This window comes from Myxine glutinosa, chromosome 8 (assembly GCF_964187855.1).
Source record: "Myxine glutinosa chromosome 8, kmMyxGlut1.1, whole genome shotgun sequence".
Lineage (NCBI taxonomy): Eukaryota > Metazoa > Chordata > Myxini > Myxiniformes > Myxinidae > Myxine > Myxine glutinosa.
The window spans coordinates 32,912,745-32,984,833 of record NC_136268.1 but is presented as its reverse complement, the minus strand read 5'-3'; the positions used below and the strand labels follow the sequence as shown (position 1 = coordinate 32,984,833).

General features: G+C 44.8%; 2 protein-coding genes across 2 annotated transcripts in view; both read right to left on the bottom strand.

Moving 5' to 3' along the window:
- NF1 (neurofibromin 1) overlaps nucleotides 1-18,503 on the bottom strand; it is a 157,358-nt gene extending 138,855 nt beyond the window's left edge. The window contains exons 1-7 of the mRNA XM_068124291.2: nucleotides 18,168-18,503; nucleotides 14,594-14,737; nucleotides 11,756-11,851; nucleotides 11,006-11,259; nucleotides 9,705-9,811; nucleotides 357-424; nucleotides 175-250 (exon numbers count right to left, since the gene is read on the bottom strand). Of these exons, the coding sequence (XP_067980392.2) occupies nucleotides 175-250; nucleotides 357-424; nucleotides 9,705-9,811; nucleotides 11,006-11,259; nucleotides 11,756-11,851; nucleotides 14,594-14,737; nucleotides 18,168-18,227 (805 nt within the window). The 5' untranslated portion in view covers nucleotides 18,228-18,503. The remainder of the gene's footprint in view (nucleotides 1-174; nucleotides 251-356; nucleotides 425-9,704; nucleotides 9,812-11,005; nucleotides 11,260-11,755; nucleotides 11,852-14,593; nucleotides 14,738-18,167) is intronic.
- A 15,026-nt stretch (nucleotides 18,504-33,529) lies between these two features.
- On the bottom strand, nucleotides 33,530-71,174 carry LOC137432393 (splicing regulator ARVCF). The gene is made up of 19 exons (XM_078783158.1): nucleotides 71,124-71,174; nucleotides 61,598-61,813; nucleotides 61,392-61,448; nucleotides 59,803-59,877; nucleotides 52,563-52,785; nucleotides 51,973-52,111; nucleotides 47,990-48,308; nucleotides 47,738-47,888; nucleotides 45,465-45,651; nucleotides 45,207-45,324; nucleotides 44,903-45,038; nucleotides 44,701-44,763; nucleotides 44,468-44,595; nucleotides 43,976-44,171; nucleotides 37,419-37,614; nucleotides 34,546-34,660; nucleotides 34,420-34,456; nucleotides 34,255-34,308; nucleotides 33,530-34,062 (listed from the first exon to the last, which is right to left on the bottom strand). Exons 2-19 carry the CDS (start codon nucleotides 61,769-61,771, stop codon nucleotides 34,052-34,054), a joined length of 2,379 nt encoding a protein of 792 aa, XP_078639284.1. The 5' UTR covers nucleotides 61,772-61,813; nucleotides 71,124-71,174; the 3' UTR covers nucleotides 33,530-34,051.
- Nucleotides 71,175-72,089: the final 915 nt, after the last annotated feature.

Here is a 72,089-nt window from a genome sequence, read left to right as displayed (position 1 = left end):
CATTTCAGACAACCTGAGCTACAATAAAACGATGATATCAAACTTAATATTTACCAAGTGGCAGAGCGACATCAAGAGGTCTAAAGACACAGAAATTCTGCACAAGTGTTAATAAAATGAATGGAATATGACACAAGGAAAGGGTTGGGGTAAGAAGGGTTATAAAAGACATACCAGCAAGTTCAGGCTGAGGGCGCTGGTAAAGTTCTGAAAACTCTTCGGGATTGTTTTCCACCCAATTCCAAAAGGCCTGTAGATATTTAATAACAAGAAGGCGTTCTTTCAGTAACAATAACACATTCCAATTATTTCCCAATCAAGAATAATTTTTCACTTGGAACTCCAAGCTATGTTACCTTTTCTAAGCTGTTTATTATTGTCAGCTGGGCAATTTTCTTCAGAGATTTAATCTTGAGAACAATATCTGCAATGAACAAGCATTTACAACAAATAATGTGAAAAATCACAAAATACAGCATGAGGGCATCATTTCATAAACATGCCATTTATACTGTTGGCCATAAAGATGGAATAAAATATTTTTGACATTATTCCACAGTTTCTTTGGTATTTGACAGTCTACGTGTAAACAAAAGGGTAATTGAGTGATTACATAACGTTTCCCCATTACACAGGTGATATGATAACATTGAAAAAATGTGTATTACGTAATAATTTTTTTTGTTAGGGACTATAAAAGCCCATGCATGTGATATTCTGTCCCTTTCCCTGATTCAACACTGTGTTAAACGAGGCTGGTTTTTTTTCGAGTTCCTTGTACCGTTTGCAAGAAAAATTGGTATAGACGTTCCCTGGGCTATGCCTGGTCCAACGGAACCAGCAATACGCGAGAGAGTGGTAGCACTGCGGCAGGAGGGCTACAAACAGAGTGATATTGCAGATGTCGTCGGGATATCACAGAGTACAGTCTGTAAGATCCTGAAACGTCAACGTGAGGCGGGGAATGTGCGGCCGCGGAAACCTCCAGGACGTCCAAGATTAACCACGAGACGAGATGATCGCCAACTGTTGAATCTCTGCCGCAGAAACCGGAAAATGCCGACGAGTCGTCTTCGTCGCTTGTGGAGGAGACATCATGGGATCCACGTTTCCCGGTCAACCGTTAATCAGAGATTGCTCCAACATGGTTACCGAGCACGACGGTTGACTAAATGTCCACGCCTGGCTGTTCACCACAGAGTTGCTCGTCTTCGCTGGGCTAGGGAGCACAGAAGGCTTCATCCTGGACACTGGCGACATGTTGTCTTCACGGACGAGAGCCGCTACATCCTTGACCGTACAGATGGGAGACAACGAGTTCGTCGATTACCCGGGGAGAACTTTCATGATGACTGCATCCACGAGACGACTCAAGGTGGTGGCGGCTCAGTGATGATATGGGCCGGCATCCATTATGGAGGGAAAACGCCACTGGTGGTTCCGGACGGAAACGTCAACGCCGTCGTGTACCGGGATATCTTGGAGTACCACTGCCTTCCACATGCAAGACGAGTGTATGGACACAATTTCCGACTGCAGGACGACAATGCTAGACTGCACAGGGCCGCTGCAGTAAGGGAATTCCTTGAGGCAGAGGGCGTGGAGCAGTTGCCATGGCCAGCTTGCTCGCCGGATATGAACCCCATAGAGCATGCATGGGATGCCCTAGGCCGAGCCATCAACGACAGAGATGTTATTCTTCAAACTTTGCAGGAGTTGGCCGACGCTCTGAGGGAAGAATGGGATGCTATGCCTGTTGACGTCGTCAACAAGCTAGTGGACAGCATGCCACGACGTCTGCACGCCCTGATTCGTGCCAGGGGTGGACATACCCGCTATTAGAGACTGAGTAACAACAAGGACTCTACTGTGATGCAAATTGATCCATGAAATCACCCCAAAAATGTTATCTGGAAAACTGACAGAGATGAAAAAGAAGTGTCATGATCCTTAATTTACTGTCTATTGTCGTCATTGTCGTTTTACGCTCAAGACACCAACCGATTAGGACTGATAATTCATAAAAATCACTGTCAACTGTGCGTAAGAGACAGAATAATAAAGAAAAGTGGTTATATGCACCATAAATGCCAATGGTAATTTAGATTGAAATAATGATGCTATGAAAATTTGTTGAAAAAAAAATATTCCATCTTTATGGCCAACAGTGTATAATGCCATCCTTGTTAGAGCATTGTGTAGTACAATGTAATGGCACATCCCATATCTATGCCCCTGGCATTTTTCATGAGATACATTTTAAATATGAACAAAATGCATTTGTTCATCGTACAAGACTTTATTGAAGACGATATAAAAGACTTGAAAAAGTAAGGGAAAAAATATTCAACCCAAATGGGATTCAAACTCGCAATCCCCAGCTTGGGAGTCTGATGCTTTATCCATTAGGCCATTGAGCCAGCACGTTAGAATTGTTGTTGTTCGTTTGTTTTTTTGTATACAGAATCAAGGCTCGTGTAAAAGCTAACACATTACACACGAGAACAGGCACAGACCCATTAAACATACAAAAAATAAAGGAAGCGGAAGACCAGAGGGGGACAGAGACGAAAACAGACAAGCACAACAGTAGAGAACAGCGACGTCGGTAGATCTGTGGGAGAGGGCTGGTGGGGGAGGGGGGGGTTGGGGAAGGTATAAAACAAATTGACACAACTAGGAATTTCAGGAAAGAAGTTGGAGATTGAATGAGGTGGATTTGGGGCGTTTTAACGGGGGTAGAAAAGATCAAGGTTTTGGGTGGGGGAATATAAGAGATGGTGGTGAACAGCTGTTCTGAAGACCTGGAGGGGAGGAGTGGGATTTCAGAGAGTGTGGGAGTTTGTTCCAGAGGCGGGAGAAAAGAGGAATAAAGGAGTGAAGGTGAGCAGAGAGTGTTAATTTAGGCGGTTTCACCAGAAGAGGGTTGCTGACAGATCTTGTGTCCTGCAGGAATATTTGGGGGACAGAGCACAGACAGAGCAGGGGGAGCAAGGCCGGAGAGGAGTCGGTAGAAGACAAAGACCACCTACCTGCCTGCGGTGAGAGAGAAAAAGGCCCTCAGAATCGGCTTCATCGCTTCATGTTATATATTAAGTTCTCCTAAAATGTCATTAATTTATACTAAAAAAAAAAAGCCATGCGTTCATGCATTAGTCCAGGTTCCACCCATTGGCTGGACAGTTCCCCCAACTCCACCGAAAATTTACATACTCGGGCCGCCATTTTGGTGCTTCTTGCAATGTGAAGTCAAGGACATCTTACAAGCTGTGAAATTCACAATTGCCATGCCCCTCTCTACATCTTTTCCCTTTGGTGTAAAACTGCATTTTGAGCAACTGTTAAACTGATTTTGAGCTGGTAGGCCTTGGCGATCGAGACAGCAACTAATCTTTGAAGCTGTCGACAGCATCACCTACTCTGGCTGGACCATACACATCAAGTTCTCCTACAATGTCATGAATGTGTCTCTAAAATCTGACGTTGTATGAAATGACATTGTTGTTAACCAATTTCTCATTTAAATTAATGCAAATAACATTTAACGTGTCACATTACTTTGCACGAAAAACACTTAATGAGTCCATAAAGCATATTTTTGTACATTTACATTCAAAAACATCCCAATCATGAAAGAAAATACCTAACAAACAAAATAAATAAATAAAAGCATTATATAAATAAAAACCTAACTTGTAAAGTCAAGTACAGTACGCCTCGATAATGTTCGTGGATGTTGATTGTGGAGGCGGAGTGCGAGGAAAAATTGTGGGAGGGGCCTATTGTGAGGAGGAGGAGGTGGAGGAGGGTGGAGGTAGCGGAGGAGGAGTAGGAGTAGGAAGGAGTAGGGGGAAGAAGAAGGAGCAGAATCCACAAACCCAATGCCTCAATGTCATTGTCATCACTGGGTGATTCTTACTGGAATTGTTCGCTAGTGTTACGTGGTCCTCCCGGTAACTACCTGGTCTTGGTGACCCCCGGACCGTGGGAGGACCCCACCAGAAAGATATCTGATTTATACGCTTTCGTAGCGCAATCAATATGAAAGACACAATAATTCAAGTCAATAAGAAACCCCACACCAAGGATCCGGATTACTTAATAATATATTCTCCATCCATCATCAGCAATCAACAATCCATCAACAATCTTACTAAGATGGCCATCTCATAAATTCCCCCCCCCCCCCCTTTCCCCACTCATGACCCCTCAATGGTCACTGTCCCTCACAATGTCTCTGGGCCCCTCCAGACCAAGGTGAAGGTCGACTTCTCCGCACACGGGCGGTTGAACGAACCCCTGGCTGGCGTGTTCCAAACGTGCACGTCGCGTACCAGGAACAGCTGCTGCAGCGCACACCTCCTTGCAAAGCAAAGCGGGCAAAGCAAAGCGCGGCTTGCAAAGCGCGCGAGGCCCAAGGTGCGACCCGTACGCGTCCTTGTAGACGTTGAGGCGAACTGTGCCGGACGCTTGGTTCCGTGCACGAACCCACGGCCACTTGACGTGTAATCGGTAATTACCCCGCGCAGGTAACTCCTTTCGCCAGACGGGCTTTCAAACGCAGCGTCCCCCACGCTGCTCAATATCGACACCGCTCGCGTCGGAGCTGGGCGAGGAAGAAGAAGATCGCCGCTTCTCCCGGACCTCGTGTCTTTTTCTTCTTCCGGTTCACTATCCCGTTTCCGGTCTCCTGTTATCCGGAGCCTCTCTAACCCTTTAACCACAACAACCTTTAATAGAATAAACATTAATAAGCAATGACATGAATAATAACTCCTCTAAATCCGGGATCCGTAACACTAGCCTTTTTGTCCACATTAAAATAAGATGTTATAGAGATTTGCTTAGCTGCCTTTTTCTTTTCATGATCTTAAAGATAATCCGTATGGTCGTTAGTGGCAGGCAGAGAGATCTGGCAATGACCACTGCTCTCTCTCCACCCTTGATACGTCTCACAATGTCCTTCTTGGTCTCCAAATACACCGATTTCCTTTGCTTCTTGGCGGCAGGCTCATTGTTTTTAGGATTAGTAGCCGGCGAAGCCGGTGTTGTGAATGAACGCGTATGTATTATGTTGAAAAAACAGATTTTGCTGGATCCTTTGAGAATTCCAAGCTTTGACGCACCAAATCACTCAATGGAGGCCGCCATCTTGCGGATGCAGAAGTATGCATAAAATTTTGAGAAAAAGTTCAATAGGAGTTTGTTTCACCCGTCTTTTTTGGATTCACAATCTTATGCACCTCTAATTTGTAATTAAAATACTTTAAGACCAACCTCGTTCCCCGGGCCCGCACGGGCCCTGGTTATCCTCAACGAAAATCGTCACCAAACACCGGAACCAATGAGATTTGAGCATTTGAAAAAATATTTCAAAAACCAAATCACTCAATGGAGGCCGCCAACTTGCGGATGCGGAAGTATGCATAAAAAATTGCGAAAAAGTTCAATAGGACTTTGTTTCACCCGTCTTTGTTGATTCACCATCTTATGCACCTCTAATTTGTAATTAAAATACTTTAAGACCAACCTCGTTCCCCGGACCCTGGTTATCTTCAACGAAAATCGTCACCAAACACCGGAACCAATGAGATTCGAGCATTTGAAAAAGTATTTCAAAAAAGCTTTTTACCACATTTCGGAGGCTGAAAACGGCGTCAAATATTCCAAAATTGATGAAGAATTATTTTTTTAGAAATCTCGCGGCCGTAGAAGATAGTTTTTCACGGCCGGAAATATCCGAAGTTGAGAGGGAATTCACCGAATTAATCAAGAAGTAAATTTTATAAATTTTCATCTCATCCAGAATGCAAATGGTGTCATTTTGAACTAGGTACGGTACCTACAACACCTACCTACGACCAACTACCGAACTTACTTATGCCACAGTGATGGGTAAAATAGTGGCAAGAGGCTTTGGCTTCGCTGGCTCATTGCGGCTTTGCAGTCGGGTACTAGTACGACGTACAGTCACGTAAAAAAGTAAGTACACCCCATGTAAAGTTTTGACTTTTTCAACATATTTCAACATACAGCTATTTGATTTTCATTTCAACAATATTTATAGATAAAGGTGATATAATCTATCTATAATTCCAGTAATCTCTGTGTGTATGTATGTTTGTCTGTGACCGCTGTTTCTCGACAACCACGGGTACGATATACTTGAAACTTGCCAGGTATATTGCTGGGGACCCGAGGATGTGCCTTTTCAAGGTTTCATATTAATCGACAAGTAGTTACCGAGCTATGGCGATTTCTTTACCAAAAACTCCGCAAGCCGTTCGCTTTGGACCAAACCATTTCATGTAAATAGAGGGGGGGGATTGTCACCGTACTCGCAAGCCGTTCGCTTTGGACCAAACCATTTCATGTAAATAGAGGGGGGGGGATTGTCACCGTACTCGCAAGCCGTTCGCTTTGGCTTTGCGAATGGACCAAACCATTTCATGTAAATAGAGGGGGGGGATATAATTTTAGATATATATATAGTACGGGCATGCCCTAGTATAACAAATATCATGAAATATTGACATTTTGTTGTCCATTGTATAATTTTAAATAAACATAAATGCAAATTTCGCATGTGGAAAAAGTAAGTACACCCTTGGCTCTAATAGGTGGTATTGACCCCTTTGGCAGAAACAACCTCAAATAGGCAATTCTTATAACTGTCTACCAGTCTCTGAAATCGACTGGGAAAAAGTTTTGCCCACTCCTCCATGCAGAATTCTTTCAGCTGTGTGATGTTTGAGGGGTTTCTTGCATGCACAGCTCGTTTCAAATCCCCCCACAACATCTCGATGGGATTTAGATCTGGGCTTTGACTTGGCCATTCCAGAAACCTCCATTTCTTTCTTTTCAGCCATTCCTTGGTGGATTTACTGGTATGTTTAGGGTCATTGTCATGTTGCAAGGTCCACCTTCGGTTGAGCTTCAACTTTCCGACAGATGGCCTCACATTATCCTCAAGCACCCTCTGGTACAATGAAGAATTCATAGTGGATTATATGATGGTGAGCTGCCCCAGCCCTGATGCAGCAAAGCTGCTCCAAACCGTAATATTTCCACCACCATGCTTTACAGTTGGTATCAGGTTCTTGTGGTCAAATGCTGTCTTTGGTTTTCGCCAAACATGTCTTCTGGTACTGTGGCCAAATAGCTCTACCTTTGACTCATCTGTCCAGAGCACATTGTTCCAGAAGGGCTGTTCTTTGCCTAGGTGTTCCTTGGCAAACTTTAGTCTTGCCCTGATGTTCTTTCTGGACAGCAAAGGTTTCCTCCTGGCACACCTCCCATGCAGATCAAATTTGTGCAGCCTCTTTCTAATGGTAGACTCGCGCCCTTTGACATCAACAGTGGCAAGAGCTACCTGTAGGTCCCGTGATGACATTCTGGGGTTCTTAGAGACTTCTTTCAGCATCTTGCGGTCTGCTCTCCGGCTGAACTTGCTGGGGCGGCCTGGCCTGAACAAGTTGGCAGTTGTTTGGAATCTTCTCCACTTGTAGATGATCTTCCGGACAGTCGAATGATTGATTTCAAATTGTTTGGAGATCTTTCTAAATCCCTTCCCAGACTCGTAAGCATTTATAACCTTCTTTCTGAAGGCCTCAGAGAGCTCTTTTGATCTAGACATGGTGACGCCGCACACTTCAACAACAAAGAGCAAACCAAACGAAATGTCTGAGGTTTGAATAAGACAGGTTCCTCCAAGATCCTCTCTAACGATGTTCTAATCATTTGCACCTGAGCTGGTGCACCTGATTCTAATTTTAGGTATTTGAAGTAGTGATAAATGTAGGGGTGTACTTACTTTTTCCACATGCGAAATTTGCATTTATGTTCATTTAAATTATACAATGGACTACAAAATGTAAATGTTTCATGATATTTGTTGTATTATATCACCTTTATCTATCAATATTGTTGAAATGAAGATCAAATAGCTGTATGTTGAAATATGTTGAAAAAGTCAAAACTTTACATGGGGTGTACTTACTTTTTCACGTGACTGTATATCACTCATGAGTGACGTTTAGTGGAAATTCACTGGGTGTATGCTGAACAAAGACTAAAATTACATGGATCGAGGATGTGTTCTTTCGCCTCTCACTGCTTCACATTCTTACGTGTACAGTAGATATACCGTACTAACCACCTGGGATATTGTTCCACTGACAACTAGATCCTCATTCTGCGCACGAGCGAAGAAAGTCGAAAAATGTGGTGCACTGACGGGAATAATACGGCGCAATATGGAAACGTCGTGACTTTGTTGGAGAACTTACTGCATCCTTGTACAAAAGAGTTCCACCTGCTTGATACAAGCAGTGTTCTGACTACTCATTACATTGTTGTATACCACCTTCCGACCTATTCTGCCAAGCCTTCTTTTGGCATCTCTCTCCACCGGCTGCTTATAATTTCTTCAATTTGCAGTGTTTACTGCCATGGAAGATAGATATACATGCAGTATGTGGTACACGTACAGTGCATGGATATTATGACATCTACAATTTTTATGAATTACATAGATATTAGTAGACAATGGACAAGTCAACACTGTACTACATGGGATATGAAACTGGGACAACAGCATCTTGACCTAATGGCTCAAATGGTAATGCCAAGCAGGGCAATCCAAATACTGGTGTATCTGAAGGGACAATGACAGCCAGTGTAACAACTTAGACACATACAGTACTCAATACTCATGCTCTATGCAACATTCCCATCAGTCTCTCAGTCTCAGTCTCTCTCGCTCTCAGTCTCAGTCTCTCTCTCGCTCTCAGTCTCTCTCTCGCTCTCAGTCTCTCTCTCGCTCTCAGTCTCTCTCTCGCTCTCAGTCTCTCTCTCGCTCTCAGTCTCTCTCTCGCTCTCAGTCTCTCTCTCGCTCTCAGTCTCTCTCTCGCTCTCAGTCTCTCTCTCGCTCTCAGTCTCTCTCTCGCTCTCAGTCTCTCTCTCGCTCTCAGTCTCTCTCTCGCTCTCAGTCTCTCTCTCGCTCTCAGTCTCTCTCTCGCTCTCAGTCTCTCTCTCGCTCTCAGTCTCTCTCTCGCTCTCAGTCTCTCTCTCGCTCTCAGTCTCTCTCTCGCTCTCAGTCTCTCTCTCGCTCTCAGTCTCTCTCTCGCTCTCAGTCTCTCTCTCGCTCTCAGTCTCTCTCTCGCTCTCAGTCTCTCTCTCGCTCTCAGTCTCTCTCTCGCTCTCAGTCTCTCTCTCGCTCTCAGTCTCTCTCTCGCTCTCAGTCTCTCTCTCGCTCTCAGTCTCTCTCTCGCTCTCAGTCTCTCTCTCGCTCTCAGTCTCTCTCGCTCTCAGTCTCTCTCGCTCTCAGTCTCTCTCGCTCTCAGTCTCTCTCGCTCTCAGTCTCTCTCGCTCTCAGTCTCTCTCGCTCTCAGTCTCTCTCGCTCTCAGTCTCTCTCGCTCTCAGTCTCTCTCGCTCTCAGTCTCTCTCGCTCTCAGTCTCTCTCTCGCTCTCAGTCTCTCTCTCGCTCTCAGTCTCTCTCTCGCTCTCAATCTCTCTCGCTCCCAGTCTCTCTCGCTCTCAGTCTCTCTCTCGCTCTCAGTCTCTCTCTCGCTCTCAATCTCTCTCGCTCCCAGTCTCTCTCGCTCTCTCTTTGTTTACAATAGTCAAACGATAACTTGATCACAAATATGCTTCGACAAAAATCAACATTGGAATAATAACATTGGAGATTCAAATCGATTACCTTGTAGCAGGCGCGTAAGCCGAGCAGCATTGAGGCAGATATGCTGGGTTAACTCAAGGTCATTGACATCTGTAGAGTCTTCTGGACAGTTTGCTAGCTCCTGCAACCTTCATGAGCAAAGATGGTGAGAGGTGGGTAACAAGACAGACAATAGATGGGAAAGCTATTAGACGATAGTTAAAAAATGAATAAACTTACAAAGAAAAACATTTCACCAATTATCATTATCATCATTGATTATATCATCATGAAAGTTTAAGACAAGACCATGTAGTCAGCCCACCACCATCGCATACATTTTCATAGCCAGGAACTAACCACGTATAGGACACTACTCAATCGAAGAGGATTGTAGAAGCAGCTCTAAACCACAACAGCAATTTGGAATTTAGCCAGGGTACTGGCACACAATGGTCTACTCTTTTGAAAGGATACCATGGGACCTTTAAAGTCTGCTTGCAGATAGGACGGCTGACTTAAAGTCCCCTCGAATGGATAATGTACTTATTGATGTGATGTCCTGCCTACGAAGCACCAGCACGAGAGTTTACAGTCAAGTCGGGACTCGAACTCATACAAGAGGACGTAAAGGAAAGTACGTTACAACTTAGATATGGCGTTAGCCCACAAATGGTCATTCCAATATGAAGGTCAAAAGGTCACACTCCAAGATACCAAATAAAAATCAAGAGGTAAAACCAAGGTTGCCAACTCGTGACTCGGCTCAGGCTCCACTTTCAAAATATACCAATTATTCAGGTAGAATGAGCAAGTCCCAACAAGTGTTACGGTAAAAATGTAGGTGAAAGTCACACTGCAACAAGGTAATTGCCATAACAATTAGAGTTTGCACGTCTCACTGTGGCCCTGCTCACAGCATGTTCTGTAAATAACTACCCTGATCCAACCCATGAGATATTGACTCATCCTGTGAGTGCATGCAAGGTAATACTCAACCAAGGTAAACGGTGTGGTTAAAAATCAAATAGAACACCATATTGTCTCCAGACATATTAGTATATTGGGAGGGGATTAATATAGGAAGTAAATGTAATAAACAAATATGTAATCGTCCAAACCTTAAATGAGAACTATGTGCCATAAACAAAGTCAAAGCTCAGAGCAATTTTTCTTTGCAATACGCGTGGTCATACAAAGCGGGGTTTTCACGCATCGGTCATGAATCATCAAGCCACACGTGGTGCACATGCTGCAGGTATAGGACATTGTATTCAGTCTTCATAAGCATGAAGGATATTCAGGACGTTTTAGTCAAAGAGCAATTTGACACCGCATCTTACCGTGTGGATATGCGGTTGAAAATCACGCCGAAGTGGTTACATGACAACGAGAACATGACTCGTGATGCCGAAGCCCGGAGCTGGGGATAGAAGCTCGCTCCTAGACCCAGCGGACCCCCCTGCACCCCAGAACTCCCCACACCTCCCCCACCGCCTGCCCCTCCCTCGCGGGGGAGATGCAGGAAGTGGCAGATCTCCGGTAAAAGTTGCTTCACCAACGTTGACTCATCCAGCCTCGAAGGTTCTCGTGGTTGCTGGGAGTGGAAGAGAAAGGTAAAGGATGCCAAGTGAAGGCTCGGCTCCAGAAAAAGGCAGGACAATTTAATCAAAAGCTGATATGTGGGAGTAATTAATGGCAACTGGCTGCATGCACGTCCAAAAAAAAGGTTTGTTCAATACAGTTGTCATGACTCATGGTAGAGCGGGACATATTTCGATTTTTCTCCTATATCCATTTGTTCTTGATAATTGTCCACCCCGATTGAAAAGAAAAAAAAGTTGCCAACTGAACTTTCTTTCGGTCTGCAGGAAACCCTTGCTCCTCAAAGAATGCCGAGACCAAAGAATGCCGCTGGGACCGAAGTCCAACGTTTTCATCAAAATTTGATGCAAAATCCTCTTCCAGGAGGGAGAATTCTTTTGCCAAAATGGCAAATACTGTATCACCGTTTGATAATTTAACTTAAACATGTTGGTGTCCACATGACTTGCCACCATTACTCCCACTTCCCCTGGTTTCCCAGTCCTTACACCAGCAAGGCATTTCTCCAATGTGTCCAGAATGGAAAGCTGTGAAAGTTGCAAGTTCCTCTCCCACTCGACTCCCCCTCCTTGAGTCCGTTTACCCTGCACACGTCACAGCGTCACACGCGCACCTATTAACACAGAAATTTTGATCGCAGAGCGGCACATTCATCTCGAGAACACTCAAACACAGTGATCCTCAACTGCAGAATTAGATGCACTCCTATCACACTGTATCGGCCTTCAGAATGTTTATCAGTTTTTTTTTTGTTTTTGTTTTTTGTATACTGAATCGAGGCTCGTGAAAGAGCTAACATTTATTTCACAAACAAATCAACCAGGCAAACAAAATATATAAAAAGAGGGAGCGGAAGACAAGATGGGGAGAGAAGGGGAAGCACACAAACACAACATTTGAGAGCAGGGAGAAGTGTGGGAGGGAGAGGGCTTGGGGGGAGGAGGCGTGGGAAGGGGGGGGGGGGGGGGGGAAGAGGTATAAAACACAAGGAGACGAAGGACTTCCAGGAAGTTGGTATTTCAAAAAAGTGTAGGATTTGGGGTGAAATTAGTGGGGGTAGTAAAGATCAAGGTTTTGGATGGGGGAAGATAAGAGATGGTGGTGAACAGCTGTTTTAAAGACCTGGAGGGTGGAGTGGGATTGAAGAGAGTGAGGGAGTTTGTTCCATTCCATTCCAGTTTCCATTCTTTTCGATTTATATAAATAACAGGATGGCCTCTGTCTCTTTGTCTGCTTGTTCCTATCTCCTCTCACTCAATGCTTCACGCATCGTCACCAAGCTTCATCGGCACAATTAACAACGTCAAAGATTTCTGCATTTGACGTCTAAACTTACTTCTAAGTCCTGACATTTATTGCGTTTGGCCAGGTCGAAAGTAAACTTTGTCCAAATTCATGCCGGATGACCTCGTGGTATTCTGGATGGCAGTCCTTCAAGCCCATTGGTCACAGGATTGTTCTTGCCGTTGTTGCTCTACGTCCCTCCAATCCTATCAAATCCCATACCAGCGCATCACCCGTCCTTGGCAAGAATATGTGCTGTTATGAAATAATTCACTAGTCTGCCACATTTTATAGAAATTTGACTTTTATTGTTTCACGTTTTCTATCCCACTATAGGCCAGATCTGCATCCGGACAATCGGCTTGTTCTTGTGACCTACCCAACTCATCCACCTAGTTTTGTCATAATCCATCCATAACTTTTTGAAATATTGTGCTATATATAGTTTTTGGCCAGCCTGGTGTTGGTTTAGCGGTTAGGGTGCCGGCTTGGGATCCTAGGATCCTGGGTTTGAATCCCGGTCGATCGCTGAATTAATGCCAGGGGGGTTGACTCAGCCTGTCATCCTTCCGAGGTCGGCAAATTGAGTACCAGTTCACTGGTAATTCCCTGTGTGTCTCACAAGAGGCGACCAACAGGGTTGGCGGCAGGAAGGGCATCCGGCCATAAAACATTGCTTCAAAAAAGGGGACCACGGTGCCCGGAAAAGGCTAACCCCTGCTCTGCGGGGAAAATGGCCTCGAACGGTGGTTCATATAGTTTTTGGCCCAATCACTCAATGATGAAGGATCTCTCAATAAATTCCAGCATCCTGATCGGGATCTTCACCAAAATCGACACTTATTACACAATGACATCTCCGCCAGGCTGAAGAGTTTACGTTTTTTATCCCACTGATAGGCCAGATCTGGATTTGGACCTGAACCAAAATCTAATCGGCTTCTTCTTGTCACTTACTCAACTCATCCAACAAGTTTTGTCAAAAGTCCACAACCTTTTGAAATACCGTGCTACGAGTATATATCGTTTTGACCATATCACTCAATGGTGAAGAATCACTTTGAAAATTTTAAAAATTATCTTATCCAGATCCGGATTGGGATCTTATCCAGATCCGGAAATTAAATCGATTCGTAATTGCCGCATACCCTCCCTGTCCACCAAGTCTCATCCGAATCCGTCCACAACTTTTTGAGATATCTTGCTCGATTTCGTATTTTTGCACTATCTCTTAATGGTGAAGAATCACTTTAAAATTCTCAGATCCAGATCCAGATCGGGATCTTCACCAAAATCTAATCATTTTGTCCTGGTCACATACCTAACCTCTCGACCAAATTTCGTCCGAATCCATCAACAACTTTTTGAGATATCCTGTTCACAGACAGACAAACAAACAGACAAACAAAGTGTGGTGAAGCCATTAAGCTCCATCCACCTTCAGTGGCAGAGGTAATGAGGAGAGATCACTGTACTTTTTTTTTTTTCCAATTTACAAGGAAGTGAGTAGATAATGGACAAACTAGAACGCCACTCAGTAAAGCGCATACTCCCCCCCGTGGGTGGCCACTGCTGAGCCCTATCTTCCAATGGTAAAAAAAATCCTTCAAAAAATTCCTGAATCGGGAATAATATCCTGAGCTTCACCAAAAACTAATCAATTCTTCCTTATCCCAAGGGCAATCATCCCACCAACTTTCATCCAAATCCGTTCAGAACTTTTCCAGATATCTTGTTCACAAACACACGAACACACACACGGACGGACACGAGTGAATGCGTTACTCCCTGGCGGGAGTAATAAATGCAGTAAAAGACATTTCAATCTGGTAACCAAGCATCACAAGTTATGCAATCAAATGGGAATGCTAAAAAGTGTAACCATTTTTAAAATGCCTATTTAAATCATCCAATGTAACAGCCACTAAAATTGTATTAGATTTCCTAAGAGAACAAGCAACATCACTCGATCGCATCACTCCAAGCATTCATCTCACAGCATTCATCTCACAGCATTCATCTCACGCAACGAGGGTCCTTACTGCATGGTTGACGGTTTTGAGGATGGCAGTGAGGCCGCTCGCCACCAGGCTGAACTTGTGCTGTGAAATGATGACCAAACACTCTCTGCTGTGTTCCAGTCCCACCTTGCTATGCCCACTCACCTGCCCGGTTCGCATAGGCAACTGCAAAAGGGAGAAAGCAAGAAATCGATTAATCAATAAATGGATAAATCAAGCACGTGGATGTTGGGGGTCGGGTCATGAAATAACAATGTGGGAAAAGGGGGAGGAAAAATAAACAAGAGGGAGAATTGCTTTGCAAAACACGTCCCCTACCAAGTTTCGGTTCAATATCAGTACACACATCCCTTTATTTGGGCGGTGTATATTATGCCGCGTTCGGTGCCGAAAATAATAACAAAAAAATAACCCGATGTACATACATGAAGCAAAAGCATGTGTACGGCTTATGCGCATACATCGTGGTTATATACCTGGGATCATTGCAATTGCACTGCGCCATGGACTAGCACCCAGGCCTAAGGACTGAGGCCTGCTGATCTGTACTGCTTCAGAGAATGGTGGTGCATGATTATAATTGGGGTGGAGTCAGGCCAGCTGTCCAGCCAATGGGTGCAAAGCAGTGGGGTGGAGTCAGGGCAGCTGAAAACTGACCCATGTATAATGTGATATTTTCTAAGTTCAAAAAGGGCATAACTCTGTGAAAAATTGATGAAATGCACCAAAACTCAAACTTATCCTGCAACTTATCATAATAAAGCCATGTACCGAGTTTCAGTTAAACATGTTAAAGGGTAAGGGGAAAAGGTCGAGAAAGCCTCCGGTTAGGGGACGACTAACACAACACAGAGGGCATGTTATATTAACTTTGCACAAAACTCCTAGAAACAGGCCTAGTTCAGGTAATCTTCGCAAAAGTGGAGGGGGGGGGGGCAGAGAGGATGGGTGGGGGAAACATTCAAATGTACATCAAATGTAAAGAAGAGAAGAAATCCAGCAATGAGCAAGAGTCCGGATACCTGCCGACAGACACCCAAGGGTCATACATGCAGCAACCACAGTCCACACAAGCGGTAACCACAACTCACATGTGCAGTAGCCCCAGCTGGCATGCATGGTAACCCCAATCCATTAATGCACCAACCAGTGCTGCGCAGGCGCACAAACATCAGCCAATGGAGACTGCATATGCACACCATACCCAGGAATAGGTACGACCATGCATACAGACCCCAGCCAGAAGAACGGCGCCTAAGGGTCACCGCGCACACCGTTTATGGTGCACACGGTTCGCAATGCACATGCATGGCGCACGAGTCATGGTGCACATACGCGGTGCCTGAGGGTCACGGCGTCTGCAGGTCACGGTGCACATGCGTGACCCTCCAGAGGGTCACGGCAACAGAGGGTCACGGCGGCAGAGGGTCACGGCGGCAGAGGGTCACGGTGGCAGAGGGTCACGGCGGCAGAGGGTCACAGCGGCAGAGGGTCACGGCGGCAGAGGGTCACAGTGGCAGAGGTTCACATGTGCAGCGGCAGAGGGTCACGGTGGCAGAGGGTCACGGCGGCAGAGGGTCACGGTGGCAGAGGGTCACGGCGGCAGAGGGTCACGGTGGCAGAGGGTCACGGCGGCAGAGGGTCACGGTGGCAGAGGGTCACGGCGGTAGAGGGTCACGGTGGCAGAGGGTCACGGCGGCAGAGGGTCACGGCGGCAGAGGGTCACAGTGGCAGAGGTTCACATGTGCAGCGCCTGAGGGTCAGGGTGGCAGAGGGTCACGGCGCCCATGGTTCATGGTGCACATGTGCAGCACCCGAGGGTCACGGAGCCCGCGCTTCACATGTGCAGCGCCTGAGGGTCATGGTGGCAGAGGGTCACGGCGCCCATGGTTCACGGTGCACATGTGCAGCACCCGAGGGTCACAGAGCCCTCGTTTCACATGTGCAGCGCCTGAGGGTCACTGCACCCGAGGGTCACGGCGGCAGAGGGTCATGGTGCACATGTGCAGCGCCTGAGAGTCACGGTGTGTGCAGGTCACGGTGCACACGCGTGACACCTGAGGGTCACGGCAGCAGAGAGTCATGGCGCCCGTGGTTCATGGTGCACATGTGCAGTGCCCGAGGGTCATGGCGCCCGCAGTTCACATGTGCAGCGCCCGAGGGTCACGGCAGCAGAGGGTCGTGGTGCACATGTGTAGCACCTGAGGGTCATGGCGTCTGCAGGTCACGTTGCACACACGTGACACCTGAGGGTCACGGCAGCAGAGGGTCACGGCGGCAGAGGGTCACGGCGCCCAAGGTTCACGGTTCACACGTGCACCACCCGAGGGTTACGGCGGCAGAGGGTCACGGCGGCAGAGGGTCACGGCGCCCAAGGTTCACGGTTCACACGTGTACCGCCCGAGGGTCACAGCGGCAGAGGGTCACAGCGGCAGAGGGTCGTGGCAGAGAGTCACGGGGGCAGAGAGTCACGGCGGCAAAGGGTCACGGCGGCAGAGGGTCACGGCGGCAGAGGGTCACGGCGCCCGCGGTTCACAATGCACAAGTGTAGAGCGCCCGAGGGTCACGGCGGCAGCGGGTCACGGCAGCAGAGGGTCACGGCAGCCGAGGGTCACAGCACCCATGGTTCACCTGTACAGCGCCCGAGGGTCACGTCGGCAGAGGGTCATGGTGCACATGTGCAGTGCCCGAGGGTCACGGCACCCGTTGTTCACAGTGCACAGTGCATCACCCGAGGGTCATGGTGGCAGAGGGTCACGGCAGCAGAGGGTCACGGTGCACATGTGCAGCACCAGAGGGTCACGGTGTACATGTGCAGCATCTGATGGTCACAGTGCGCATGTGCAGCATCTGATGGTCACAGTGCACATGTGCAGCACCCGATTGCCAGTGTGTGTATGTGCAGCACCAGAGTGTCACGGTGCACATGTGCAGCACCCGAGGGTCATGGCGGAAGAGAATCACGGTGCACATGTGCAGTGCCCGAGGGTCACGGCGCCCGCGGTTCACGGTGCACAGTGCAGCGCCCGAGGGTCACGGTGGCAGAGGGTCACGGCAGCCGAGGGTCCCGGCGGCAGAGTTTCACGGTGCATATGTGCAGCGCCAGAGGGTCACGGTGCACATGTGCAGCGTCATGGTGTCACGGCGCATATGTGCTGCGCCCGAGGTTCACGGCGCACAGTGCAGCGCCAGATGGTCACGGCGCACATGTGCAGCGCCAGATTGTCACGGCGCCCATGTGCAGCGCCAGATGGTCACGGCGCCCATGTGCAGCGCCAGAGGGTCACGGCGCCAGAGGGTCAAGGCGCACACGTGCAGCGCCCGAGGGTCAAGGCACAATTGTGCAGCGCCCGAGGGTCACGGTGCACATGTGCAGCGCCCGAGGGTGGCATCGCAGCTCCCAACTCCTGCACCTCACTACTTGAGCTCCTGTTGCTTCCTAACTTCCCACAGATTTTGCTCCATCCACCATCAAGCACCCGACTTGCAATCAAACACAAACGTGCAAAGAACTGTGTGAAGAGTTTAAGAAAGGGCATCAGGATGCAAAAATAGATAAAAAGAGAATAGATCATAACGGGCCTTCGGCGCAGACCTGCTCGTCAAATCGTTGTATCACAGCGTTTACCCACTCCACAGGCTTGTGAGCGGCCATCACTACAATCTTCGTTTGTCTCCCACAGTGGCCCAACCTACCTCTGTCTTTCTCCTTTTACCTCTCCTCCTCACCCTCTCCCTCTCCCTCTCTTCCCGTCACACACTACCTTCCTCGCTCTTTTCTCTCAGCCATCTTCCTTTCTGAGAGAAACACAACTGTTTCATTTTACTTCACAATATTTCGTCATTTCTTCCGAGCCTGTAAGGAGTCTCCAAGCATGCAAACGAAAAAGGTATTGATGAAAATTGTTTGGGAATTAAAGCGAAAGAGAGGGGAAAATGACGTCATTCCGCCTACGTGTTTCAGACGTCGTGGGCGTGTTTAATATGTTTCGGAGGTGCGTTTTGTGCCATCGTGGGCGTGTTTTGTACGTTCAGAGGCGTGGTTCGTCTATGAGTGGGCGTGTTTCCGTGCGGTCGTGGGCGTGGTTTAGTGAAATCGTGGGCGTGTTTTCGTGCGATCATGGGCGTGTTTTCCTACATCGTGGGCGTGTTTTCCTGCAATCGTGGGCGTGTCTTCAGACGCAAGTGGGTGGGTTCATCGTGTCGTGGGCGTGTTTTCAGACGATCCGTGAGCGTGTTTGTGAGCGTTTGTACGGCCACGACAAAAGCATGCACCAAGTCGAAATACTTAATGCCTCCCTGCCTGATAGTGACAGAAACAGGGTCGTCAACCGAAAAGCAGGTCCGTCTCATGGCCATTGTGAAACCCTCCTCCAAATTGGACTCAATGAGGCATATATTTATTACGTATGCACAAATTGCGAAGTTCGATCACATCCTACTCCATGCTCGGCGGCTAGCTCCCATTGTTAGAGGGCATCGTTCCCATTATGATACAAGCATCAAATTCGGCAATTATGTTCTTCTATAGACAAGCACAAATGCCAGTCGAATAGCCAACTCCAGTCTCCAAGTGTTGCATGGTGGCCATTTATTTCAAAATGGCCACCAAAATTGCCATCCACCGTTTGCCCTTCACGTGACTCGTGGTGGTCCCTCTCGGCTCTCCCCCCGTTGGTATTTTTGTGCACATAAGATTGTTCACGGTTCTGTTTAAATATTATTTAAATATGTATAACCTTTCCCCTTCAGTGTTTTACTCAGTGGTATTTTACAACACGCTGTTTTTCTTCCTATTTAAAAGGCTTTTCTCAATTTCCTCTCCAACTCATTCCACCTCAAAAAAAAGAAATTCAATATCTTATACGTCTCCCTCACTACATGGTCTAAATTCACATTCATTCCATTCCCTCCTCCCTCATTCTGAACCGGATTGCTAACTTGAAAATCACAACAAACCCAATTTGTTTTCAATGTTCGTCTTTCATTAATCATCCACTTTCTAAACTCCCCTCTTGCCCCTCCCCTCCAAATTCCCCCCCTTGCACCTACACTCCTAAACACCCCCCTTGCCCCGCCACTCTTAAACTCCCCCCCTACCCCTCCACTCCTGAACTCCCCCCTTGCCCTTCCACTCCTGAACTCCCCCCTTGCCCTTCCCCTCCTAAACTCCCCCCTCACTCCTCCCCTTCAAAACTCCCCCCCAACCCCTCCCATTCAAATCTCCCCCCATACCATTCCTCTCCAATTCTCCCTCCTCCCCCCTCCTCCTCAAAGCTGCCTCCTCCCCACTTCGTCTCCCTTCTATCTCATACCTCCACACCCCCCAACCTTCTTCTTTCCTCTGCCCCCCCTCAAACAACCCCTCACTGTGCCTCATCCCTTCACCTTCAAACCTTTCATCCTCCTCATCCTTCCCTTTCTTGGAACTCTTCTGCAGTCGCTGACACACTAACAACTGCTCTCCCTACCTCCCCCTCTCATCCTTCATCTTACCCTACTCCTCCCCTCCCCTGTCCTGTACCCGATGCTCCCCCTCTCTCTTCATTAACGGTATGGACCTCAAACATCCGGGGCCTTCGCTCAAACCTGACTGATCTCTCCATACAGGTTGCTTCTGACAATCCAGACTTGATCTGCTTAACAGAGACTTTCCTCCTTCAAGATGTCTCTGATTCCTTAATATCTCTTCCTGGTTACTCCCTCCTCCGGTATGATAGACCTGAGCCTTGGCCTGGTGGTGGGGTGGCTATCTTTATCAAAAACTCTCTTCCTCACTCTCCTTGCACTGCCCTCTCTCCTCCTCACCCCCAGGAGTACCTCTGGCTACGGCTTCCTCTCCGCTCCCACCTTTTGTTCATATGTGTTCTGTACCGTCCCCCAAACAGTGATGACTCCATCTACATTTCACTGTCTGACAACATGGACCAACTTCTATCCACTCATCCCAACTCTCTCTTCCTCATATGTGGTGACTTCAATTGTCATCATGCCACCTGGTTGGGTGTGGGTTCCTCTCTCACCAGTCATGGCATCTCAGCAAAGGACTTCTGTGACTCACTGGGATTGACACAATCTGTCAATTTCCCGACCCGGATCTCAGCCAATGGAGTATCTTCTCTTCTAGACTTGATTATGACTAACGTCCCTGCTAATGTCTGCTGCTCTTCTTCTGCTCCAATCGGTTCTTCTGATCATGTGCTTGTCAAAGTGGACATCTCTCTGGCCATTCTCAGAGAGCCTCCTCAGCGTCGACGAGTCTGGCATTTCACTCAGGCCGACTGGGACGGTCTTCAAGCAGCCATCAATCGTCTGGATTGGTCTCCCATCTCCACTGCCTCTGACATCAATTCTTCCTGGGAATTCTTCCAAAGCAAACTGATCTCTCTCATGCACAGATTTATCCCATCTCGCCTTCAGTTGTCTTACCCTTCCTCCCGTCCATGGTACACTGAATCTTGTGGTGAGGCAGTTGCCCTGAAACAACTTGCCTTTGCCTCTTGGAAGGCTAATCCAACTGAAGGAAATCTCAGTTCCTTCCACCAAGCTCGGAACAAGTGTGTGTCTACCCTCAGGAGTGCCAGGAAGCACTATCTCTCCTCACTCAAGAATGAACTCTCAAACCTGTCTCCTTCCTCCAAATCCTGGTGGCGTCTGGTCAAATCCGTTTCTGGTGTTTGTTCCCCCTCCATCCCCTCCCTTACCTCAAATGGCCACACAGTTGACATCGCACGTAACAAAGCCGAATGCCTCAACTCTGTGTTTGCCTCAAAATCCTTAGTCCCAAACCCATCTCTCTCTGTTCCCACCTTTCCCAGTCGAACCAAACTGCTCCTGGACCCTGTGACCTTCTCTCCTGACAAGGTGGAGGAGTTTTTGTCAAACCTCGACTCTGATTCTGCAACTGGACCAGATGGCATCAGCCCACGGGTCCTAAAATCCTGCTCTGCCGCTCTATCTCACCCTCTCTCTGTTCTTTTCACCCTATCCTTTGCTCAAGGTCATCTGCCAGCATCCTGGAAATCAGCAAACATTACCGCTTTACACAAAAAAGGTACAAAAACAGATCCTTGCAACTACAGACCAATCAGCCTGCTCCCAATTATCAGCAAAGTCATGGAATCCATCATTGCTTCGGATATGAAATCTTTCCTCTTCTCCAATGGCTTGATCTCTGATCATCAATTTGGTTTCAGACCAGGTCACTCTACTCTGGACATGCTGCTTCTGCTGTCTCAACAATGGATGGAGGTCCTCAATGCCAAACAGGAAATCAGAGCCGTCTCCCTTGACATATCACGTGCCTTCGATACGGTCTGGCACCCAGCTCTGCTCACCAAACTCTCCTCCTATGGTATCCATGGAAATCTCCATGCATGGCTTGCGGACTTCCTCTCTGGTCGTAGTCAACGTGTGGCCCTGAATGGATTTCTCTCATCTCCCCTTCCCGTTCAGGCTGGAGTTCCCCAAGGCAGTGTGCTGGGCCCTGTGCTTTTTCTGGTCTTTATCAATGATCTCTCCGACTCTCTGGAAAATCCTCTATCTCTTTGCTGATGACTCCACTCTCTGCCGCTCCATTCCTCTTCCCTCAGATCGGCAGTCTGCAGCCTCCTCACTCTCTGAAGACCTGGACAAAATCACAGACTGGTCAAACATGTGGAACATGTCTTTCAATCCTGACAAATCTCACACTCTTACTATGTCTCTCCGAAAAGATCGACTGGACAACCCTCCCATCTACTTTCTCAACAATCCTCTCCAAGAAGTTCTGTCGCTCAAGCTTTTGGGTCTCACCATCTGCCATGATCTTTCTTGGGAAAACCACATTTCCAAGCTGGCCTCCAAAGCCGCCCTCTGACTCGCCGACTGGACTGGGCATCCTCCGTCGTGCGAAGTCCTTCCTAGGCACACCTGAGCTCCTCACCACATACAAGGCTTTCATCCGCAGCTCAATGGAATACTGTTCTCCCCTATGGGCTGGTGCTCCTGCCTCACACCTGGCTCGGCTTCACGCTGTTGAATCCAAAGCTTTCAGAATCATTGGAATCTCCCGCGATGAAGCTATCTCTGAGGGCCTTTCACTCACTCACCGCAGGCAGGTAGGTGGTCTTTCTGTCTTCTACCGACTCCTCTCCGGCCTTGCTCCCCCAGCTCTCTCTGTGCTCTGTCCCCCAAATATTCCTACAGGTCGCACAAGATCTGCCAGCCACCCTCTGATGGTTAAACTGCCGAAATCTCGGCTCTCTGCTCACCTTCACTCTTTCATTCCTCTTTTCTCCCGCCTCTGGAACAAACTCCCACACTCACTTCAATCACACTCCTCCCTCCAGGTCTTCAAAACAGCTGTTCACCACCATCTCTTATCTTCCCCCATCCAAAACCTTGATCTTTTCTACCCCCACTAATTCACCCCAGATCCACCTTGTTTGAAATTCCAACTTCTTTCCTGGAAGTCTTGGCAGTGTCCATATGTTTTATACCTCTCCCACCCCCCCCCCCCCCCCCCCCCTTCCCATGCCTTCCCCCCAAAGTCCTCTCCCTCCCACAGTTCTCTCGATGTCTCCATGTCTCTCGGTCCCTGCTCTCAAATGTTGTGTTTGTGTCCTTCCCCCTCTCTCCCCATCTTGTCTACCGCTCCCGATGTTATTTGTTTTGTGTGTCTGTTTGTCTTTCTGTGTGATTAATGTTCGCTCTTTCACGAGCCTCGATCTTGTATACAAAAAAAAAAAAAAAAAAAAAAAAAATTGCTAAAATGTGCCATAAACTTTTTCATATTTAATTTAGGACGTACGAGTATCAAAATCTCAGAACTACATATTACCGAGGAGGTCGTTAAAAATTTCAATTTACCTTAATTAGGTAATGCATTTTTGTCATTAGCTTTTTTCCACCAATTAGAAGCAAGCTTTCATAAATTACCCTGGGTATTATACATTGGAAGAAAGATCATAATTCGTTCTTTGGGTTGACGTGTTTAAACTCATTTGCATACAAATAGTGGCGAGAACACGCCGATATAAGGACTACATTTGGAGGGCCACGATCGTGGCCGGTCGACCTGTACCTGCCAATCGTGGCCCGACACTTTATGGGTTAAAATTCATTTTTGTTTAAAAATGATAACTTTCATCCAGTTTTCTTACCGTTTTTTGCAACCACGTCATAAACCATCTTAACGACTGTGAAAAATGAAATCAGATAGTGACTTATAGTTGAGATAAAGCCATGACAGTGAGAAAACACAAACCTAACAAAAGAGGCCTATGAGTCCTTCAGAGCTATGCGAAGCAAATAAAAATGGTGCAGATCTGTTTTTGAAGCTCCTCCCTGAAGACGCCTGATGGACGGACAGACTGGAGGAGTATTATAGTGTCGATCCATTACAAACTCTTCCTTCAAGGATCAATGAGATAATCTGCCATAAACATTGGGATTGCTTACTGGAAATGGGTATTTTGCTGCTGTTTGCAAAACAAAAGAGCAAATACAGCCCATAATAGCCTGGGTGGACAGATAATGGTCCAAAAGGATGGTGCAGAGGTAACTGACTTACCTTTCTGCTGTCTAACTGGTTTTGAATCTTGACCCAGTTATAAACTGTCATCCCAGTGTTTCACAAGCAGGGCAATTCATCAATGTGTGTGTGCCGTTCCTCAGATAGAAGTTAAAATGGTGTCCCATCTGCTGCTAGTTGGTAGATGTTAAAGATCCCAGTGTCCTTCGCGAAGAGTAGGTGAGTTAGTTATCACTTCCACCATGAACAAATCACAAATTCATGCTCTAACCTACAGGGGGCACTGCAATAGCGACAATTGCACACCCATCAAACGATACTACACACAGCCGTGTACTGCATACAAAAGATGTGGGCCAGTATGCAGTCACAAGACGTCACGCACCTGCCATACAGGGTGTCATAGAAAGATCGGACGTCCATTTCCCGATATAAGCATACCTTTCTCCGATGGGTAAACAAACATCATAAGGAAAGGCACCGAAGGTGGACTTGAGCTGCATGCATGGGCATTCATCAGGCAAGAGCAAATGTAGTCTTTGTAAAGTCTCATGGATTGGTGTGTGTTGTACAGAAAAGTTGGACAACCACGAGACATTATGTAGTTAATACAACCAGAAATGCACATGGCCCATTTAAACAAACTAAGAGTATCTGTTTATCTATAATAATAAAACTGTGTGTGTCTCCTCCACAACTCCAAAACCATGGAACCTAGCGGCCCCAAACTTTGCAAGCATACTTATCAACCTCCAAAGGATTGCATGTATGAAAACTGGGCGTTTGGGTGTTAAGACCAAAAATAAAACTTAAAAAATAAAAAATGTGCTTAAAACCAAAAACCTAAAAAAGCCTTACCAAAATGGCGGTCCACCATCTTGGTCAGCCCACTGTCACATTGCTGGGTTCTTAACCTACCATTTTGTTTCGGCCTATTCAAACGTGCCTTGCCATGGAAACATGATCGACTCATTAAATAATTAAATCATATCAAAATCTGGATGCAGATTTGAGGATCGGATCCTGTTCACTAAATAAGTATCAAAATTTGGAGTGAAATCTGATAAAATGTAACATCAGCGATTCTTATAACCAAATGTATATCTTTTACTCAGCTTTCAGCAGAGTTGTCCATCCTCCTTCTCCACATTGCCAAAACATTAAACGCAACTTTTTTCTACTGTTCCAACAATTATGTTGTGAAGAAAATATTAAGTAATGCGCCCAAAGTGTAACTTTTTTGAGTATGTTTAAGTTATGCGACCAAGCCTTTCTTGATGCCCCTTGAGTGCTTGAGATGACTCGGCTGGGTGGCGTCAGTGGTAGTGTTCGGATCCGGTCGGTGATCGCTTTATTTAATTGTAGGCGCTGATCGCATGGCTGGTGGTGGAAGTGTCATAAGGAACCAAGGGAAAAAAAATAGAACTACACACAGGAAATCTACCCTTATACCCCAACTAATTAGCATAACTCCACCCCTTACATGGAGACAAATATACACTTACGCGACATCAGGGCTTGCTTAGTTACATCAAGGTGTCCACGCCGCATACGGAGCACGCTACCCTATACAATTATACCTGAACGAAGGTATATCATTACCTACCCCCACAAACGTAAAAGTATGTTCATAGCTTCAAAGTCAGAATCTCCACTTGTTCACCATCATTGTCAACACATGCCTGGAATCTTCTCCAGGTGGTCTCCCAAGCTCGGAGGCACATTTTTCGTGGTATTACTGCATTTTCACATTTTCAATTTTCTGTCGGAGGTCTCGCACATCACATGGCTTGGTAGCATGAACACGTTCCTTTACCATACCCCGCAGCCAGAAATCACAAGGAGCGAGATCTGGCGAACGTGCTGGCCATTTCAGACCCTCCTCTGCTGATCCATCTCTGCTCAAATTTTCTGTTAAGATAAGCGCGAACATTCGAAGCAAAGTAGGGTTGAGCACCCTCCAACTGAAAGTATGCGGTAAGCCGGATTTGTAGTGGCAGGTTGTCCTCTGCATAATTCTCCATCATGTGCAAAAAGTCACTACCATCGATTGTGGCGTTTTCAAAAAAAATACAGCCCTACCTCTCCTGTTCCAGTGACTGCACACCAGACATTCACCTTGGGACTGCCTCATTCATGCTCAAACATAACACGAGGATTCTCAATACCCCAGAAGACAGTTGTTTGTTCACACGTCCGATTATGTGAAAGGTTGCCTCGTCACCGAATGCCACTTGCCTTTGAATGTCAGGTTCCAAATTCTTAATCTCTAAGAAAACTTTGCAAGCCTCAACACGAGCGGCTTTTTCTGCAGGACATGAGACTTGCACAATCTGCAAATGATATGGCCACATTCCCAGGTCCTTGTTCAAGATTCTCCACACCGTTGCCCGAAAGACATTCATCCATGCAGCAACCTTTTCTTTGCCCCAAAGACAATCTCGTTGCCATTTTAATCAACAGTAAAGGAAAGAAAAACAAGGCCGAAAGTCTAACAGCGGCGTAAGCCGGGCTTGTAAAATATTATAAACTACAAACACATGATTAGCTTTTTAAACAGTCGCTAATGCTGTTAATAACATTAAACAAAGAAATTTGGAGGAATCCCGACATCTGTGAGCTAAGTTTTACTTACAGAACTGAGGGAAGATCTACTGTAATCTAGATTATACCCCACAAGGGTTGGGTACGTACCGTTTTGTTGGAAGAGACGTAACGCCGATGCTTTCGATATTTGATTGTCATTTTAACAATCGGTTTGTTTGTGTTTCACACAATGAAACACGTAAAGGTAGAGCATGACGATTGTGATATGACAGGTTCGACGATATGATCGGCATATAAATCAAAATGGCTGTGTGGAGAGTCAGCCGCCGTACCGTCGTAATGACATCAGACGTAATCACATCACCCTGTCATGTGACCAGATCCTCAGCTCCGATTGGTATACGTTTGAGGGGACATACGGACAAACACTGTTGTAGACGGCTTTGCCCTATGGGCCACGTCATAAAAGTTCTCAGAAGTGTTAACACATTTTTTGAAAGCACCCTGTAAATATATATACTGTATATATATCTTCATCCTTCCTGTTCTCCATTACCCTCTCACCCAATAAGATGGCCACACTTATTTGAAGCTTTCAAGTCCAATACAAACAACTTCCGACATCCTCTTGGTCAGGACGCAAGCTACATGGGTTCTGGTACCCCAACAGTGAAGGAATTTGCATTGGACTGAAAGCCCCTATCTCAATTTGTAAAGTTTATGGAAAGTGCCTGCAATACAACAAATGTGACAAAGTTACACCCATTGAGGTACCAACCAAAGATGCTCTCCATGAGAAAAGCTGAGAATTTGTCGAATTCCTCATCGTTCCACTTCAATCCCCACTCCCACCTGAATTCTAAAGAAATAGATGAGATCAGAGTAGCCTTGGCTTGGTGCTGAACCCTGTTTAATAGCTCCTTCAAGTTCGTTTCCATCGCCACTGAGCTTTTCCCTCACCTTTCAAAGCTGCACCCGAACCGGCTCTTCCTCATTTTGACTGGGCGGGAATAATTTCACCCTCACCATTTCATTCCCCCTTTAGTGCATCAGCATTACCACTACAACATTGCTCAGTTACAATTTCACATTGAAATAGGTGCAGGGACAGTGATGTTGTACAAACCGCATTCTCCATCGCATGGAATGGCACAGCTTGTTCATGTCGTTGAACAGTTTCCATATAAACATGATGCTAGCTAGCACTCGTGTGCAGTAAAGTGTTCAGGAGTGTCGCTGTTCAAAACGCTCTTTTAGTCCTTTACAGTCAGAGAACCTTGCTCTGGCATTGCAAATTATATTTTCAACTAGAATGGAACTTGGGAGAGCACATACCTCCACTAGGCTGAACAGTTTACGTTTTGTATCCCAACGATAGCCTGGGATCTGCATCCGTAAGTGAACCAAAACCCAATTGGCTTGTTCCCGTCACCAAACCAACTCATCCACCTAGTTTTCTCATAACTCATTCAGAACTTCGAGATATCGTACTATTCATCATGCTTGGCCCCATCTCTCAATGGTGAAGAATCACTTAAAGAATTCTCATATCCGGATCCAGATCTTCAACAAAATCTATTCAATTTGTGCTCGTCACATATCCATCCTGTCCATCGAGTTTTGTCCGAATCCATCCATAATGTTTTGAAATATCCTGCTCAGATAGATAGTTGTGAAAACGTACTTCGGTGGCAGAGGTAATAAATTGTGTAATTTTAGGAACCTTATACATATTAGATACTCATTTTTCCGACCTCGGAAGGATGATAGGTTGAGTTAACCCACCTCGTGTTATTTAACAGCACGATAGGGGCTCAAACTCAAGACCCAAAGATCTTGAGGCAAACACCTTAACCGTTAAACCAACACCAGGCTTTAATAGAACAGTAAAAGCGAGGATAACGTTTGGGAGGAAATACAAGTTCAGGTTGTTTTCTTGAGCTACAAGACAGTCATTGCTGAGAAGCCAGGATGTTGTCGCCAGACAATTCACAACCTCCCATATTATTCTATATTCTCTCTTGCATGATAATTTTATGGCAAACACTCCACTGAAAATAAAATAATAATACAAACAAGAGCAGAGTCGATGGTGCATCATCGCAAATCCCCACGCTTCCTCCTGAAAGCGCTTCCCCCAAAAAAGGCCATATTTCACAGGTTCCCCAATATTGATTGCATATACGAAGTTCCAGGAAAATTATTTTCAAATGTGCATGTAATTGCATTTTTTGGAAATGGTATCCATGAGGATTCGATATACGAGCCTCCTCATTTTTAAATTTTAAAACATATGCACACTGTAAAGTATCTCGACAAACTGCGATCAATTGTCGTACGCGTTTATTCACTCTGCCGATCAAGGCCCGATTCACAGCAGCGCCATCCGAGCTCTGGCGTAGGGATACAACCCGGTCCCGGTGTAGGGATACAACGGTGAACATTTGCACTGCATACATGACATCCTCCCCTTTAAGTCCAAAATTACCAAGAGCAATACGTGCTAGATTTCCAGAATTGACATTTCAAAAGCAACATTTCCAAAACATGTGAAAATATGTGTGCAAACGGTTATGAGAATAATGAAAATACGTGAAAATAGAACATGTGTCAACGTGAAAAAAAACATCTTCAAAGATTCAACCGGTCGGGTGCTTTTCTCTCACGCATTGAGCGTCGCGGTGTACCAGTGGATACAGAGTCCGAGGTGATTCCTTTGGGTCGCGGTGTACCAGTGGATACAGAGTCCGAGGTGATTCCTTTGGTCTCCACGAAGGGTGTAGCGTTTGCAGAGGTTTTCGGGGCATCCGAGCCGGCTGGAGCGGCCACGACGATCTCCGGCAGTGGCGGGTCGAACTGTTGTCCTGACTGTGACGATGCTACAGGCTCCATCGACTCACAGTGACGGTAGGTTATGTGGTCCTGATGTCGACGAATTTCGCGGCCGTCCTGCAGGCGAATCACACTGGACAGTGGACCTGGCTTCTCGATGATGTCTCCCGGTAGCCACGTCGCACCTGCACCAAAATTTCGGGCAAACACTGGATCTCCAATGTTGATACATCGACTGTTGGACGTCTTATCGTGCACCAACTTTTGATTAAGCTGGCTTTGATAAACATTTGATGATATGTCTGGTTTGAGATTGTCAAGTGTCGATCTCAAGTGTCGTTTCATCAATAACTCAGACGGAGCTGCACCGGTTGTTGATTGTGGCGTGATGCGGTATTTGAACAGGAGACGAGACAGCTTTGTTTCCAGGGTTCCCTCCTGAAGTTTCTGCAATCCGGATTTGACGATTCCCACGGATCGTTCGGCCAAGCCATTTGAAGCCTGGTGATGTGGGCTGACAAACTTATGTTTGATGCCGTTCCGACGTGTGAACTTGGCAAACTCGGTACTGGAAAAACACGAACCGTTATCACTCACGATCATCCTGGGCAGACCATGAGTGGCGAAACAGCGTCTGAGTCTTTCGATGACAATGGCTGACGTAGTACCACGCGTCACATAGGCATCAATCCATTTTGTGTGCGCGTCCGTAATTATTAGAATCATGCTGCCGTTAATAGGCCCGGCATAATCGAGATGTAGGCGATGCCACGGTTCGCTGGGCCATTCCCAGGGATGCAGTGGCGCTTTCGCAGGTGTATTCCGGGTGCTCTGGCAGGGGTAACAATGTCGAACATGATGTTCGATATCAGCATCAAGATTCGGCCACCACACATAGTTTCTGGCGAGTGACTTCATCTTCACAATCCCGGGGTGACAGTCATGGATTTCATCCATGACCCTGGAACGCAGATTTTTCGGGATCACGACACGACATCCCCAGAGTAGGCAACCATTTTCCACGTAACCGACTCATGGCATCTGCATTTGTGATAGACGAACCGGGCTTATAACATATGGTGTAGTCATAAGCAGCGAGAAACAGGGACCAGCGGATGATCCTGGGCGGTAGTGTGTCAGATGTCGCCTTAGTTGGACCAAACAGACTGATCAGCGGCTTGTGATCAGTGCGAATCGTGAAATGATGTCCAAGAAGGTACTGGCGAAATTTGCCAACGCCGAAAACGATTCCCAATCCTTCCTTGTCAAGTTGGGAATAGTTTTTCTCTGCCGGGGTCAACGTTCTGGATGCAAATGCAACCGGTCTTTCTGTACCATCAGGCATCACGTGCGATAATACACTCCCCACTCCATACCGACAGGCATCGCATGTCAGCACAAGATCCTTCTCTGGATCAAAATGAACGAGAACATTGGACGATTTGAGCAGATCCTTAGAGGTCTGGAATGCTGATTGTTCACGAGACCCCCAGCTCCAGGAGACTCCTTTCCTCAAAAGCCGATAAAGGGGGCCCAAAACGTCGGTCACATTCGGGATGTAACGACCATAGAACTGAAGCAAACCGAGGTATGACTTCAATTCGGTCACATCTCGTGGAGAAGGAGCATCCTTGATAGCTCGGACTTTCTCATCTGTCGGGTGTAGACCCTCGGCATCAATCGTATGACCCAGGTACGTGACTGATGGCACCATAAACTTGCACTTGTCTCGACGCAAACGTAGGCCGGAGTCCGAAATCTTCTTCAGAACTCTCTCCAGGTTCTGTAGATGTTCCGCGTCCGTACGACCAGTAACCAGAATATCATCCTGGTAACAAACGACGTTGCGTTCGGCGGCAAACAAACTGTCCATGACACGCTGATAAATTCCAGGTGCAGATTTCACTCCAAAACTAAGTCGGTGGTACCTATACAACCCACGATGCGTGTTGATGGTAAGATACTGTTTCGAATTCTCGTCCAAGCAGAGCTGTAGATAGGCGGATTTGAGATCGAGTTTCGTAAAAGTCTTGCCTCCCGTGAGACGAGCATAGAGGTCTTCGATCCTCGGGATTGGATATTTATCCAATGAAGAACACCTGTTCACGGTCATTTTATAATCTCCACATATGCGGATGGACTGGTCCGATTTTATGACTGGAACGATGGGCGCCGCCCATTCGGCATACTGGATTTGCTCGATGATCCCCAGATTTTCAAGATGATCCAGTTCCTTGTCAATCCGCTCACGCAGGGCGAAAGGGACTGGGCGAGCCCTGCAAAATATAGGATTGGCATCCCGGTCAACCCTGAGTTTAGCCGTATGTCCTTTCAAGGTTCCAAGCTCATCCTTGAAGACATCCGGGTACGTATCCAGCACATTTTTGAGTGTGTATGCTGCGGTAGGAGAAACATTGGCTGCCCGGAGTTGATGAATGCTTTCCCACTTCAGTCGAATTATGCTCAACCAGTTCCTGCCGAGTAAGGAAGGGCCCTTTCCAGGAATGACGATCAGGGGTAGGTGAAACTCACGGTTATCGTAGCCCACCGTGACATCACATGTACCGCAGGGAACAATCTTCTCACCTGTATAGGTGGAGAGTCCATAGGTAGTAGGTTTCAGATGGGGTCGGTCAGCATCACTCCACAGGTTTGTGAAAACAGCATGGCTGATGAGCGAGACGGCCGCACCAGTGTCGACCTCCATTTGCAATGGTCGATTGTTGACGACAACATTGGCAAGAAGAGGGTCCCGCCTATGGTGAGAATCAATATGAAGCAGGTCATACGATTCTGAGTTGTCGGAAACAGAGCTCACCTGGTCAAGCTCGGGTTCCTCCGAACCGATAAACTGATGAATCTTGTCAGCAGCTTTTCCTTTTCCCGATTTGCGAGTGATGCAAGCTGGAGCAATATGGCCAGTTTTCGAACAGAAATGGCAGGTGGCATCTTTGAACCGACACGTCTCCGGAGGGTGCTTTCCGTTGCACCGAAAACAGTTGTTGTGGGTTTGAGACTGCACTGGCTTCTGACGAGGAGCCTTGTTCCAACGTTGTGGCTGAACATGATCCAACCGATTCACAGCAGGGCTGGTACCAGATGAGCGAGTGGCACCGATGCTTGTAGCGTTGCGTTCAGCACTTTCCATGGAAATTGCGGTGTCTCTGGCATTTTGGAACGTCAGTCTTCTCTCAGCAAGCAGGCGTCTACGAGTGCGGTCATCGGACATGCCAACCACCAGCAAATCACGAAGCATGTCATCAATCGTGTCCCCAAACTCACACAGATGTGACAGTTTTTTGAGGTGTGCAATGAAGTCTGCGATCGACTGACCTTGCTGCTGTCTGCACATGTAAAAATTAAACCGACACAGGATGACTGAAGGAGATGGGTTGCAATGTTCCTTCAAAGCGGCCTTGAGCTCTGCATACGTGAGCTCCTGGATTGTCCGAGGCCGAATCAGGTTTTTAACGAGTGTGAACGTCTCACCTCCGCAAACGGACAGGAAGACGGCCTTCATCAGGCCTTCGGTCGCAATGCCGTTCGCCTCGAAGTAGAAAGACAAACGCTCAGAATACGTGTCAAAACCCCCCTCATGAGGGTCGAATTCATCGATATGGCCGAAAGATGTCATGGTCTAGATGTTTACCTTCGTCGCCATGTAAAGTATCTCGACAAACTGCGATCAATTGTCGTACGCGTTTATTCACTCTGCCGATCAAGGCCCGATTCACAGCAGCGCCATCCGAGCTCTGGCGTAGGGATACAACCCGGTCCCGGTGTAGGGATACAACGGTGAACATTTGCACTGCATACATGACACACACTTAATAAATATTAAATAAGACAGCCCCATCCGTGAGGATGTGATCCCAAATCGATTTCTTCCAACACCTCACTCCCCCGAAATGTACCTTCATCCTTTTTACCTCACCTGAGAGGGCGGGGCCAAAAATGATACTGCTCTTGAACCTTCGTGTCATGTAGTGAGATCAATCCAATGAGACCTAGATGTTACAAAAAAATTGTGTTCGCTTGCAGGTGGTAATGAAATGAATGCAGTCTTAGGCAATTATAAATATTTTATTAAACAACTTGAATCCTGACAGCCAACAGAAAACATCATCATCATCATCATCATCTTCATGGTTAAATTGCTTTCACCCACAGCTTACAGTCAAAAACAGAAAAATAATAACAGTTTTAGATAAAAATGAAAATCCACCATGGACAAAAAAAGGTAACCGTTGATCAAAATAAAAACAAAACCACACTTTCGATCAAGTGGGATTCTCATTTTAAAACCATCCCGAAAACCACGATTACAACATTTGGCCCATTTTTCCTCACAATGAGCCTGAGAATTCCCATGAACTTCATCTCGGCACAATCCCCCGTCCCCCACCACAAACCATACTCCCTTTCACATCAAAACCAAACAATCCCTTTTACCCTGGTACTTCCACAGCCACCCCACATGATTAAATGGCAGTAGTGGCAAGGGCTGTACGAAGAAGCCAACTGGATATTTTTATGCATTCGAGATGCTTTCATCCCAAACAATCGACAGGAAGGATGCAGAAAGGTTAGCATCGAACTGGAACGGGAAAAAAGGAAGAGGTGGGGAGGTGGAGGGGGTATTATGACATTGCAGAGCTTGCAGAAATCCCACATTCAAAAGCATCTCTCCATTAAAAAATACATTCAAGTTTGCAGGGAAGAGTTTTTACAGTTAAACGAGGAAGAAATGCATCTGTATCAGTTAAAACATGCTGAAAAATAAACTTGCCTGGACCCATATCATTCAGAGGTATTTCTTCCTGGCTGACGGACACTTTCATGTCTGGAGTGAGGAAAGGGAGGAAAGCAAAACAGAAAAGAAAATTGACAGACAAATTCTCAGAAACACGGATGAAAGAAATGTCGGGTTGTACGAGTAGACAATGTGCATCACCTCGAGTTAGCCGCGCACCACTCTTTGTCTTACTGCCCTGCACAACAGAAACACCGGTCAGTACAAAGTAAAACTGGTGTGATCCCAAATCGATTTCTTCCAATATCTCACGCCCCCGAAATGTACCAGCAAACTGTCCTTGCTCCAACCATCTTTATGCAGCTTGTTGCGAACGTCTCGTTGTGCCCAGAGAGACGAGAGCAGCGTTCCTGCAGCCCTTCTCTCTCGGCTGGAAGCATCACTGGTGCACATCACAATCACAACAGAGGACAATGATTGTATAATAAAAATAAATTTTAAAAAGTGCAAATTAGCTTTCACGCAAATGCATATGGGGAGGGTTGCACAGACACGAATCAGAGTATATTATCATGACATTTATATTTTTACAAAGCCAAAGTACTGCCGTGAACTTGTATTCCCTTCTGCACCACCCCATCCAAAAGTTAATGTATGACCCACTCAGAGTGCTCATCATCATTGCGAAGAAGTGACAAAATGCCATATTAATCTGTTTAAAGTACCATTCCAAAGAGTAAACATTAAAGAAAGGAGATGGGGGACAGGGGATAGAGAGGGTGAAGGGCCAGGCCAGTTAATCACTTCCCCACAAATGCAATTCAAAAAAAAAATGCATATTTCAAGTCACATTTAAACTACTTAGTCGACAATACAACAGGCATTTTAAGGCCATTTTCCCTGCAAGAGCGGGGGTTAGCCTTGCGGTCCCATTGACAATCTTCTACATTTTGCCCTATTTTCTGCATCTCCCCTTGTTGACCCCCTTGCCCGCATTTCTTATTCCACCACCTTTAGCCAAATCTTTCTCGGTCTTCCCCGTCCTCTACTTCCTTCTACATTCATTTCCATCACTCTTCTCAACCAGTCACTTTCATCCTTCCTCAACACATGACTAAACCATCTCAACCTGTTTGCCTTTACAGCATCCATCACAGGCTCTATTCCTATCATTTGTCGCAATTCATCATTTGTCTTCCCCTCTCTCAACGATACTCCACATATCCACCGAATCATTCGATTTCCACCCTTTCCAGCCTTGGTTGCTGCTCTACGTTCATTACCCATGTCTCGCTCCCATAAATCATAACACTTCTCATACATGCATCATACACCTTTCCCTTCAGCTTCAACGACACTCCCCTCCTCGTCAGCACGCCACTCAGTTCCCGAAACTTCTTCCATGCACATCTCACTCTAGCAACCGTTGCCGAGTCTGATCCACCTTCTCCATTCAGCATGTCTCCGAGGTAACAAAATGTTTTCACACCTTCCAGCTTCACGCTGTCTCCAAGATCCAACTCAACATTTCCTCCATCCGCAGCTCCCTCTGTGCACACCTTACACTTGAATGTAGCTGCCACACTGGTTAATGACCCTCTCAAACCACTACATTTTTGATGAACCCACTCAGCACACATTGTACATTGAATGGAGTTCACTCCGACACCCTTCCTGCACACAGCACAGGGCCACTTCCCAGTTCTTTCCACCTCACCATATGCTTTACCACTTGCCATCACCTTCGTTTTCCGATATTCACCTTCAGACCTTTTGTCTCCATACATTCCTTCCACTTGTTCATCTTCTCCTTCAGTCCATCCATACTTTCTGCAATCAACACCAAATCATCTGCATACAACAACTCCCACGGTAAACCCACCTTTACGTTCTGAGCCAGCACCTCCATCACAGCTACAAATAGTAGTGGACTTAGTACCGATCCCTGATGCACTCCCACCTTCACCTCAAACTCACCACTGTTCCCGTCCTTCGTCCTTAGTCTTAGTCGACAATAAAACCAAGATATTTCGATATACAAGCCTCTTCATTTTTAAATTTTACAACATATGCATACTAAAAATAAATATAGATGGCCCACAAGAGATGAAGCCTGGTGTTGGCTTAACGGTTAAGATGGCTATCTTGAGATCCTGAGTTTGAGCCCCTGTGATGCTGTTGAATTAGCACCAGGTGGGTTGACTCAGCCCATCATCCTTCCAAGGTTGGCAAAATGAGTACCAGTTTACTGGGAAGAATGAGCCATTCAAGTATCCTGCATCGGAGTGGAAAACCCGGCCAGGATTGTGCCCCTAGCAAAAGAAAAACTGCCTCGACAGCCATAGGCATCTAAATATGTGAAAAGAGTTATTATCGTTACTCTTATATGATTTATTTTAAGCTAAAGTATCAAATTTTGGCAACTCAGGCAAAGGGTGGTGTTTGGGTGGGGTGGGGGCGGGTGGTTTTAGGGGAGAGTCAAATTCAATATTTGTGGGAGGTAAAAAGCATAATAAAAACTGTAACGGCACTCAGTAGAGCGCATATCTCCGCCAGGCTGAACAGTTTGTTTTATATACCACTGATGGGCCGGATATGGATTCAAACCTGAACCAAAATCTAATCGGCTTGTTCTTGTCACCTAACCAACCTGTCCACCAAGTTTAGTCATAACTAGTCCCTAACTTTTTTTTAAATATCATGTGATATATCGCTTTTCACCCGATCTCTCAATGCTGAAGAATCACTTAAAACTTAAATAATTATCGTATCCGATTCCATATTCAGATCTTCACCAAAAACGAAACGATTTGTCCTCATCACACACCCAACCTCTCCAAGTTTCGTCCAAATAACGTCCACAACTTTGAGATATCCTGCTATGTATCGTTTTTGGCCCTATCTCCCAATGGTGAGGAAGCACTTAAAAAATTCTAGTAGCCGGATCCGAATCCGGGACCAAAATGTAATTATTTCGTCCTTGTCACATCCACTACACCTCTGCCAAATTTCGTCCGAATCCATCCACAACTTTGAGATATCTTGTTCACAGACAAACAGACACACAGACAGGGGTGAAAACATAACCTCCATGCACCTTTGTTGGCAGAGGGAACAAAGGGAACAAATCTATGAAATCGTTTTTTTTTTTTTTTTTTACTAACAAAACTTACAAACAACACTGTGCTAAAGTGCCTCACCTGGCATGGTTAATCCGAACTGACCGTTCCACACCATGGGCTTCATAAACTGCACGGCCATTCGTAGGACTCCCACAAACCAACTCCCCAAGCGCCCACAATGCTGCCACCCTGCCCTCTTCTGGAACAGGTGGTGATGGAGGAGCCGGAGATATGGGAGGAAGACAGGAGACCAGGGCAGAGATGGCGTTCTCACCTGGAAAGGTAAAGCAACAAGACCGACTTGTAAATTGACCGTCAGGTAAATATTACATGGGTGTACAAAACTCTAACACAAAACAAAACCAGAAAGAGCAATCAGAGATTGAAGGCCTTCGCCAGGACATGTTTTCAGTGGTTTATAAGGGTTTTGTGTAAGGAAGGAGCTAGGTTTTTAAAGTTTATGCTTAAAAACGTCATAACTCCGAAACCATGTGATGGATGACGTCATGCTGGCTGACTTTTTTTGTTCGTCATGGGTATGCGATCCTGCCTGCAAACTTTGGCCTCAATCTGTTCAGTCGCTTTGGAGAAAATTGGAGTTCAGTGGTTTTTCAGGCTTTTCACTCAAAACAATATGGCATCCGAACCACGTGACCTACGACGTCATCATTTATTTTTGTCCTCCACCAATTTATGCCTACATGACCCTCCATAAATTTCATCTTGATCAATGAAGTTTTGCACTTGTCGATTATGACATCATAATGGAGGCACCTATGACATCACTAACATATGTTATTCCACATGGAGAGTTCTTTACAATGAGCCATGTCTCAATTTTTTCTATGCAGCGCTTTCGGAGATATAGAGGTGCAAAGTTTTTTGGTTTTTCCAAGACGGCGCCCATACCACGTTACCTATGACGTCATAATTGTCATTAGAAATTCTACAGGTGGAGTTGCACCTATGGTGAAAATTTGCTGTCAATCAGACCAACAATTGCAGAGAAAATCGTATTTATTCTGAGCGGACAAACACAGACAAACAAACAAACAAAGACAGACAGACAGACAGACAGACAGACAAACAAAATCAAATGCAATACCCTCTCCTCAGGTCAGGGTAACTCGAGTTCATAGAACACCCTACCCCACACAGACTTGAGAAACAAGGACATGGGCGGTGACTACAAGCGGCTAATTTGATTGGTTGTGATAAGGTAAAATGTGGTAATATTTTGTCCAAGTATTGATAAACTGAAGGGTTTTGAAATGCCAAAAAGGCAATTTGTGTTCTACAATGTTAAAGTGTTTAATTCAATTTAAATGAAATAACGATTTTAAAGGTTGTAGAAAAAATATATATATATTTGGAAATTTACCGCCATTGATGCGTCATTTATTTACACCACCTTATTAGTGCCCTTCCGGTTTCACCGGAGGGGACTATAGATTTGCTCTCAGTCTGTCCCACCTGTGCGTTTTTTAAACACTTTTTTCCCCTACACCCTTTAACATATTCAACTCAAACTTGGTACATGGCTTTATTATGATAAGTTACAGAACACGTTCAAGTTTCAGGGCTTTGTCAATTTTTCAGTTATGCCCTTTTTAGACTTACAAAATATCACATTGGTAGGGGACATGTATTGCAAAGAAATTCTTGCTCTTGTTTAACATGTTACGGTAGTTGTTCGTTCCTGTTGTTTGTGTCCTTTATAATATCCGTAAAAACAGCAAGTTTCCTGTTTGAAATGATTTTCAATCTTGTTTGATTGCCAGACAGTAAATAAAATCTCACTCCTCTGCACATGCTGATCGGGATGCATGCGCGACCCCAAACATTAACCCAATCATATTGATTCCATGATTAATCTTATTTGCTCAATTACCAAAAAAAAAAAAATCCTAAAATACCATCTTAAAAAACAACAAACAACAACAACAACAACATGCATTTTAAGGCCATTTTCTCTGCTAGAGCAGGACAGATTTCCATCTTACCATCTTAAAAAACACCAACAAAAAAAAGATTTGAGAACACAATAGACATGTGTAACAAAAAATTGAAAATCCAAAACACCAGGGACACCAACAATACATACTTTCAACGGCACTCAGTGGAGCCTATACCTCTGCCAGGCTAAACAGTTTACACTTTGTATCCCACCGATAAGCCAGATCTGGATCTGGACCTAAACAAAAAAAATTAATAAATCGAATCGGCTTGTTCTAATCACCTAACCAACTTATCCACCTAGTTTTGTCATAATCCATCCATGACCTTTTAACATATCGTGCTATGTCATGACCAAAAATATTGGCACCCTTGCACTTTTCAAATAACTCACAATTTTCTCTAAAAATAAGTTGCAATTGACAAAAGTATTTGGTCTCCACAATTCCTTATTTCACTGTTAATATTACAGAACCTTTGTTTTTGATTCAGAACCTAACCTATCCTTTTAAATCAGAAAATAAAAAGAAATGGCATCGACAAAAGTATTGACACCCAAGACTTCATATTTTAACATTTTAACATCTGCAGCACAGACGTTGGACAAAATAACTGCAGTCAAGCGCTTCCTATAGCCATGAATGAGCTTCCTACACCTCTCTACTGGCAGTTTGGCCCACTCTTCTTGTGCAAACTGCTCCAGTTCTCCCAGATTTGAAGTGTGCCTTCTCCAAACTGCTGTTTTTAGATCTCCCCACAGATGTTCAATGGGATTTAGATCTGGACTCATTGCTGGCCACTTCAGAACAGTCCAGCGTTTTGTCTTGAACCATTCCGAAGTGCTTTTTGACGCACGTTTGGGGTCATTGTCCTGCTGCAAGACCCATAATCTTCAACGGAGACCCAGCTTTCTGACACTGGGTTGAACATTGTGCTCCAAAATGCCTTGGTAATCTCCTGATTTCATGATGCCGTGCACACATTCAAGGCACCCAGTGCCAGCACAGCAACCCCAAAACATCACTGAACCTCCTCCATGGTTGACTGCAGGGAAGGTGTTCTTTTCTTTGAAGGTTTCATTTTATTTTCTGTAAACAGAGATGATGTGCTTTACCAAAAAGCTCCAATTTGGTCTCATCTGTCCACAGGACATTCTTCAACGGAGACCCAGCTTTCTGACACTGGGTTGAACATTGTGCTCCAAAATGCCTTGGTAATCTCCTGATTTCATGATGCCGTGCACACATTCAAGGCACCCAGTGCCAGCACAGCAACCCCAAAACATCACTGAACCTCCTCCATGGTTGACTGCAGGGAAGGTGTTCTTTTCTTTGAAGGTTTCATTTTATTTTCTGTAAACAGAGATGATGTGCTTTACCAAAAAGCTCCAATTTGGTCTCATCTGTCCACAGGACATTCTCCCAGAAGGATTTTGACAAACTCCAGTCAGCCTTTCTTCTGTCTCTCTCAGCAGTGGGGTCCTCCTAGGTCTCCTACCACAGAACCCCCTTTCATTGAGTTGGCAACAGATGAAGTGAGTTGAAACTCGTACCTTGTGTCTGAAGGTCAGCTTGAATCTGTTTGGCAGTTGATCGAGGTGCTTTCTCCAGTCGAACAATCCTTCACTGCAATATTCGATCAAGTTTTCTCTTGCGGCCATGTCCAGGAAGGTTGCCTGCAGTGCCATGGGCCTTAAACTTCCTGATAACATTGCGTACGGTGGACACAGGAACATCAAGGTCTAGGGAGATGGATATGTAGCCTTGAGATTGTCCATGCTTGGCTACGGCTACAATCTTGTGTCTGACTTCAGACAATTCCATTGGTTCTTTCATTATTTTCTCCATGCTCATTGCGGTAAACACCGACACAAAACAGCAGAATGACTCCTTTTCTCCATTCAAACTGGTTTAATGAGTGATTTTTATATTGCAGGCACCTGCAACTCACCACAGGTGAGTTAAATTGCAATGTAAAGGAGAATCACCTGCATGAAATCTATTTCTAACAACTTCTAAAAGGTGCCAATAATATTGTCCGGGCCATTTTAGGATTTCTGCATGGAATAAGCATAGATTTAGTAATGTTTTCAGCATTTTTTGTTTTGTTCCACTGCAAACTAAAGAAATACATATGTGGATACCAAAATATTTTATTTCAACAATTTTCTGGAAGAAATGGTGCATTTGAAAAAAGTACACGGGTGCCAAGATTTTTGGCCATGACTATCATTTTTGGTCCCATCTCTCGATGGTGAAGAATCACTTAAAAAATTATCTTATCCGAATCTGGATTCGGATATTCATCAAAATGTAATCAATTAGTCCCTGTCACACACACAACCTGTCCACTAAGTTTAATCCAAATCCATCCACCATAACTTTCTTAAATAACCTGCTTGCAGCCAAACAGACAGACAGGGGTGAAATCATAACTTCCATCCATCTTTGGTAGAGGTAATTTAATTTTGAATGAAATAAATGGGAAACTGATCCTGAATCTAACTACAGGACTTCACATAGCTAGTACACAGCCCAGGATGCATTGGGGTAATTTGTCAACCCCTTTCACCTTTACAGCGCTATGGAAGCAACAAGGCTCCCAAAGATAACATCCATGTTCACCTTAACATTCCGAACAATCACTCAAAGCACAATGGCTGCAAGCACAATTGCATGCATAAAAATATATGGTCTACAAGTGATCAAGCCTGGTGTTGACTTAACAGTTAACGAGGTTGACTTAAGATAAAGGTCCTAAGTTTAAGCTTCTGTTGTGCAGTTGTTAGGGTAGGGTGGATTGACTCAGGTAGTAATTGAGATGGAAAGCTACACTCAGGTCGGGTGGATAATACGTGATGGATTGACTCAGCCTATCAACTTTCCGTGATAGGCAAAATGAGTACCAGCTTTCTGGAAAGAATGAGCCATTTCAGTATCCTGCATTGGAATGGCAAACCTGCACAGGTTTTTTGTACAGGCAAACCTACACACTTTTTTGTGTAGATATGAGACAATTTTTTTTTAGTTAATCCATTTTGAATTCAGGCTGTAAAAAAAACAAAATGTGAAAAAGTCAAAGGGTGTGAAGACTTACGTTTGTGGGGGTAGGAGATGAAATACCTTAGCAAAGTCAGGAATGTATAGTTTAGCATGGACCGTGTGACACGTAGAAAGCCCATTTCAATTTACATAGGCAGGGTAAACGTGCAGGTTAAGAGTGTTTGCATGTCACCATAAGAGGCGTGGCTTTTGTGTTAACTAGTTCTCGGGCGTAAGATTGATAATAAACCCCAGTGTGTAATTGGCCCCCTGTGATTTTTCCCTAATGTTCTTATAAAATTCACTCGGCCAGCCATGCAATCGGCACATTGCCACAACCACACAGACAAGCCCGACAGAAACCAGAACATTTGCTAATCGGCAAGCAAACCCCGACATCTGAAAAATCCCGAACAGAGATTACACTCCGCCCCCCCCCCCCCCCGACGACTCGTGACAGGGATGCCCACGCCTCGACCGTCAATGGGCGTCAAGAAAGGCCCTGAGGCCCCGCCCCGAAGGGAACGATGATTGGTCATGGCCTGAAGTGGTGGGGAGTGGGGATTGGTTCAAATGTGACATCAGCGAGAAGAGGAGAGGGTGCACTTCCCCTTCTCTCATCCTTCTTTTGGTCCTGGCTTCGGGGCGAGTGGACGCTTTTATCTCGTTCTGGCTCTCGGCTCGAATGGGCGCTGTTATCTCGGGTGCGCTGGTGAGGAGACGTGTCAGGGCTTTGGAACTTTTGCAACGTTAAGAGGGGGTGTTGGTTGACGGACGGTGGTGCTCTTCGGAGACTGAGGTCACGAGCGAAACAAAGAAGGATCCTGCCTGCTTTCCTCACACCGGCGGCTGGCTACAGGCACGATTCCGCGCCATCTTGTGCGCTTCCCGCGTGGTGACTGGTTCGACGACCAGCAAGCTCTACCAGTCATTTGTGGACGCAAAGCTGAGTGCCGGCCGATTATAAACTTTTTTTCTTTTCTTCATCTTTCCCGGTGTCTGTAATCGAGTCCACATGGAGGGTCCCTCACCTTAGCCTATTGCTATTAGTTTTACCTCAACATTTTTATTGTCTTTGCATTTATTTCCATTAAATTCATTATTTGTTGCATATTACTGTTGTGCGTCTTGCTTCGTTTCTTTGTTCTGTGGGTTCAGATTAACCCTGCATGTTCCCGATTAGACAAGGCTTCAGGCCTTTCCCACGCGTGCCAAAGACAATCCCGCCAAGTTTCGAAATACGCCTCGGAGTTAAAGCTCGTTTCGGTCATCCGTCACCCAGGGGTCTTAACCCCGGGGACACGACAATACTTTCTGAAGGCACTGCATCAACTTGGGGAAACAGACTGTCTTCATCCTCATATCCACACCATTCCGAACACCCAAATCCATTGGAAATTATTGGTCCACGTGACCCTTGTGTAGAAACTGTCTGTCATACTCCAATGTCTAACATCATTATTAATAAACATTTATTATCAGCCTCGTGCCCACTATACTTCATGTAAGGCCAATTGCTGTTATTACACAGAAGGGTGCTCAAGTTGATTTCAACCCTGTTGAGTATTAATGCAAAGATACATACTCCAAACAAGCAAAATAATTAGATAAATAAAAGGGAGGGAACAAAACTACCACCTAACAAGGTCTTGTTTCGAGGGTCTTTGGCCAGGGTTCTCATTGCCGATGCCAATGCCCATACGAGTCGACCATGACAGCTCCCTGTACTCCGGCTCGATGATCCTCCCAAACCGTCAAGCACTTGTTCCAGGACCCTCACAAAGTAGGGAAGTCCACCACACACCCGCACCATGGAACGTGCACACACTGCCCACTGAATCAACATGAGATTTAATATGCAGTGAAGTTATCTACAAATATTATAAGCAAAAGGTGGAAGTGGAGGAGAGCAGTAAAAAAAAAAAATTAAAAATATATTAAAGTTTTCAAAAGTAAACGACTGGTGGAAGAAAAAGAAAAACTCGAGGAATAATAATAGGTATTCCTCTGCATTTAAATGCAGAGGAAACCTAATAAAGGGAAAGATAATGGGTCAGTTGAGGAAAGGGATGTATTGACAGGTTAATTGACATGTACATTTCAGAGTTTGACGTGAACAAGCCAAATCACCTGAGAATCTCCAGCAGCCACTGCATCAATACAGCTTGCCACTGCCTCCAATGTGAGCCTGTTGTCACTGCACTGGAATACACCCACGTATGCACGGACAGTCTCAGGTTGGAACAGCAGTTCTGCACCTGGAACCAGACAGGTGCAAGATTGAGCTTACATTGCAGGTTCTTAACCCAGATGAAGAGGTCAGATTATTCCTAGAACCCTAGGTTGGCAGATCAATCCCATACCTTTAGCTGGCTCAATTCTTTCAGGCAGATTAAGAGAAACTTCTTCTTCTTCCATATTACATCCTAAGAAAAATGTGTGCACTATTAGTTTGTCCATCTTATTAACAGCAGATATCTGGAACATTATATAAACAGACTCCCTGAAAGGAAATTATTCCTCTCAATCCCGTCCACATTTTTTATACAGTCCAAACAATCTCACCCTTGGGACGCCTGCGTGCATCCTTGCCCGCTTTTTTGGCTGTAGATGGAGATAGAGATGAGACCTGTGCCGACGGTTCATCCCGATACACGTGCCAGCTTAGATTTCTGAGCACACACACAGAGTTCTCCAACGCCTGTTGAGTGGGCAAAAAACAGTCCGTGGACAGTGCTCTAAATGAAAAGTGTTAACTACAAATCAACTTGGTATTTTTTTTTAATCAAAATGGTTCCTAGCTTCTTGTATTGATGGTTAACATTAATGTGAGAACACAGGGAGCATTCCTCCAGATAACCAGCATCACCTTGCCACACGCATTCCTCTGCTGTACGGCATCACATATGTAGTGTATCAAAGCATCCACCAGGCCCTGACAGCCACGAAGTCTTGCCTGGACGGAACTTCCCGCAGAGCTGATGTTCCTGCAGAGCACAACACAGGTTGTTTTGTTTACACGCAGCCAGATTACAAATAATATCAGGGGATCCAAACTAAGGTTGCATTTCCAGTTCACAAAATATTTAAAATATATGTTTAGAGTTGCTTGATATCATTTGAATACCTGAGACAACCAGTAGCATTCTGGAAAGCTTTTGCCAGTTGAACTGGCGGTATACCAGTACAGAGACCCCGTGCATTTGGGTCCCAACCAGAGCCAGGAATAATTATGGAGTTGGTGAGGACGCCAAGGCCTTGCTCAGCGATGCAGGTCTTAAGCTCTTCATGCGAAGAAAGGTTCCACAAGGTACCTTTGGGCATAAAAGTAAGTTAGCTTATTGTAGCGGTTGTCAATCCACAGGCCGATCAACAATTTGATGCAGACAACAGACTGTGCCTCAAAGCAAAAGTTCCGATGTTTTTTATTCGTTTTCTTTTTCCTGGGGAGGAAGAGGGGGTTAGCGTGTGTGAGGAGGGGGGATTACTGCTGCCCCTTTTAACATCTTCAGACTGATGTAACTGTCTCGCAAGGAACGTGAAGGATACCTATTTGAATATAAAATATATTTTATACATTTAAATGGTCATAACTGATATTTTCAAAAGTGTTGTAATGAAACGTTACAATTGATTTGGTTTGCGTTGTTGCCAGATGTAACGTTCAACATCTCGCATTTACATAGTAAGATATGGTGAGGGTATGGATCGCAAAACACATGAAGGTTACGTAAATGCGGCCCTCGTTGGCGAATAAATTGAGAATTCCTGACTTCTCCGGTTTGGGGATTAGGTGGAAGGGACGTCGTTCTCCTCCTTCCCCCTAAACCTTGAACGTTATCACATGCATAGCCCATAACGTCATTGTACAAGCCAAGTTGACTTTGTGATAAAGCAAGTACTGAATAACGAAGGGATAAGATTAAATAGAATTCGATCAATAACAAGTGCACCATGTTCATCTCCACTTTGCTATGGAGGTCAAAAATACAAAAGAGTGACTTCTGACTCCCAACACCTCCACAAAATTAAGAAGAAAGTATTAAAACGGAATTATAAACCAACATGCAAGAGAAAAATCCAAACGATTTATGGAGAAAATAAAAATAAAAACTCACTTTTTAAACATTACCATCGATCGTCAACAGTAACAGAGTGCAACATATGTTTTAATAAACTTGTTTTTCTTGATACTTAACCCATTAAAATTAATGTATGGATCACATAATTAGAAGGAAAAGCTGAATTGGCATTGATGTGCCACCCATGCTTAATTTAATTGCCACAACAAGAAATGATATCACATCATATAATTGTGGTATATCCAGTACACTGGGGTAAAAGGACTTGCTAGGAGATCAACAATTCAAACAATTTGCTTGCAAACGCTCAATACGCACCACAGCCAAATTAAATAAATACATAAAAATAAACAAGAAGATTATTGTGTGCAACACGAGAAGGTTGTGCTGATACAGGGTGGCCCAAAAGTCAGTTGTTTACCAAGATTACCATTGTTTTAAGCAAAGTAACTGCATCAGACGGCACAGATACAACTTGGACAACTGTTTATTTGTAGCAAAATTACAGGTTGGAGTCAAAACGTCATGATTGAAGAAATAAATAATACAATTCATCTCGGCAAACCACGTTTTGGGCCATCCCTCGTCGATCCCACAAACGAAGTTTTGGGCCATCCCTCGTCGATCCCACAAACGAAGTTTTGGGCCATCCCTCGTCGATCCCACAAACGAAGTTTTGGGCCATCCCTCGTCGATCCCACAAACGAAGTTTTGGGCCATCCCTCGTCGATCCCTCAAAGTTTTGGGCCATCCATTGTCTCTCCTATAAACTACGTTTTGGGCCATCCTTCACATATTGGCCATCGCTCGTCTCTCCTCTAAACCAAGTTTTAGGGATCCCTCACCTATCCTATAAACTACGTTTTGGGCCATCCGTCCATTCCTCCTTTTTTCTTTTCTTTTTTAGACTGGGATAGAGGTTTTTTTTGCAGATGTGCCAGTGGATTACTCTGCATACCTGATTGTCCTCTGTGTACAGCTGTTGTGATACGAGTTGTTTTTATATCCTGAGAAAAGGTGATTGGTGCTTTTTCTACCTTGCAGAACCTACACTTGTCCAATTGACTCAATCCTGCCATATTCTTGAAGCCATTGGTGTAATGTCCTTGACCTTGGGCATTGATTATGGTCCCAGTTAAGCTGACCTCTTCTTAGCAACTCCAGTGAGCCCTTTTTGTCTATCCCCAATCTGTCCAGCTCGTTTGATATTTTTGCCACTCCGTAGAGGGGAAGTGCAGCAACGACTGGCAATTTATGTAACCATGTAATCCACACAGATGGCCCAATAAAGATAAGCGAGAAGGAAAAAAGCCGATACCAGTAGCAACGTCCTGTAACGAAGGATCGTCTGTTTGTCGGAGCAAACGTAGCAGGGCGATTACACCATCGCAGTCACGAACCGCCAGCTTATTCTGCACATTGGTGCCAAAGCACATATTTCGCAGAGCACCACAGGCATTACGCTGAACCTGCAAACATCCCACTTGGTAATCAACTTTTAAAAGGTAGGACATCAGTCAAAACAAACAAAAACTTGAATACATTACCAATGCTCCACTTCTCTCTGTACCTCAAATACAGGGCTGTCAAGCAAGGAAACTAGTGCGTGAATGCCCCTCAGCTGACGTACAGCAGTCTTGGCATCTTCATTCCCATAACAAGCATGCTGAAGGAATGCGGCTGCATTTGCTGCAACTCTAGGCTCACCACCTGAAACCAGAAGGCCAACCACCTCGGCGAGGCCTGGTGAGCGACCCGCACGCCGACCAGTTGATGCAGAGTTGTGTCGCCCATCCCACTTGTCAAGGCTGACTGCACTGGCACGATCATGTCGGGGAAGAGAGTAGAGACTGGGGTTTTGATACGTGTCAAGGAGTGTGTCGAAGGATCTGTGGTGAAAAGATCATCATTAATTAGGAGGGGGTGCAGGGTGGGTGTGTCAAAGAGCGGCAGCAAGAAAATAAAGAAGAAAATTAATTCCTCTGCACGATCTCAACATTTAGAATACAGCAAGTTCTCCTACAACGTCACTTCCAACAATGTCATTTCGCTATAATGTTGCGAACCGATAAGGTAATACCTTTCTAACAATGTCACGATGTTTTCATCTAACGCCGGTTCACTTTTATTTTGAAGTGAATTTCTGTTAAATATCATGACGTGGAGGCATTGTGGAAGGTGGCTTCTGCTCCATCCTCCTCCTCCTCCTCCTCCTTCTCCTTCTCGCAATAGGCCACTCCCACAAGCTCCATCCACAAAGAGGTGAGTAATGTATTTCACTTTACAGGTTACATTTTTTGTTAATTATACGTACTAGGGCATTGCCCGTACGTGGGTGCCCGTTCCTTGCCCAAAAAAAAAAAAAACGCTACCCGTACGCTCTACCCCGCCCGTACGCCCGTAAACAAAAAATAACAACGCTCTTCGCTTCCGCCCTTCGCTCTGACTGAATTGGGAGAAATAATGCGCATAAGAAATCGAATTACGTACCGTAATGGCGGTCAGCTCGTAACGCGCACACTGTCCGGAAGTTCGCATATCGCATATCTATCTATCTATCTATTAATGCCCATTTATTCAATTATCGCCAACTTATTTTGGCTTTTTGCAATTTAATCGCAAGGAAAAGTAGAAAGAGAAGAGGGAAAAAAAGAAAAGCCTTGCCTTGCTGCAAACAGCTGCTGCAAACAACAACAACATGGAAGGCTGCACTGTCCGGAAGTTGGCATATCGCAGTTACGATTATTTTAGTGTTAATGGCCAATTATTCAATTAGCGCCAACGTATTTTGGCTGTTTGCAATTTAATCGCAAGGAAAAGTAGAAAGAGAAGAGGGAAAAAAAGAAAAGCCTTGCATTAACGCATTAACGCTTGCATTGCATTAACGGTTCGGCACACGTGATAGCTCGCTGCTCTCTGATTGGTTGAAGCGTTTTTTGGACATAGCTCGGTAGGTACTTGTCCGATTAATTACAAACCTTGAAAAGGCACATCCTCGGGTCCCCAGCAATATACCTGGCAAGTTTCAAGTATATCGGACCCGTGGTTGTCGAGAAACAGCGGTCACAGACAAACACACAGACACACAGACACACAGACACACAGACACACAGACAGACACACAGAGATTGCTGGAATTATAGATAGATAATGTATTTATTTATTTATTTGGTATTTCATTTTATAATTGGAATGTTATTGAATGTAAATGTACAAAATATGCTTTTTTAGATTCAAAGGCATTTTAGTGCAAATAAAACATTCGACTTAGGACACATGAAATGGTATCTATATTAACTTAAATGGGAAAATTTTGTTTCCAGCAATGTTACACTTTTCTTGGACACTCATGCAAATTGGAGAACTTGCTGTGCAAATACAATTTACAAATAAGAACAATTACACATCAACTTTAGGCCATTCTTTTGTCTACAAAGTCTTAGCTCGTGGAAGGGCAAGGAGAAAGAAAAAAATGTCTATGTACTGACAAAGCAAGACCACAATCAGACCAGCAGTTGGACACAAGGGGTGCATTAATCAACATCAAACCATCAAGTGAAAGTTCTGTGCCCTGCTCATGCGGCCTTTTATCACAAAGGAGAGTTGCAATTTGCACTCGCAAGCATACAAGACCCACCGCTTCCCTGATCGCCGACAGGAATACCAATTTTTGCTGCGATGGCTAATCCACGGGGCAAGAACAAAAAAAGGATTCCTGGGATTGCAGGGATTACAAGCATCGCAAGTAGGCGTTTGCAGTTTTGTCACATGTGCGCAAGTACCGACACACAAACCTTCCTTCCTGTTTTTTGTGTCACAAACCTTCCTGCGAGTTCCCTGAATCCACAATCTTTGGTTTCATTGAAATCCGTTGATCCGTTGTCATGTTAACAAAGAGGATTTCTGGGAGATCCCGCAGGGATTAACCAGTCGCAAGTTGGCATTTGCAGTTTTGCTACCCCGTTGCATTCATTGCGAAATTGTTCCACGTGACAATGGAAATACAGCATGATCATGATGCATCATCCCTAATCCTTTAAACCATCCAACCAGGTGACACTTTAAACAACACCTTCAATGAACACCTGAGCATTGCCATTATCAAACTTTTCCTACACCTGTGCCGTCTCTTAGAACATCGCCAAAAGTCCAAAAATACATCGATCTTAGAAAGACGAGAATTTCTGATACAAGCACTATTTAAAACTTCTGCAAATTTGGCAGAATTTTAACTCCACCCTCTCAGTTCCATTCATCCCAGTTTCCTGAACTTCCTGAGCATCAGCCATCTTCCCCCGCTTCACACATCCTCTCAGAACAGAGGTATTCAATAACTATACAACAGCTAAGCAGTAGGTCTATCTTTCCCTGCACTTGGAGAAAGTAGAGCATATCAAAGACTTTGTATTTGTGGCACGGCATCTCAGGAAATGCTTCATTAGTAGTGAGGATCAGGTCAGATTTCATGAGGTCATGAGAAACTGCATTAATTGAGTCACTTGAATGTCAGAAGAGAAAATGCAAAACACTACCAGAGTACCAGCAATGTGGACCTGTGGGACTTCAATTGATGTGGATGAGGTAGCGATGATAAAAATGCAAAAGTATCACCGTGGGGAACTGACGGTTGGTTATTTACTGACATTGCCGACGGTTATTTCTGAGAACATTTTAAAATAAATTACCTGAACTTGATGTGAAACCCTCACCCACTCCCCACTCCTTTTCAGCTTCTTATAGGGGGTGTTTCCTGATGAGGAGCACAACCCCATGAAACCTTAATGTTCTGGTGTGGCATACCAAATTTGGTCCACATAGGACATGCAGTTGTGAGAAAAACATGTTACAATGAATATGAGGGATAAGGGGAGGATATACAGCCATGGGGAGCACAACTTAAGGTTAAGGGCCTGGTCATGATGCCACATGGCCAGTTTAGTCTGGACCTGTCTGGAGGTTTCCAAGAAGATTTTTGAATGAAATACCATTTGGGGCAAAACCCCACCTTTTACTCCCTTTATAGGGGGGCACATCCAGATGGGGACCACAACCCCACAAGACCTTGCTGTCCTGATGTGTCCCACCAAAGTTGGTCCAGAATCGGTCAGGTAGTTTGTGAGAACATGTTTTCGTCAAATGTTAACGGACGCACGTACGGAGGGACGGCTGGACACCGGGATTTCAGAGAAATAACCAAAAATGATGTTTCTTTCATACATGAGATTTTTGGCAAGTTGGATTCATACGACACAAAGTACAGACCTAAGGTGTCTGCAGCAATGATAAACATTGTCCTAACAATATTTCACTAGGCCTGAGATGTCTGCATTAGGGTGTATGCAAGGTGGACACAATCTCCTCCAGTTGCACCAATTGGAGATCAGCTTAGTCTTCAGCACAAGACATGAAACAAACCAGAATTACCAAATACACCGTTTTAAAGCACAAACATTGCTGGAATAATCCCGTCACTAAAAAACCAAACAAACCTCGTCGAAGAAGAATAGTACACCAAAGTTCATCGTTCACCCCACCATGACAACCCCTATATACCTGTATGGCCACGCCCGATCTTGCTGCCTTGTCCCAACTCCTGACCACGAAGCATCCGAACCAGAGGGTCCACGCCTCATGTCCATTGTAGCATAATGGTTGTAACCATCGTAGTTATTGTAACTCTCCTGACGAGGAGCTGCTGGACAAAGTAATCACTAAATAACTTGTTACGAACCAATTAAACTTCCCAGCAGCAATACGGCACACAGCAAGGTCACCCAATGATTGCAAAAACAAATCACCATCATAATTAATGTTTTTAACATAAATTGCAACTGAAAACCAAATAGGCCAATTTTTAAACTTGGGTTCCTGAAAGAAAATGATAAGTTTGACAATAGAAGATATAAAAACGAAATGAAAGATAAATCTCTTATTTAAAGGTGCAAACGTATTTACAAACGACAAAACAGCACAAGCAACACAATGATGATTGGATTGCCAAATATCTCGCAACAGACACCGAACCCTGACCAACCAATACATGATAAACCCACGGAACTGACATGTACACAATCAGGTTACAAACAAAGTGAAATATTTTAGGCAAAATAATAAGCAAAGGACATTTAACACTTTCAACTCACCCCCCCAGTACTCCCCCTGTGGTCTGTATCCCTCATCACGCCGACCTCCACGGGACAAGCTATAGTAGGCGGCAGGAGATTGACCCCCAGCGCAGGAACGCCCGCCACCAGCATCACGCCTGGGGTCCAGCGTATGGCTGTACCCGGATGCCAGGAAGGCATCGACACGAGAGGGAGGGTGAGCATCCCTGCGAATCAGAGGTCGAGCTGTCAAAGGTTCACACTAGGGGTGTTGGAGGGAGAAAAGGGGGGTTAAAAAAATAATAATAATAATAATAAATAATAAAAAGAGTTCAAAGTAGACAAGATTTTTAAATGCCTTGCAACTAAAGAAGACAGCATCAGGCTTTTTGAGTATCATTTTCATCTGAGTATCACTGTGCGTAACGTGTTAAGCAACCAGTTTCATCAAGGATGTTCAAGTTCATTGCACCTCATGAGGATAATCTGAACGCATTTCAAAATTGCACGGATTAAACCAAACGATGAAATGCCGAAATATTTTCGATTGCCACCAAAAAAGGCAAGCACAGTTGCAAAAGCACGTTTAATGCTTTTACCACCTAATCATGCTAACGAGACGAATCAAAGTCACCGGATGGACAATCACATGCCTGACTATGGATAAACCAAGCCGACACGTTGGAAACCCAATCCATCAAGCATCCGTGGATCGTGGCTCTTCATCAGCTGCAGCTTTTCTGCTCCAATAGCATAATATTCAACCACAGGATATACTGCACTATATTTTACCATTTATTAACCATCTAGTAAAGTGTTTTAATTCCTGCACGTTTAACAGCACTATTGAAATAAAACAAATTAGAAATGAAAATTAATTTGAGATGTGCAAGAAGTGATCTTCTCATCATCTCTCCCTGTTGAGACTGCAGTTACCCAAGTCTGTCTTGGGCCCAGTCCCAGTCATAATCTTCATCAACCATCTAATTCGCTGGAAAATACATCCTTTCGCTAACAACGCCACCCATTCCTAAAAACATCCTTCAGATAGGAAAGCAGCAGACGCTTGCCTCTACGCAGACTTTCACAGAATGAAGAGCCGGTCCCAACACTTGGAACAGGCCTTTCAATCCTGGCAATCTTTCTTGGCTTGGTCATGATGCCAAGAAACCATAATCATCAACCATGATCTTTCTTGGACAAACCACATCAGTTAGCCGACCAAAAGAGCCACCCCAATGGGCATCCTCTGGCATGCCAAATCCAAACTCCCAACATAAATGCCTCCATGTGCAGTTTGATGGAGTAGTGTGTGACACATTTGTGCTGGTACCCCTGGCTCATACTTTTCACATAATGAGTAGGAGACCAAGGCCCTCAAAAATCGTTGGAATCTGGCATATTACTCCAACATCAAAGGATGGTGGCCTGTCTACTAATGCCTCCTTTATGGTCTTGCACCTTCTTCTTTTTTTTTTAGGATACAAGATCGAGGCTCGTGTAAAAGATACCATTAATCACAAAAAAAAAAAAAACGGACACATAAAAAAAACGTATAATAAAGGGAGCGGGAGAGAGAGGGAAGCACACAAGTACAACAGCAAATAACAGGGACATTGGGAGATCTGTGGGAGGGAGGGGGCTTGGGGAGAGGAGGCATAGGAAGGGGAGTAGGTGGGAGAGGTATAAAACACATGGACACCGTTTTATACCTCTGTTTTTATACCCTCTGTGTATTGTTCCCCTCACTTACACACCATCAGCAAGCAAGCAACTTCAGGTGAAACTCCCAAAATGCAGGTCCACTGCTCACCTCGATTCATTTGTTATTCTTTTTCTCTCACCTCTGAAACAAACTTCCTCAGCCTGTTCAAACTCATTCTTTCCTCCAATTCTTCAATATGGATATTCACCTCCTCCTCTGGTCACCCCCCCCCCCCCCCCCCCACCCCAATCCACATCCATCTTAGCTCATCCCTTCCTTTCCAGGTTAGTGTGTTTTCTCCCCTATCCCTCCACTCACCTTTGCATTCCTGCATTGGAGCTTCTTTCCCACTCAGTCACCCCTCTGCCCACAACCCCTTACTCCCCTCACATTCTTTCTCCAAATATCCTTGTTTTGTCCTTCTCCCTTCTGTTGGTGTGTTTCCTTGCTTTACACTGTGTTCTAACTCTTCCAGGAGCCTCAACTTTATATACAACTAGAGCAAAGCCGATGGCACGGCATCATAAATCCACAAGCTTCCCATCTAAAGCAAAGTTGAAAGATGGCAAAAAGTTTCACCAGGAATTATCCCATATCAAATTTTTTGAGTTTAATTTTTTTTTTCCCGTTTTAACCCCCTGTGACCTAAGTCCCCACTCCTGAGGGGGTCAAATCCAAAGAAATCGTTACACGTTATATGTGTCTCCCAATGTTGACTGCATATACAAAGTTTCATTTAAAAAACGTTTATAAATGTGCCCATAATTGCATTTCTCCGTATCTGACGCTTTGACTCCACCCAGGAATCGGAGCCAAAAATGATGCTGCTCTTGCACCTTCTTGCCATATAGTGATCACAACTACCAAGTTTGGTGAATTTCTGCCCAACCATTTAGGAGATGGTGTGACAGACGGAAAGATAGAGATGGAGCTGATTAAAATATCCCCCCCCCCCCCTTATTCCCCCCATCCTCCCCTTTGTAAGGTGTGGGGATAAATAAATAAAAACTGCATTGGCTAGGAAGAAGGAAGAGCTCAAGCAATTTGTGCACAAGAAATTAGCACTTCATACATGTCTAACGAGTGAGAAATAGTGCATGCAAAACAAAATGCACCCGCACCAACTCCATTACACTGGAATGACAAGCAGCAAACCCCTTCTTTATGGCATCACCATCCCATGGTGTGTTTTTGACAAGGATTTGAACAGTCATTGAAAGTAACAAGGGTGCAATCCATGGCTGCTGGTAATTTTATTTCCAAATGAAAACTGACATTTCACAGGAATAAAACAGCAATTTCCTCCAACAGCTACAAATGAATAAAAATAAAATGACCGATTCACTCAATCCTATACAATTTACCCTTTTACTGTCTGGATTCCAAGTGGAGTGGACGAGAGTCATCAACTAATAAAACTTTGAAAGCAAATTATACATCAGATATCTCGCACAGGCAACGATTCTTTTTTAAATGTTTTATCACAACGATACACAATATCCCTAGTCCCTGTCTTTTACGTTAAATAATGAAAAATGAGGGACTTGGGTGGCATGTTTATTTGCATGTACCTATATGCCCAATTCCTGGTAGATTGGTCTTTTAAATACAGGAACGATTTGGGAGATTTGTATCAAATCCATAATTCAGCAGCACAAGTCTAATTGCCAAAATCTATTTGTGACGTTAGGAAAAAATCTTACAAATTATACTCGTGTGATAAAAGTCTTAATTGAGTTTTTCCTCTTAATCAGGCCATTATCAAATGCTGAGAGAAAGAAGGTGATTAAAGCAAAAATGGAAAGATTAAAGCAAATCATGCGATTATCACGAGTAAATCAGGTATATTTTGTAAAGGTTTGAAAAACCACTCACAAAATAGAAGCAGAAACATACTGCAAACTAGATGGTATTCATAGAACACTTACCCGGCGCAGTCAACTTGGTGTGAGCCAACTCTTCTATTTTTGAACGTTTCTTTTTTTTTTGATCCAATATGGCTGCCAGACCACGTGAGCGAGGACATAAATTGATATTCTCTCAATAATTGTTGCATAGATCATGCTCAATAAATTTCAAACTGATCAGACCAAGCGTTGTCGCTGTCAAATTATGACGTCATAATTAGGGCACCAATTACGTCATCGTTAACAACACCTATTCCCCATATGGAGTTATTTACAATGAGCCATGTTTCAATTTTTAAAATGCTGACATGGCACACACTTTACTTTTCTGAAATGGACACAAATGATATTTTCGTCAAAAATCGTCGGAATTTCGCCAAATCTGTTTTGGTCGTGTATTAATATACCTCAGCGATTGACAAATCTGAAATCAGAATTTTATTCGAGGTCAAAATGACCCCGTGAGGTCGCTCTGTACTTTGCCTGCTCGTCATGTGCAGTGTGATAATTAATTCCATGCCCACTAAAGAAGACTTCTTCTTCACGCAATAACAACTTCTAGCTTCCAGACCGTACATCCAATCATCTTGAAATTTTGCACACTTTTTACACTTCATTACCTCCACTATAATATAAAGTTTCACGTCGATCAATGAAGCGGTTCAAGAGTTATAAAAAATTTTATATTTTCGTTTATCTATATCTGCCAAACCACGTCACCAATCGCAAATTCCAAAAGGTCATTTTAGTAGACTGTTATGCTGAACATCTGTGAAGTTTCCCCTCGATAGGATCAAAAAGGAGGGAGGAGCTAGGTTTTAAAAGTTTATGCTTAAAAACGTCAACTCCGAAACCATGTGACGCATGACGTCATGCTGGCTGACATTTTTTTGTTCGTCATGGGTATGCAATCCTGCCTGCAAACTTTGGCCTCAATCTGTTGTCGTTTTGGAGAAAATTGGAGCTTAGTATTTTTTCAGGCTATTCACTCAAAACAATATGGCATCCGAACCACGTGATTTACGACATCATCTTTTTTTTTTTTTTTTCCTCCACCAATTTATGCCAACATGACCCTCCATAAATTTCATCTTGATCGATGAAGTTTTGTACTTGTCGAATTATGTCGTCATAATGGAGGTACCTATGACATCATTAACTTTTTATTCCCCATGGAGAGTTCTTTACAATGAGCCATGTCTCAATTTTTTCTATGCAGCGCTTTGAGATGGAGGTGCAAAGTTTTTTGTTTTTTCCAAGATGGCGCCCATACCACGTGACCTATGGCATCATAATTGTCATTAAAACATTTATACAAGAGGAGGTGCTCCTATGGTTAAAATGTATTGGCAGATCAAAAAATAAACAAATAAATAAATTAGTCGGACCAACCGTTGCAGAGAAAAGCATACTCGCGTTCTGTGCAGTCAAACAAACATACGGACCCAAGTTCAATACCCTTTCCTCTGGCGAGGGTAAATATCATGCTATATCTAGTTTTTAGACCCATCTCTCAATGGTGAAGAACCACCTTAACAACTAGTATCTGGATTTTCTCCTTAGCATAATACAAATTTGAAGACGAAAATGGGAATTTTGCACATTTGTTGGATAACTGGAAGGAAAGGTCTACAGGATTAGGTTTGTGTTATTGCTTTAGAAGCTTCCGAAGTGGCATTTATTACTTTGTTTTATCATGAACTTTGGATCTGGAATGTCTACGACACGTTTTCAATGAGTTTGTGAAAATAATTGTCAAAATGAACACGAGTAACACAATGTGAGGAATGCACGTTGGTTCACACAATGGCATTAAATGTGTCACATGGACATCGATCACTAAAAGGAGAAGCGTCCATCCGTTTGTCACACTTCATTCTGAAAGTTTCCTGCTGTTGCAGAATAACAGCTCGAACGCGCTCTTCGACGTCATGACGTCGACCAATATGCCTCCACCCACATTACATTATACATACTTGGACCAAGTTTGATTTAAATCCCTTCAGCTGTTCTCAAGCATCACATTTTACCTGACATGACCTGACCTTTAACCTTTAACCTCATGATGGTGAAATCTAATCAGTTCATCTTCACATCATAATATATACTTTTACCAAAAAAAAAAAAAAAAAAATTCTATACTTTTACCAAGTTTGGTCAAAATCCCATCACAAGTTCACAAGTTAGTGTGGTGACAGAAATTTTACCTAATGGGACCTCTGACCAACCTCTTGACCCCATAATCATAATGAAGTATACGTAACTTACACCACTTATAAATACATACTTGTATCAAGTTTGACTTGGATCGCTTCAGCCGTTCTTCAGTTATCACGTTAACGAAAACCTATCATGGACGGACGACCCAAAAAAACACGTCTCCAGCAACTTTGTCAGTGGAGGCATAAAAATGGTACTGTTGGAAAGCTAATGGTCAACTTACTCGAATAAAAAACTGACATCCGGTTTTTTTGAATAAATAGTCAAAACACATGGAAGAGACCATGACCAAAACCAAAAGAGACCAAAACAAAAAAGACCAAAACCTGATCAACAGATCAGGACATAGACAAAAACATGATGCAAAACTCACATGCATGGGGTGGATAAAATTGATACAGAAGGAAACTCCAAGGAGGGAAAACAGGAAAAGTTAAAGGAGAGGAGGGATTTGGGTGGGTGGGGGGGGGGGGGTTAACGAGAGTTAAAATGATCATAGTTTAGGATTGGGGATGATCTGAGATGAACAGCTGTCTTCAAGACCTGGAGCGAAGAATGAGAATGAAGGGGATGTGGAAGTTGATTCCACAGGTGGGGAAAAACCAGGAACAAATGAGTGGAGGTGAGCAGTGATCCTGGATTTAGGTAGTTCAACTAGAATGGGGTTGATGATGGACCGCATGCTCCCTGCAGAAACCTGGGTGGAACAAAGCATGGAAAGAACAGAAAGGAGCCAGTAGAAGGCAGACCACCGATCTCTCTGCGATGGCAAAATGGTAGGCCCATACTCAGCTTCATCGCGGGAGATTCCAATAATCTTAAAGGCCTTGGTTTCCAAGGCATTAAGCTGAGCAAGATGTGAGGCAGGGGTGCCAGCCCAGAGGGGAGAGAAGTACTCCATAAAGCTGTGGATGAAGGCCTTGTAGGTGGATAGGAGTGCAAGTGTGCCAAGGAAGGACTTTGTACAACTGAGGATGCCCAGTCGGCGGCTGGCTTTGGAGGCCAATTTTGAAATGAGGTTTGCCCAAAAAAGATCATGGCTGATAGTGAGACCCAGGAGTTTGAACGATTTAACTTTTTCATGAGGATTGTTATGAAAGTAGATGGGAAGGTTTTCCAGACGGTGCTCTCAGAGAGAAATCTCAGAGATTTTGTAGAGTGTGAGATTTGTCTGGATTGAAAGACTGGTCTGGTTTAATCATACAAATGCCTGTTTTGAAAGCCCATCTTTCAAAGAGGGAGGAGGAAGAAGCAGGACTTGCTGCTTTGACGTAGCGGTTCCAGCCCCCTCCCCCGTCCCCACCGCCCCTCCCCCCATCCCCCCATCCCAACACCCCACCCAACGAGAAATTAGACTAAAATCGGCAACCTTAATTTTCTCCACACGGCTTATTGCACCACAGCCCAAAGCCAAAAACTTTTCTCATAACATAACAAAACTCCGCACCTTCAGTGGCTCTCGTCGAGGCATGCTGTTTATCTTCATTCGTTCCATTGTCAATTGCAGATCACAATCGAGCTCCTGTGTGATGAAATCAAAGCCATTTAGGTTTAGAAAAATAATTGATAACAAAAAAATTTTTTTTTAAACAACAAAAAAATGTTGAACCCATTACAACAGTATGGAGTCGTCGATGAAAGCTGCAGTTCAAAGCTCCCTTTTTCAGATAGCCATTTATAACAGACTTGACGCTTGATCGCCATAATGCCCTTTTTGCACCGAAAGTGAACCCATGCCTTGTGGAGAGCAGACTCATGCTGTGACATTATGGCTTTTTGGCATTACATTTCACAAAAGGATGGTCCAAAGAAACGAGACATCCAGTGGTCATGTGGTTAAAGATTTTGTACAATTGTCAGATACAGGTGCTCAACAAGCTTTGTCTGGTCATATAACACCAAAAATGTTTTTTTATTTATCTTTAAGGTAGTTATGGGCCTTGGTTTCATGTTATGGGCCAAATTAAAGAGCAGAAAATTAACAAATGTACTTTTTTAGTACAACCGACGAAGCTTCCGACTCAAAAATAAATTTTAGGTTAACAGCTAATCTGAAAGAATATTGATCAAACATGAACCGTGCTCTATACAGAGTGTCAGTACTGCCGAAGCAGTTTCAGTGGACATGGTTACAATCCTGGACAGGTCGTCATTCAGACACGAAGTCGGGGCAGGAATTCGTGTAACGTGTATTGCGTGTTGGCGATAGCTCACCAACTCTTCAAGAAGGACACCGTGGGACATTTAGCATCTACAAACTAATGCTGGCCGACGGGACACCCAGCTTAACGTCCATCCAGGGGACAGTACACACATTGATGAATCACCTTGCCTGCACGACACCGGAATGACAGCTGCGTCGGGATTCAAACCCAGGCCAGACAGCTTAGAAGAGAGTGTTCGTAACTCTCGGCCATCCCACCAGCCGAAACAATATGAAGAAGAATTTTTAAAGTGCTGTACACTTCATTGAAAAATAGAACGGCACTCAGGAGAGCTCATACCTCCACCTGGTTGGCCACATCACTCAATGGTGAAGAATCACTTTAAAAATTACACTAGCTGGATCTGGATCTTCACCAAAATTGAATCGATTTTTCCTGGTCACACACAAAACCTGTCCAACAAGTTTTGTCCAAATCCGATTCTGTCAAACAACTTTTTGAGATATCCTGCTATGTATCGTTTTTGGCCATATCTCCCAATGGTGAAGAATCCCTTAAAAAATTCAAGTAGCCGGATCCGAATCCGGATATTCACCAAAATCTAATCATTTCGTCGGTGTCACATACGCTACATCTCTGCCAAATTTGGTCAGAATCCGTCCACAACTTTTCGAGATATTTTGTTCACAAACGGACAGACAGGGGTGAAAACACAACATCCGTCCACATTTGGTGGTGGAGGTAATAATATCCTAAGATAAGTAGAGATAACAAGTTTAAGGATGTCTACAAATCAAGGTGACCGAAATGTTATTAATGAGCAGAAATCACAAAAGTTACGCAAAGCCCAGGATGATTAACGAGTCAATACCTTTCTGAGGCCTCCAGTGAACTCACTACTTTCCGAGTCACTTGTGTAGCCTCCATCCTGAACCAAGAAAAATTGGGGATTTACAGTTGCTGAAAGGGCAGTAGATCAATCGATTGACCACCCATTTAAAATAAACTAGGCCATTACAAGACACGTGATTGCATATCATTTAAAAAGCCAGCAGCACCCCACCACAACCTTCTTACCTGAGGAAGCCTCGACTGAGACTGTTCCACATCCACCTCACAACCACCACCCAGCTGATTGACCAATCCAGCACGCTCGGCTTCCAGCTGTTGAGTCAGGAGCTTAAACTGAGCTTCCTGCTCCTTCACAGAGGCAAGGATGCTCGCAGTTTCGCAATCACCGTCACCTTCCATACTTGCTCTTTCGCCCAATAACTTACAGCAGACCTGGGCAGTCTAGTTTAAGAAAGAGAAAAGGGGGAGCAAAAGTCAAGTTTTAAACCACAATGGGCAAAGAGAAACCATTCTCCATCTCCATTGATAACAACAATAATGGAAGCTACGACTAAGAAGTTTACTGTTGTCAGAGATAGCTAAAGGTATCAGATGAAGAATTTCATGAAAAACTATAGCTTTCAAACCAGCAGCACTTTACCTGGATTATTAGGTACAGGCAGAATCATACGAGCACAGCTTGCAATGAGCAAAGATGGGAGGCTGGGTGGGGAAGAAATACCGTCAAAGGCCAGGGACTGGGATCACTTTGCCAAGCACGTGAAAGCTTTCAAAAGGCATTGCGTCAGTAAATCAGCAAACCAACCATCAAGGAAAATTATCACACAAACCCCAGGCATGCATTTGCTCATCACATGTGCCTGTAAAACGTGCCTCAAAATGAAAAGGCTTCAGAGCAAAAAAAAACATTCAACGCTTAAAAAAAAACAGATTTTTTTTTTTAAATACAAAAAAATTGCTGCTACGAATTGAAATAACAGGCAAAAGCAAATGTTATGTGGCAAGTACCAAATGGCAACCCCGTACCATACATAATGCTACGGTAGGGGGTTGCCATTTGGTACTTGGCAGCCACATACTGCAACGTGATGATGAATATGATGACGAATGTACAATCACATGGTGCAGAGCGACACTATCACACGAGTCGGTGTCAAAGACAACACGAAAGGACGAAAGGAAATAAACTAAACAATCGATTGTGGAATTTCATCACAGCAATTCACAACGTCCAGGCCAAAATGAAGCATAAAGTCAGAAGGACAAATTGTACTTCCCTTTTTTTCGTTCACAAATTCCACATCAACTTGATTTCAATTTTCAGTTGCTTAATACGAAGCAACGGAAAATAAACTAGAACGGCACTCAGTAGATAGAGAGCATACCTCCACCTGGTTGGCCATATCACTCAATGGTGAAGAATCACTTAGAAATTAAATAATTCTCATATCCGAATCCATATTCAGATCTTCACCAAAGTCGAATCGATTCTTCCTTGTCACACACACAACCTGTCCACCAAGTTACGTCCAAATCCATCCATAACTGAGATATTCCGCAATGTATAGTTTTTGGCCCTCTCTCTCAATGGTGAATTAATCACGAGAAAATTAAATAATTCTCACATCCAAATCCATATTCAGATTCAGATCTTCCCCAAAATCGAATCGATTCTTCCTTGTCACACACACAACCGGTCCACCAAGTTCCGTCCAAATCCGTCCACAACTTTTTGAGATATCTTGCTATATATAGTTTTTGGCCCCATCTCCCAATGGTGAAGAATCACTTTAAAAAATTATAGTAGCCGGATCCGAATCCGGACCTTCACCAAAATTTCGTCCTTGTAACTTACACTACATCTCGCAATTTCGTCCTTGTGACATCCAAATTTCGTCCGAATCCGACCACAACTTTGAGATATTTTGTTCACAAACAAACAGACAGGGGTGAAAAAAAACTCCATCCCTTTGGTGGCGGGGGTAACAAGAGCAATCAGATTGCAGACCCTCACCAGGATGTGTTTTAGTGGTTTTTAAGGCTTTTATGTCCAAACAAATATGGCGGCCGGACCACATGACAGATGGCTTCTTTTTTTTCTCCACCAATTTATCCCCAGATGATGCTCAAAAAATTTCATCTTAATCGGATGAAGTTTTGTACTTGTCGAATTATGACGTCATAATGGCAGAACCTATAACATCATAATTACCCTCGCCAGAGGAGAGGGTATTGCATTTGAGTCCGTTTGTCCGCACAGAATAAATATAATTTTCTCTGCAACCATTGGTCCGATTGACAGGAAATTTTCACCATAGGTGCAACTCCACCTGTATAATTTTTTAATAATTATGACGTCGTAGGTCACATGGTTCGGTCGCCATCTTGGAAAAACCGAAAAACTTTGCACCTCTATATCTCTGAAAGCACTGAATAGGAAAAATTAAGACATGGCTAATTGTAAAGAACTCTCCTTGGGAAATAAAATATGTTAACGATTATGTCATCGGTGCCTCCATTATGATGTCATAATTGGACAAGTACAAAACTTCATCCTATCAAGATTAAATTTCTTGCGCATCATGTAGGCATAAATTGGTGGAGAGAAAAAAATAATGCTGACATCTCTCACGCGTTTCGGCCGCCATCTTGGAAAAACCGAAAAAATTTGCACCTCTATATCTCCGAAATCGCTGAATAGAAAAAATTGAGACAAGGCTCATTGTAAAGAACTCTCCATGTGGAATAATATCTGAATGATGATGTCATCGGTGCCTCCATTATGATGTCATAATTTGACAAGTACAAAACGTCATCTGATCAAGATGAAATTTCTTGAGCATAATCTAGGAATAAATTAGCCTGGCGTTGGCTTAGCGGTTAGGGTGCCGGCTTGGGATCCTCGGTTCGAATCCCAGTCGATCGCTGAATTAACGCCAGGGGGGTCGACTCAGCCCGTCATCCTTCCGAGGTCGGCAAATTTGAGTACCAGCTTGCTGGGATGAATGATCACGGTGTGTACCCCGGTTTAGATTAGGTACACCGTATCCCTGCGCATCGTAAGAGCGTGACCAAGGGTTGGCGTCAGGAAGGGCATCCGGCCATAAAAACATTGCCTCAAACAGGGAACCATGATTGTCATGGGGCCCGCAAGGCTAACCCCCGCTCTCGCAGGGAAAAATGGCCTTAAAACGATCATTCATTCAATCTAGGAATAAATTAGTCTCGAAAAAAATAATGACGTCATCGGTCATGTGGTTCGGCCGCCATATTTGTTTTAACACAAAAGCCATAAAAACCACGACATCCTGGTGAGGGTTTGCAATCTCCGATTGCTCTTTTTCTTGTTAACATATGTCACTCCCCATGGAGAGTTCTTTATAAAGATCCACGTGCCAATTTTTTTCTATGCAGCGCTTTCGGAGATGTGGAGGTGGAAAGTGTTTCCAAGATGGCGCCCGTACCACGTGACCTATAACGTCATAATTATCATTAAAAATTATACATGTGGAGGTGCACCTATGGTGAAAAATTTTCTATCAATCGGACCAACGGTTGCAGAGAAAATCATATCAATTCTGTGCGGACAAACAGACGGACTCAAATGCAATACCCTCTCATCTGGTGAGGGTAACTAGCATGGCACTCGGTAGATCGCTCATCTATGTCACGCTGAACAGTTTATGTTTTAATCCCATTGATGGGCCGGATCTGAACCAAACTCGAATCGGCTCGTCACCGAACCAACTCATCCACAAAGTTTTGTCATAACTCGTCCACAAAGTTTTGAAAAATCATGCTATATATCGTTCTTCGTCCCATCTCTCAATGGTGAAGAATTGCCTGAATTTTTATTTTTAATTCTCATATCCGAATTCGGATCTTCCCCAAAATTGAATCAATTCTTCCTCGTCACACACCCAACCTGTCCACAAAGTTTCATCCAAATCCATCCACAACCGGAGATATCCTGGTCACAAACAGTAAAACAGACAGGGGTGAAAACATAACCTCTGTCTACCTACGGCAGTGGAGGTAACAAGGACGTGTGTCGAGTTTGAAAAATAAAAGGTGACTCCATGAGGTGGACTTTTTCCTTGAACACCAAAGTCCTCGACAACGAAAGCAAATGTAACTGCAACCGCTACTACACAAGCGAATCGATCTCGGTCGCTCGTGTGGCAGCAAGCCTAATGTAAACCATTAGCCAATCTCTTGTGGGATCACGGAGGAAAGTCCAATGCAGCAGCACAAAGTACGAAAGCCCAATAGTGTTGCACGTTTCAGCAATTTACACAAAAAAAAAAAAAAATTCCACCAAAGCCCTCCTCCTAATTCTTTAAAAAAAATAAACAGTGAACCAAACCCCAAATTAGCTTGGCAAGCAAACTACGCACAATTACAATGACAGCCATGACCCCAAGGAACCTAGATGCCCCCAATGCCATTGTCAAGATGAGGGACATGACCCAAGGATCACTGGGCGGCATTAGCATCAGATTGTTGTGAAAAATTACAGTAGCACGATCAGATGGCACAGAGATAGCTCTCTGGCCTTCGAGCCGTGGTGTCTGTTTGATTCCTGAAGCAACTATAGTCAGATCGGTCCTTCACAAACAGAGCGTCTTGTCACAAAGTGCATCGTCTCTCGGAAGGAGGTTGACCTGGGTGTCCTTCGCTGTCAGCACAGGCTGGTGGACGTTAAACTTCCCAGGGTGTCGTTTGCAAAGACCAAGAACATGTTCGTCCGGTAACCTGAATAAACGACGAACTCCAGTTGTTTTGTGAAAGACTTGTGGCAGAATAAAACGTTCCCCACCAACCCCACAAAAAGGCGGTAATAACACATTGGTGGGAGTAGTGGTGGTAGTAGTAGTGGTGGTGGTGTTGGTAGCAGTAATGTTGGTAGTAGTAGTGGTGGTGGTAGTAGTAGTAATGATGGTAGCAGTAGTGGTGGTAGCAGTAGTGGTGGTAGCAGTAGTGGTGGTAGTAGTAGTAGTGGTGGTAGTAGTAGTAGGGGTGGTAGTAGTAGTAGTAGTGGTGGTGGTAGTAGTAGTGGTAGTAGTGGTGGTAGTAGTAGTGGTGGTAGTAGTAGTAGTGGTGGTAGTAGTAGTAGTGGTGGTAGTAGTAGTAGTGGTAGTAGTAGTAGTGGTAGTAGTAGTAGTGGTAGTAGTAGTAGTGGTAGTAGTAGTGGTGGTATTAGTAGTGGTGGTATTAGTAGTGGTGGTATTAGTAGTAGTGGTAGTAGTAGTAGTAGTAGTGGTGGTAGTAGTAGTAGTGGTGGTAGTAGTAGTGGTGGTAGTAGTAGTGGGGGTGGTAGTAGTGGGGGTGGTAGTAGTGGGGGTGGTAGTAGTGGGGGTGGTAGTAGTTGTGGTAGTAGTAGTGGTAGTAGTAGTGGTGGTAGTAGTAGTGGTAGTAGTAGTGGTAGTAGTAGTTGTGGTAGTAGTAGTGGTAGTAGTAGTGGTGGTAGTAGTAGTAGTGGTGGTGGTAGCAGTATTGTTGGTAGTAGTAGTAGTAGGGGTAGTAGTAGTAGTGGTAGTAGTAGTAGTAGTAGTAGTAGTGGTAGTAGTAGTAGTAGTGGTAGTAGTAGTGGTAGTAGTAGTGGTAGTAGTAGTGGTAGTGGTAGTGGTAGTGGTAGTACTTTGGAAGGAGATAGCTTCATGCAGAGGGAAGGCAACGACACGCACGTTTGTTGGAGTATGAAAACATTGCCTGGCACCCTCGATTCACGATTGACATCAATAAAGTCGAGGAGATCCAGAGAAAAGCTGCAACGATGATTCCCATATCACGTGAGCTTTCCACTCCAGTGACTCCGACGTTTGAATATGCATTCACTTTTCAACCACCAACAAACCCCTCCATCCCCTCCCTTACCTCAAATGGCTACACAGCGGACACCACGCATGACAAAGGCAAATGCCTTAACTCTGTGTTTGCTTCAAAATCTTGTGTCCCAAACCAGTCTCTCTCTGTACCCACCCTGCCCAGTCAAACCCAACTGCGTCTGGACTGTACATTTTACACCTGAGAAGGTGGAGAAGTTTGTCAAACCTCGACTCCGATTCTGCAACTGGACCACCCACGAGTCCTAAAATCCTGCTCTGCGCTCTTTCACACCCTCTCTCAATTTTCTTCACCCTCTTTTGTGCAAGGTCAACTGCCATCTGCTTGGAAATCAGCAAACATTACCACTTTACACAAGAAAGGTGCAAAAACAGATCCTTGCAACTCCAGACCAATCAGACTGCTCCCAATAATCAGCAAGGTCATCAATCATCACTTCTGACCAGATGATTATACTCTGACCGTGCTGCTTCTGCTGTCAATGGATGGAACAATGGATGGAGGTCCTCAATGCCAAACAGGAAATCAGAGCTGTCTCCCTTGACATATCTCATGCCTTCGATATGGTCTGGCACCCCGCCATGCTCACCAAACTCTCCTCGTATGGTATCCATGGAAACCGACACGCATGGCTTGCAGACTTCCTTTCTAGTCGCAGTCAACGTGTGGCCCTGAATGGAATTCCCTCTTCTCGCCTTCCTGTTCATGCTGGAGTTCCTCAAGGCAATGTTCCCTGTGCTTTTTCTGGTCTTCATTAATGATCTCTCCGACTCTCTGGAAAATCCTCTCTATCTCTATCGCTATCTCTTTGCTGATAACTCCACTCTCTGCCGCTCCATATTCCAAACCTCAGATCGGAAGGCAGCAGCCTTTTCACTCTGCAGACCTGGACAATATCACAGACTGGTCAAACAAGTGGAACATGTCTTTCAATCCTGACAAATCTCACACTCACTTTGTCTCTCCAAAAAGACCGTCTGGACAACCCTCCCATCTACTTTCTCAATAATCGTCTCCAAGAAGTTGTCACTCAAGCTTTTGGGTCTCACTATCTGCCACAAACTTTCCTGGGAAAACCACATTTCCAAGCTGGCCTCCAAAGCGAGTCGCCGACTGGGCATCCTCCATCATGCAAAGTCCTTCCTTGGCACACCTGAGCTCCTCACCACATACAAGGCTTTAATCCGCAGCTCAATGGGGTACTGCTCTCCCCTCTGATTGTGCTCCTGCCTCACACCTAGCGCGGCTTCATGCGGTTGAAACCAAAGCATTCAGAATCATTGGAATCTGCCATGATGAAGCCGATTCTGAGGGTCTTTCTCTCTCTTTCTCTCTCTCACCGCAAGAAGGTCGGTGGTCTTTGTCTTCTACCGACTCCTCTCCGTCCTTGCTCCCCATTCTGTTTGTGCTCTCTCCCCCAAATATTCCTGCATGACAAGATCTGCCAGCAACCCTCTTCTGGTGAACCTGCCAAAATAGACTCTCTGCTCACCTTCACTCCTTTATTCCTCTTCTCTCCCACCTCTGGAAGAAACTCCCCCACTCTTCAATCCCACTCTTCCCTCCAGGTCTTTAAAACAGCTGTTCACCACCATCTGTCTTCCCCCATCCGAAACCTTGATTTTTTTTTCTACCCCCGTTAAAACACCCCAAATCCGCCTCTTTAAATCCCAAACTTATTTCCTGAAATTCCTAGAAGTGTTCATTAGCTTTATACCGTGTACCCCTCTCTCCTCCCCCTTCCATAGATCTACCGACGTCCCTGTTCTCTTTTGTGCTTGTGTACTTCCCTCTCTCTCCCCCTCTCGTCACCCGCTACCTTCATTGCACGTTTTGTGTTAGCTCTTACATGAGCCTCGATTCTCTATATAGCAAAAAAATAAAATAAAAATTATTATAAATAAAAAAATGAAGATACTACCACCAAGGTATTCCACGGAATAGACTGGATCACACCACATGTCTTCATTCTGGCAAAATACCTTTCAACGTGAAACCCCTCTGTTAAACTCTGTGGAAAGGTTAGTGTTGGATGTGAGGAAAATGGTATTCAGTATTCGAGGATCGTTCAATACTGATTACTGGAATGATCGATCCTCCCCGGTATGTTGGAATTTTCAAACGCGGTCGACACAAGGCTTGGTGGGGTGAGGGTTTCAACTTGGAGACCATCACACCCGAACCCACCACACCGCATGACCAGGTTAACCAAGATGAATGTGCTGTGTACCCACCTAAGCTGGGTACCTGGTATCGCTATGTGCACTGTGCAATGATATAGCACACAGGTGTCAGGTAGACAGACAGCGATAACATCACACGAGTCGGTGTCAAAAACACGATAGGAGAACGGGAATGAAAACAAAAAATGTGTCTCGCCATTATTAAAATGTAACTTCCAATTTTGATTCGTAACTCTACATCAATACGGATTGCCTCGACACGATTGAACTACTGTACTACCACGAGGTTTAATACAACTACAAGTAGTCACCGGATGTTCAAAACAAACAAACCGGGGGAAAGTGAAATGCGAAGCAAACACATTGAGAAAGCCGAGTCTTGTTTACTTAAAGCTTCTTCGTCTCTTTAGTGTGCAAATATTTTATATAACCACAGCACCCCCAAACCACCAAAGCACCCCCAAACCAACACAGCACCCCCCCCAACCCAACACAGCACCCCCCAACCCAACACAGCACCCCCCAACCCAACACAGCACCCCCAACCAACCACACCACCCCCAACCAACCACACCACCCCCAACCCACCAAAGCACCTCTAACAAAGCACCCCCAACCCACCACAGCACAGCATCCCCCAACCCACCACAGCACCCCTAGCACGGCTCCCCCCAACCCCCCCCCCCCAACACAGCACCCCCCCCAACCCACCACAGCACCCCCAACCCACAGCACAGCCAAACCAAAGCACCCCCAACCCACGAAAGCACCCCCCAAAGCACCCCAAACCCACCACAGCACCCCCCATCCCACCACAGCACCAAACGCACCACAGCACCTCCCAACCCAAAGCACCCCCCAACCAACCAAAGCACCCCCCAACCCACCACAGCACCCCTAGCACAGCACACCCCAACCCACCAAAGCACCCCCAACCCACCACAGCACCCCCAACCCACCACAGCACCCCAAGCACAGAACCCCCCAACCCACCACAGCACCCATCCCACCACAGCACCAAACGCAACACAGCACCCCCCCCAACACACCAAAGCACCCCCCCCACAACCCACCAAAGCACCCCCCCCCACAACCCACCAAAGCACCCCCCCCCACAACCCACCAAAGCACCCCCCCCCCACAACCCACCAAAGCACCCCCCCCCACAACCCACCAAAGCACCCCCCCCCCCACAACCCACCAAAGCACCCCCCCCCCCCCACAACCCACCAAAGCACCCCCCCCCCCCAAACCCACCAAAGCACCTCCCCAACCCACCCCACCAAAGCACCCTCCCCCCCAACCCACCAAAGCACCCCCCAACCCACCAAAGCACCCCCCCCCCCAACCCAACAAAGCACCCCCCCCAACCCACCAGAGCACCCCCCCACCCCCAACCCACCAAAGCACCCCTCTCCCCCCCCCCCCCCCCCAGCACAGCACCCCCACATTTTCATCACAAAAAATAATTAAAATCTCCTCAGCATTGGGAAGCACCAACAACAAAGAAACACAGAATGGGAAATAACCATCAACCAAAATACAAATCAATGTCATCAATCACAATTAAAACAAAATCGAGTCACAACGAAGACAAATGCCAACGACTGCAGTGATTTAAGTGATGCGAGTGAAACGGTACACAAGTGCATTGTCCGCACATCAAAAGCCCGCGCAATGGAAAGAGGAACTGAAAGGATGAAGAACGAAGCGCAATGCACCTTGGTGCGCTTGACTCTCCTTTTATTTTCTTCCTTACCTTCCCCGTTTATACCGCTGAAGCGAAAATCTCGAAGACCACCACACCACCGCACCCAGTTTATCACACACTGGCCCCTCCCTTCCCCGGGTTTGTCTCCTATCGAGCGTTCTGATTGGTTCACGGCTAACAAAGCTTCAGTAACGTGAACGCTTATTGAATCAATCGCACTCTTTCAAACTTGTGATTAACAACTGAGATCGATTGTTATCTCTCATCTCTAAGCTTATTGCCGTTTGCATATTTTTGAGAACTGTTTAATCGCTCTGTTTGAGTTGATCGTGCAACTTATAAACAATGATTTTTCTTTGTCATAATGAGCTTTTCTGAGAAACATAACCACGCCCACATGCGTCAACGAGGAAGGAGGGGTGTTTCTTTTATTTTATTGTATTTTATTTGTTAGAAAAAATATTTTATGTAGCACTTTTTCAAACGTCAAAATCTTGTCTGCTTCTATAATTTAATCCATAACGATATTCTTATGAATGCCGCGCACGTTTTATTCTCGTGTATCAGCAAACGTTCCCAGGGCAATACACCGCCTTCCAAGCTTGCTACCTCACGCTGTCTGCAGTGATATTATAGCAATTCGGTAGTGACGTTAAATGTCATAGTTTTACAAGCAAGCTTAGCCAACTCTACGGTATTATTTGAAAATATTATGTAATAAGTCTTATCAAAGCAGTCTCGTGATTGATGGAGAGTATCAGTGGACCTATGACGTCAGAGCAAGAGGAGATCAGCTATAAAGACGATGGTGGAAATGAAGGGTCTTTCACTCATCAAGTAGTTATTTCTTATAGTCTCGCCAAAATGCGATGCGAGACTATTGTAATGCCCTTGTCTGTCTGTTTGTGTCGGTGTGTTCACGTCCATATAATATTTTCACTTTAAAAATTCCTTGCAACTGCTTGTCCAATCAATG

Bases quoted from the DNA above. Each gene is read 5' to 3' on its own strand.
- LOC137432393 (XM_078783158.1), bottom strand. From the start codon at position 61,771: ATGGAAGGTGACGGTGATTGCGAAACTGCGAGCATCCTTGCCTCTGTG. The intron at 45,325-45,464 runs GTATTCAAATGA...TGTGCTCTGCAG, and splicing joins AATGCTACTGGTTGTCTCAG to GAACATCAGCTCTGCGGGAA. The intron at 34,457-34,545 runs GTACATTTCGGG...TCTGTTGTGCAG, and splicing joins GGAGCAAGGACAGTTTGCTG to GGCAGTAAGACAAAGAGTGG.